At 40.8% G+C, this 72,089-nt stretch overlaps 1 protein-coding gene across 1 annotated transcript; it reads left to right on the top strand.

Annotated features, from left to right (window-relative positions):
* Positions 1-25,215: 25,215 nt before the first annotated feature.
* On the top strand, positions 25,216-47,613 carry OLFM4 (olfactomedin 4). Its single transcript, XM_028526695.2, has 5 exons — positions 25,216-25,530; positions 30,289-30,441; positions 35,432-35,644; positions 38,467-38,626; positions 45,553-47,613. Exons 1-5 carry the CDS (start codon positions 25,234-25,236, stop codon positions 46,353-46,355), a joined length of 1,626 nt encoding a protein of 541 aa, XP_028382496.1. The 5' UTR covers positions 25,216-25,233; the 3' UTR covers positions 46,356-47,613.
* Positions 47,614-72,089: the final 24,476 nt, after the last annotated feature.

Raw genomic sequence — 72,089 nt, 5'->3', positions numbered from 1 at the left:
AAAATTACCCTTTGCTCCCTCATCCCACTCCTTTAAGAGGTTGGCCTCAGTTAGGTGTTGGGAAGGAAGCAATCTGATTAAACTGACTCCTATCAATGAGCTAATGAATGATCCACCATTAAGGTTTAGAGGACTTATGTGCATTTTCTGTCAGAATTCCTAATCAATGGCAGAATCACCGTGGTAGAATTTCTGGCTGGAGGGCAAAGGATAGTGTAGAATTTCAGGCATTATGGAGGAGGCAATGGTGTTAAGGTTGGAAAGGTAGAATGGTGCTGAGGTTGGTTAATTTTCCCCATTGCCTACAGTTTCTTCACCTAAAGCTATCACTGGGCAGTGCATGAATTAAGAACACAGCTATCTGAGAGCTAAATCTAGAGGGAGATGCTATCTATCTGCATGTAAGTGCTATTCTTTTAAAGATCTGAAGGATTAAGATTTGGCTCACTGTTAAAATTATTGTTTAGAATTTGCATGACCCATTTTATTTTCAGAGTTCTTTTTATTCATTAATTAGTTATTCATTTATTTTATGCAGTTTTTAATTGTGTTCTTATTCCATCTTTCAAAGGTAGAATTATTCAGAAGAACATTTAAAAGAAATTAACAGTATGACAAGGCTTATAATTGTGCTTTAATCTTAAATTAATACCCCTCCTATTTTCATGTTACCAGAACAGTTATCCTGAACAAAACCAAAAGCAGGAAATTATGTATTGCCCTATATATGGCATTCCCTCCCAGAGAGCACATCATTTATCACAGCCTTTTAATCTCCTCCATGTGCAATAGAAGATAAAACATCTTAACAATATTTCAGTGTTTGGAGAAGATTAAAGCCCTGCAAACATTTGTGTTTGTTTCATCTGGTTCCTCTGTTGCATCTAACTGGGTCAGAGTTTAGGTGGGTTTGGATACACCTTCAGGAGTATGGCTGTTTATTTGGAGTTTCTAAAGACCCTCTAAAAAAGTCACATCAGTAACCCTAGCAGAAAAAAGCTGGAAATGTGCAGGTTTCTCTCAATATTTCCTTCTCAAACCACTTCCTCTTTTTCAGTGCTAGCAGAACGAATGTGCCTGGTGGCATTCACCGAGTTAAAAGTAAAGGGAACAAAGCCAGCATTTAGATCCTCAGACTGGCCATGGATTTGTTTTCTCTTAGAGAAGAGCCCCTAACTTTATGCTACAGCCCCAAATGGAAGTGCTGTCCCCACCTTCTCTGCCCTCTGGGGAGGCCTGACAGAGGTGCTTCAGGATCCTGGAAACTGTGTTTAGTCAGGGTTCTCCAAAGAAACTGAGCCAATACAGTAAACCATTATGACCTATTAATACATATTGGCTTACATGATTGTGTGGGCTTAGCTGTCAAGTCCAAACATGTAGGGCAGGTTGGAAATTCAAGCAAGAGTTGATATTGCAGTTTTGAGTCTTAAGATTGGAAACTCAGGCAGAATTTCTGTGTTGTGGTCTAGAGACAAAATTCCTTGTTTTTTGGGAAGTCTTTGCCCTGAAACCCTTCAATGTATTGGATGAGGCCCATCCCCTTTTTGGAGGGTAATCTGCTTTACCTGAAGACAGTTGATTGTAAATGTTAATAACCTCTAAAAAATACCTTCCCAGTAATACCTAGACTAGGGTTTGACCCAACAACTAGGCACCACAGCCCAGCTAAGCTGACATGTAAAGTTGACCATCACCGAAACCAAGGGTCCTGCTGATTATGGGGTCCATAGTGCCTTCTTCACATGACAAAAAGTGAACTCTAGAGCTGCCTCTCTCCCTGACCAGGCCTGGTGGGCTTGCCAAATTGGCAGTTTCCTCTGTCTACTAGATTCCCTCTTTTGGAGAAAAGCTAAGCATAGTCCTTGCAGGATGGCCACAGTTTCTTTCTATGTTCCTCCTCCTCTCATTGGCATCACTTCCCCTCTTCCTGTCCCAGGTCTTCTGACCTTCCCCTCAGGAGCACAGGGCCCTCTTCTAGAACAGAACTTTTAAAAAGCAAACTATTTCATATACATATAATATACATACAGAAATTTGCACAAATCATAAGATGACTGCTTGATAGATTTACACTAACATAATGGACCTGCAAGCAAGAAACAGAAACCTCCTTCTTGTCACCACCTGGTCACTACTCCCCAGTGCCTAGGGTCATCTCTACCCTGATTTCTAGTATCACACATTAGTTTTGTCTTTATTTTGAGTTATGTATAATGGGACAACAAAGTAAGTCTTCTTTCATTATAGCCTAGTTTGGTGTGGAGAAATATGATGATGGGAAACACTCTGTATGTTTCTGTCCTTTCCTTCCTACGGTGCTTGCAAATGACAAGCATGGCTGGTCTGTTACACATGGGGCATTGTGCCAGAGACTGTGGACACACACGGTTGCCCAAGAGATGTTACGGAAGAGCAACCTGGAGGCTCTGTGGGGAAACCAGGAAGGGGCCCTGCCTCAGCAATCTCAGAACTGGCGTGAGCCCCTCACATCTTCTCACGGATACCTGTGAGGGTAGCACTTCAGATTTGCTCCAGGAAGATACGGCACTAGATGTGTTCTTTTGATTTTTCCCTTCAAGAACTTTCACTGCCAGAGCCCCAGGCTGGGTCATTCTGTTACTCAGAATCCACCTGTCCTAGCCTCTCAAGGGCCCTCAAGGTTCTCTGTGATTTTGATAGACTAGCTGCTGATAAGCGCTGTGGTTGATAAGAATTTACTGAATTACCCCTCTGATAAGGTGTCTGTATCTTAATAATGCCATAAGCCACCAAATAGCTATGCCTCAGGGGGTGACTCAAGGATTTTTTTTTTGTTTGCTTGTTTTTTTTTGTTTCCTTCTCTTTCAGTGGCTTTTTCCTCCTAGAGACCCCAAGGTTGTATCCTTATGCCCCTCTCCTTATTACATTGCTCTTGGTCATAGTTGCTAGGTCCTTCTATACCAGTAAGCACCCCTGGCATTTCCCCAGGCCCCAGCCTGCATTTCCATTGTCAGCCAGACCATTTCCTCCTGTGGGTCTTGCCCATGCCCCTGACTCGTGTTCCGAAAATACCTTCTTTCCCTCCCCCAACCCCACTATACCCCTCTCCTTGTCCAGCTCTTCACAGCTCACCAATCTTCTTCACTCTGCCTACAAGGTGCCTATGAGCTTGTGCCTTTTTCCAGCCTCCATTTTTACTTGTTTGGCTTATTGAAAATGCTGCCCTTAATGCCTCATCGCTCTCCATCCCCATATTTCCTGAATTATCATCAGATGCATTTTTTAGTAAGCCTTCAATAGCTGCTCAGTGCCTATGGGACAAAGCCCCAAACCATTGGTTGGGTATTGCAGTCTTCCGTGACCTGTCCCCAGAAAGTCATCTCATCAGAGAACCTGTGATTTCCCCAGGTGCCCTCAGTCACAGCTCAGTCCTCCCCACTCTGCTGCTTTTGCAGCTGCTACTTCTGTGGGACATAATACTTCAGCAGTAGATGGTGGAGAGGGATCACAGAGATCAAGCCCCTCATTCCACAGGCTATCCCGGTATTTCTTGCACACCACAGAGTCCACTAACCTGGGAAGCCTTTCCTGATGATCTTGCAGGAAGTGACATTTCCCTTCCTGAATTTCGCTGCACTTATCATCTGCATTGCTCTTATTTTACATTAGAATTAACTTTCTATCTGAGTGTTTAACCTCTATGCTATTGATATAATAATACCCCCTTACTACCAAAGATATCAACACCTTAATCCCCTGGAATCTGTGAATATTTTATGTTAATGCAAAGGGAAATTAAGGTCACTAATTAGTTCACCTTGAGATGGGAAGATGATCTTGGGTTATTCACGTGGACCTGATATAATCATAAGGGTCCTTAAGAAACAGGGAGACAAAAAAGAGTCAGTGTCTGAAGTAAAGTGGGAAAGACTTGACCAGACATTGCTGGCTTTAAAGATGGAGGAAGTGACTACAAGCCAAGGAATGCAGGTGACCTCTAGAAGCCAGAAAAGAATTTGTTTGTTTTATATAAAAATATTATTTAAAATAAACACAATTGCAAGATGTGCAATACTAATGCTGTGGCTTGCCACACTCCTGGCACACTGAAGGTAAGGATACTCCAGTTTAGGTGCTTGGTTAATTCAGTTACTCAGTGTCTATTTAAAATGCTATTTCTATATTAAAACCAAATGGGCACACTCACTGTCTCACCTGTTGAATTTCAGGGCCTGATAAGCCCTCACCCCTGTCTCCTGAGTGTCCTGGAGTTACAGCCAGCAGGTTACAAGGCTGCTGGCCCTGCTCTCGTTTTCTCTTTTCCTTCTCACTGGATGGAACTTCTCCCTTTGCCCAGACCCTGGGCTCAGGCATGTGAGCAGAACCAGAGCTGGTCACCTCTTCCCTTCCTGGACAATCACATTTCTCTTTTCTTTCCCAAGGGTTAGTTTCTGACCCTGTTGCCCCCTCTGGTATGATCAGTAGTGTTACCTCGTCTGCTATGTGGAGCAACAGCATTTCCCCTTCTGCTCAGACATATCCGTGTCCTGCCAGGTGGGGCAGTGGGATTAGGGTCACAATCAGGGTTCTGGTCTCAGCTCTGTCACCAACCAGCTGGGAACTCTAAGTAGCTTTCCTTATCTGTACAGGCTATTCATCCCCCAATTAAAAAGTGGGGCTTGAAGTAGATGGGCCTAGAAAATGGGGCCACTGAGAATCTCTGCTCAGAAGTCTTTAAGGACTCCTGTCAGCCCCAGGAAGAAGCCCAACCTCACTATGGCTCACAATTTTTCATGATTTGGCTCTTCTTTACCTTGAGGGCTTTGTTCTTACTCTTCTCTTCAGACTTTGGCAATAATTAATGACTTGAAGTTTCCAAAACATGCCATATTCTCTCTTATCCTCAGGACTTTGCAGATGATGCTCTTCAGTTTACGTCACATTTCCTGTGTCATTTTCTGCCTCTCTTTCCCCTCTTGATTCCAACTTTTGGGAGCTCAGCTAAAACATCATTTCCTGAAGTAATTTTTCTGGCCCTGCCCCCTTAGATCTGATTAGATGCTACTTTCTTACTTAACAGTATCACACTACTTTTTATCTCTAGTTTGGCATGATTCTAAGACCCTGCTACTTGTCTCAGTCCTCTCCATCCCTAATAGTTTATAGGCATCTGGAAAGCAACACACGTGGAGCTGTCCTAGTGTCTAGAGCTGTCCTAACCGAAATGGTAGCCACTAGCCATAGGTATTTGCTATGTGGCTACTCTGAGTTGAGATGTTCTAGAAGTATCAAACACACATTGGATTTCAAGGACTTAGTACAAAAAAATGAAAACTAATTTTATATTTTCATTCATAAGTTTTTATATTGATTACTTGTTGAAATGATAATAAGTCTTAGGATATACTGAGATAACCAAAGTATATTCATATTAATTTCACTTGTTTCTTTTTACTCTCTTTAATGTGGCTGCTAGAAAATTTAAAGTATTTGTGGCTCACATCATATTTTTATTGGACTGCACTGGCTGAGATTGTATTGCTTGGCACATCTTTTGAATGAATGGGCTGGTGGATGGATCTGTAGTACAGGGTAGGTGACTGTTTTCCCATCTCAGCCACAGCTAATGCTACTTTAAGTGCTGGCTTTGCTCTACATGCAACCCCCCGACCCTCTCATGCTAAGTACCCTGAGCGGGATAGCCTGGCTCTCAGAGGTCTGTGGACCCGGGCCCTTGAGCGATGGTGCAACTGGGGTGCGGCACCCTGCCATAATAGACCCAGTCCTGTAGGCACATTGTGCACCTTTCCATGTCTTCAAGAATAAAACATTAACCTGACATCCTGAATTTGGAACAGGACAGATGCTTATTTTGAATAATGTTAACACTCTTTGATACCGTTGGGCATTCATTCTCGGTAGCAGGGGGTGAGGGCACTTTTACTGGAAATTTCTCATTTTATTGTATCTTGACACTGTAAACAAGCAAGACATATTGATTGACTTGGAAATTTTCCCAATACTCTGTAATCCTGAAGAACAAAGAACTCTTTTTCTTAAAGAGTAACTAACTTTTCTTTGTGTATCGAAGTTGGACTTCTTTTTAATCTTGTGCTTTGTGGACTGATTGTAAAACCAAGCTGGGAAGGGGATTTAGTAGACCATGATTATCACTGATTAGAGTCTTTGAACTTGAATTTTTTGAAGATTTACAGTTTGCTTGGAACAGACATGGGTGTAGTGAGAACACAGTCTCCTGAGGTGCACAGCTGTGGCTGGGTACAGAAATCTTTGTCTGGCTGACATTTTGAAAGATTCTTTGACCACAACAGGTTTAGGTTCTTACAATCATACCCAGAGTTTACATAGTGCTTTCATAATTTTCAAAGTGTGCTCACGCACAGTATCTTATTTGGTCCTTATGTTTATTTGATGCTTTTTTAAATAAAACTTTGTGACAGAGTTGTTTATACTTGCTGTCTTTAATTTCTTTCTTCTCACTCTCTATTAAACCTCCTCAATAATGCTTCTAGAACCACCACTCTGGTGAAACTGCTCTCAGAAAGAGTCACATTGACCCACACATTGCTAAATCCATTCGTCAATTCTCAATCTTCTTTCACTTGACCCATTTGAGGTTTTGATGCGATGGATCACTCTCTCCCCTTTGAAATTCTTTTGGTTTCAAGTATGTCATGCTTGTCTGGTTTTCTTCGGACTGCACAGGCAGCTCCTTCTCCAGTTCTTCAGCTCTTACCTCCATATCTCCTTGACATTTAACCTTGAAGCCTTCCATGTCTTAGATCTCAGACATCTTCTCTCTTTTTTATCTATTATCTGTATTGATGATATTTAAAACCATGAGATGTGATTCACCTAACATGTGACATATTTATTGACCACATCTCATGGTTTTAAATATCATCAATATGCTAATAATTCCTAAATTTTATTATGAGCTTGGACCTCTGTTCTTAATTCCAGGCTCATATATTCAACTACCTATACAATATCATAACTTGGATGTCCAGAAAACACCTCCAATTTTACATCCCCAAACTGAGTTCCTAAACTTCCCTTCCAAACATGATCTTTTTGTGATCTTCTCCATTTAAGTTAAGCTAACTTCATCTTTCCATTTGCTAAGAACAGAGACCTCAGAATAAGTTTTGTTTCCTCTTGTTCTTTTAGAGCCCATAGCAAGTATTTTCATCTCTAACATCGTGTCTCGTCATACCCACCTCTGTTGCTCTGGTCTGGACCACCATCTCTTGCCTGGATTATCTCAGTAGTCTCCATAACTTAGTTAGCATTGCCTGTTCGCAACAGAGCACTCAGAGTGATGCTGGTAAAATATAAATTAGATTTTGTAATTCCTCAATTCAGACGGGTCCCACTTACCCACTTACCCACTTACTCCAGGGTCAGAGCCAACATCTTTCTATGTTCTTTAAGGCCTAGTGCAATGTGGCACTCCCTCGGATACCATTGACAAATGTCCTCCACCTCATCCCATATCAGCCATACTGGTCTCCTTGCTGTTTCCTTTAATGCCAGGTGACATGCCTGTCCTGCAGTTTTGCATTTCCTTTCAGACAGCTTCAAGCCTTTTTTCCTCACCTCTGTTATACATTTACTCAAATGCCTTCTTCCCACTGAGGCCTTATCTGACCACCATACTTGAGCGTGTGACCCCTGCCCCCCCTAAGTTTCCTCATGTTTCTTTTCTACTTTATTTTAATTTATTTCCTTCATGGCATGTCACACCATCTAACATATTGCATATTTTACTTATTTATATTTTTATTGTCTGTCTTGTATTAGACTGTTAGATCCATGAGGAATTTTAATTATCATACTATATCACCTAACACCGGAGAAGTGCTAGATACATGGAACATTCTTATTAAAGATTAGTAAATAAATGAATGAATAGTTCTATCAAATACACATTATTTTTTTCTTCTCTCCATTCCATACATAAAGGAATTAGGAGCAAAATAAGGCCAAAAACAACACCAAACATTCACACACACATACAAATACTAACACATACAAGCCCCCTGCCTCCCCCAAAATAACAACAACAACAACAACAACAACAACAACACTTAACCAAGCACAGACATAGCATAAATATGTGTTTGACCCAAGAAAGCACGGGGGGCACTGAGTCAAGATTATGTATAGACCATTTGTATTTGGTAATGGTTGGTCAGATCACCAGAGGATTGTAACTGAGCAATACACTTTAAAAATTCAGGTTGATATTTTATAAATGTTACTTATTTTTAAAATAAGCTTGGAAACTTTTCATTAAATATTAAGTTTCATAAAGACCTCAAGGTCATCATCATTCTAACTCTAAGTATATAATACCAAACCTCACCTCCTATAAGGAAAGTTAAACTGTAAAACATCATTTAATAGTAACCACAACGCAAAATTCTTAAAAGTAAGATTAAATTGGAAAGGCCTTGGTCCCTCTCATCACAATGTTGCTGAATTTTTTTGCTTCCAGCAGTTAGTTACCAGTGCATGCTTGATAGGCACAGGGGACAGCTCAAAGAATTCATTTCTAGATGATGCAGATTAGAAAAATATATTTCAGGTCTCATCTTAGTATTTTATCTCCTGTAGGAAGATTTTCTTATCTCTTTAAAGTTGATTGGGTGTGTCTGTTGTAGTCAGTGACAACCTCATGGGCCTGAAAACTGTGCAGTCCCAACATGGCCAAGGCATACTGATAAGTCATAGCTAGGTTTGGCAGGTAGTATTAAGTGAGCCTTGGGTGGATATGCTAATAGCTAACTTTAGTTATATTTATTTATTTTTATTTTATATTTTTAAATTGAATTTATTGGCGGTAACATTGTTTAATAAAATTATATAGGTTAGTTTTCATGTGTACAACTCTATCATCTGTATATTGTGTGGTGTGTTCACCACCCCAAGTCAAGCCTCCTTCTATTACCTTTTATCTCCTCTTTAACCTCTTCTACCTCCCCCTATGCTGCTTTCTCTCTGATGATCACCATACTGCTGCCTCTCTATGAAATTTTTATTTTTTTGCTTAATCCCTTAACTTTTTTTACTCATCCCTTCCAACCCCCTTCTCTCTGGCAGCTGTCAGTCTGTTTTTTGTATTTATGAGTCTGTCTCCACTTTGTTAGTTTATTTCATTCATTAGATTCCACATATAAGTGAAATAATATGGTATTTGTTTTTCTCTGACTGGTTTATTTCATAATATAACTTATTTCATAAGCATAATACCACCTTAGGTGTGAAGTGGTTTTAACTTGCGTCTCTGATGATTAGTGACTTTGAACATTTTTTCATATGTCTACTGGCCATCTATATGTCCTCTTTGAAGAAATGTCTATTTAGTGACCTTTGCTCATTTTTAAAAAGAGATTTTATTTATTTACTTTTAGAGAGTGGGGAAGTGAGAGAAAAAGGGAGGGAGAGAAACATCAATGTGAGGGAGAAACATCAATCAGTTACTTTTCGTATGTGCCCCAACCAGAGACCAAACCTGATACCCAGGGATGTGCCTTGACCTGGAATTGAATGATGACCTTTTGTTCTGGGGTACCATACCCAACCAACATAACCACACTGGTCAGGGCCCATAACCCATTTTTTAATTGAATTGTTTATTTTTTTGAAACTGAGTTGTATAGTTCTTTATACAGTTTGGATATTAACTCCTTATCAGATGCATCATTGGTGAATATGTTCTTCTATTTAATGGGTTGTCTTTTCACTGTGTTGACGGTTTCCTTTACTGTGCAAAAACTTGTTAATTTGATGTGGCCCCACTTGTTTATTTGTTCTTTTGTTTCCCTTACCTCAGGAGATATGTAAGAAAATGTATTGCTAAAAGAAATATCTGATATTTTGCTGCTTATGTTTTCTTTTAGGAGGTTTATGGTTTGAAATCTAACATTTAAGTCTTTATTCTGTTTTGAGTTTGTTCTTGTGTAAAGTGTGAGTGTAGTTTCATTTCTTTTGCACATATCTGTCCAATTTTTCCAACACCATTTATTGAATACCCCATTGTATGTTCTTGCTTCCTCTGTCAAATACTGACTTACAATAAATACGTGGGTTTATTTCTGAGTTCTCTATTCTGTTCCACTGATCTGTGTGTTGGTTTTTATGCCAGAAACGTGCTGATTTGGTTACTATAGCTTTGTAATATCGTTTTATATTAGGTAGCATGATTTTTTCAACTTCGTTCTCCTTTCTCAAGACTGCTGTGGCTATTCAGGTTTTTTGGGTTCCATATAAATGATTGGAATATTTATTCTAGTTCTGCGAAATGAGCCATTGGTATCTTCATAGGAATTGCATTTAATCTATGGATTGCTTTGGGTAATATGGGCATTTTAATGATTTTAATTCTTTGCATCCATGAACACTTCCACTTATTTGTATCTTCTTCAATTTCTTTCTTCAGTGTCTTATAATTTTCTGAGTACAAACCTTTTACATCCTTGGTTAAATTTATTCTTAGGTGTTTGATTATTTTTTGATGCAGTTGTAAATGGTGCTGTTTTCTTAGTTTCCCTTTCTAAGGGAAGTTCATTATTGGTGTATAAAAATGCAACCAATGTCTGCATATTTATTTTGTATCCTCTGCTGAGTTCATTATTTAGTACTAGTAAGTTTTTGGTGGAGTCTTTAGAGTTCTCTATATACAGTATCATGTCATCTTCAAATAATGACAGTTTTACTTCTTCCTTTCCAATTTGGATGCCTTTTATTTCTTCTTGTCTGATTGCTGTGGCTAGGACTTCAGTATTATGTTGAATAAGAGTAGTGAAAGTAGACATGTCTGTCTTTTTCCTGTTCTTAAGTGAAACACTTAGAGTTTTCCCCTCTGAATATGAAGTTAGCTGTGGGTTTTTCTTATGTGGCCTTTATTATGTTGAGGTATGATCTCTTTAGTCTCACTTTTCTGAGAATTTTATTTTTAAATCATAAATGGTGCTGGGTGCTGGATTTTATCACATGCTTTTCTTTATTTGTTGATATGATCATCTGTTTTTTAACCTTAATTTTGTTTATATGGTATATCATGTTTAGTGATTTGCAAATATTTTACCAACCTTGTGTTCCCCTGACTAAATCCCATTGGATTGTGGTGTATGATCTTTTTAATGTATTTCTGGATTCAGTCTGCTAATATTTTGTTGCAGATTTTAGTATCTATGTTTATCATGGATATTGGCCTCTAATTTTCTTTCTTTGTAGTGTTTTTATTCAGTTTTGGAATTAGAATAATGTTGGTCATGTAAAATGAGCTTGGAAGTCTTCCCTCCTCTTGAATTTTTTGGAATAGTTTGAGAAAGATAGATGTTAGTTCTTTTTTGAATGGTAAAATTCACTTCTGAAGCCATCTGGTCCAGGTCTTTTGTTTGTTGGTAATTTTTTGATTATTGCTTCAATTTCACTAGCTGTAAGATTATTATTCTACTCAGGTTATCTGATTATTCCTGGCTTAGTTTTGGAAGATTGTATATTTCCTGGAATTTACCCTTTCATTCAGATTGGCATATAGTTGTTCACAATATTTTCTTATAATTCTTTTATTACTTTGGTGTCAATTGTTACTTCTCTTCTTTCATTTCTGATTTTATTTATTTGGGTCCTCTATTTTTTTCTTGGTGAGTCTGGTTAAAGGTTTGTTGTTCTTGTTTATCTTTTCAAAGAACCAGCTCTTGGTTTCATTGATTTTTTGTATTATATTTTTTAGACTGTATGTCACTTATTTCCACTCTGATCTTTATTATTTCCTTTCTTTTAGTCACTTCAGGCTTTGTTTGTTGTTCTTTGTTCTTTTTCAAATGTGTTTAAATCTAAAGTTAGATTGTTTATTGGAGATCTTTCTTGTTTCTTGAGGTAGACCTATAATGCTATTACTTTTCCTCTTAGGACTGATTTCCCTTTGCCCTGTAGGTTTTGGGTTGTTGTGTTCTTGTTTTTCTTTATTTTTATTTTTTATCCTTACCCAAGGACATGTTTTTCATTGCTTTTAGGGAGAGAGAGGAATGGAGAGAGGAAGAGAAAGAGAGAAACATTTGTGCAAGAGATTGACACGCATTGATTACTCCCATATGAACCTGGTTTGGGGATTATTCATGTCCATACAGGGAACTGAACCTGCAACCCAAGCATGTGCCCCAACTGGGAATCAAACCTATAACCTTTTGGTCATGGGACTGTAACAGGGTGCAGCCAAGGGGGGATCCCCAAATAGGGATTTGTGATAGGATCCAGAAGAGCTTTGAGATAATTGGCTCCACACCACAGGGCCACACTTTCCCAGAATGCTGGCAGCTGTGGCCAATTGTGAGAGGAGCCAGAAACGGGGCTGCAGAGGAAGATTGGGGCTGGGATTTAAATGGAGGCACGACAGCCATTGGGTGTCTCTCTTTCTGGGACCACAAGTCTGTTTAGGACCATGGGGCTTTGGAAGTGCTCCCTTTTGCCATGTGGAGGGTGCTGGGAAGACTGTGTGTATTTGTGGGGAACTTTAGTTTGTGTTATTTCAAATAAATAATAAATTCATTTCCTTGTCACTGATCTCTGGCATTAAGAGACATCTTTCCTCAGGTGGCGGGCAAAACAAACCCAGTAGGTGGGGAGGAACCCCTGGAGAAAAAGGGGGGGTCTTTTATATCATTCAGCCCCCCACCCCCACCGCTCTGTTCTGTAACAGGATGACAATACAACCAACTCAGCCACACTGACCAGGGCTGTTGTTCGAAGGTATCTTTTGATTTCTTTCTTGATCTCATTGTTAACCCATTCATTGTTTAGTAACATGTTATTTAGCCTCCATGTTTTTGTGTGTTTTTCAGTTTTTCTTTTTTTGTGATTGATTTCTAGTTTTAAACCATTATGGCCAGTGTAGATGCTTGATATAATTTTCAATCTTATTAAATTTATTAAGAATTATTTTGTATCTTAACATGTTATCTATCCTAAAAAATGTTCCATGGGCACATGAAAAGAATGTGTATTTTGCTTCTTTGGGATGAAATGCTCTGAATATATCAATTATGTACATTTGATTTACTGTGTCATTTAAGGCCACCATATCCTTGTTGATATTTGTCTGGAAGATCTATCCATTGATGTCAAGTGGGTGTTAAAATCTGCTACTGTGACTGTATTATAGTCAATCTCTCTTTATGTCAATCAAATTTGCTTTTCACATTTAGGTGCTCCTATGTTGGATGCATAAATGTTTATGAAGTTTATATCCTTTTTGTCTAAATCTAAAGTTAGATTTAGATTTAGATTTTTGTTGGATTGCTCTCTTTACCATTATGTAGTGTTCTTTTTGTCTCTTGCCTTTGTTTCAGAGTCTATGTTGTTGGACATAAGTATTGCATTGCTACTCCAACTTTTTTCCCCTTTCCAGTTGCATGAAAGATCTTTTTCCATGTCTTTACTTTTATCCTGTGTGCATTTTTCATTCTGAGTTAGGTTTCTTGTAGACAGCATATATGTGGGTCTTGTTTTCTTATCTATTCTGCTACTTCACATTTTTATATTAGAGCTTTTAAGCCATTTACAGTTAAAGTGATTATTAATGGGTACATATTTATTGCCACATTATTCTTTATCTATGTTCTTCTCCTTCTCCTACCCCACTCTCTCCCCTTCCCCTTTGTCCTCCTCCTCCTTCTCCTTCTCCTTTTTCTTCAAGAATGCCCTTTAACATTTCTGGTAGTACTGGTTTGGTGATAACAAACTCCTTCATCTTTTTCTTGTCTGGAAAGCTCTCTATTTCTCCTTCAATTTTAAATGTTGGCCTTGCTGTGTAAAGTAGCCTTGGTTGTAGGTCCTTGCTTCATCACTTTGAATATTTCATGCCAATCTTTGTGGCCTGAAATATTTTTATTAAGAAAATGGCTGACAGTTTTATGAGAGCTCCCTTGTAGTTAACTGTCTTTCCCTTGTGGCTTTTATGATTCTCTTTGTCTTTAATCTTTGCCATTTTAATTGTGATGTGTCTTTGTGTGGGCCTTTTTTAGTTCACCTTGTTTAGGACTTTCTATGCTTCCTGGACTTGTGTATCTTTCTCCTTCACCAGGTTAGGGAAATTTTTGGTCATTATTCCTTCAAATGGTTTCTGGTTGCTTTCTTCTTCTTCTGGTACCCCTATGACAAAGATGTTGCTATGCTTCATGTTGTCCCAAATGTCCCTTAACTATCATCCTTTTTAAAATTCTTTTTTATTTTTTGCTACTATGATTGGGTGTTTTTTTCCTCTACTTTGCCTTTCAAATCACGGATTCAATCCTCTGCTTCATCCAACCTACACTTTATTCCTTCCAAAGTATTCTTCATTTCAGATATTGTATTCTTTTTTTTTAAATAATTTTTTTGTGAGTCAATTTATTTATTTATTTTTAAGATTTTATTTTTTTTTATTTTTAGAGAGGGAAGGGAGGGAGAAAGAGAGAGAGAGAGAAACAGCAATGTGAGGTTGCTGGGGGCCGTGGCCTGCAACCCAGGCATGTGCCCTGACTGAGAATTGAACCTGCGATACTTTGGTTCACAGCCTGCACTCAATCCACTGAGCTACGCCAGCCAGGCCTTCAGATGTTGTATTCTTAATTTCTGAATAGTTCTCTTTTATCATTTCTATGTCCTTTTTCATGCTGTTGAACATTTTTGTAACCATCCCTTTGAACTCTATATATGATAAATTGCTTGCTTTCATTTCATTTAGTTCTTTTTCTGGAGATTTTTCCTTTTCTCTCATTTGGGTCCTGTTTCTTTGTCTTGCTATCCTGGCTGCTTCCTTGGGTTTGTTCCTATGTATGAGATATCTCTGCTATGACTTTCCATCTTTGTGGGGTGGCTTCATGTAGTAAGTGTAGGTAAGTGTCCTGTGGGGCCCAGTGGTGGAGTCTCCTTGATCTCCTGGGCTAAGTGTTCCTGGAATATTCTTTGTGTGGATTATGTGGTCCCTCCTGTTATAACTGAATCTTGATTGCTATTGGCCTGTTCATGCATGGGATTGACCCTCAGACTGGCTGACTTTGAGGCTAAACCCTGACCATGGTGCTGCTTAAGTGCTAATAACAGTGCAAGAAGCAGAATTTGCTCCAGCAGTGTTTGGTGCCTGCTGAGATCTCCCTTTGAGTATGCTGCTTGTGAAGCTTATTGGATCTTCTTCTAATGTTTTCTGAAGCTGGTCACCGGGTGTGTTGATTCTGGCCCTCTGGTACAGACCAATGTTGGACACTGCCTGTTACTGGCTCTCAGCAGCCTGTTTGGAGCTACAAGTGATTCACAGTTTGTCGCTGACTCTGCTGAGTCTGGTGTGCTTGGGAAGGACCAAGCTATGCACTAAGGCCAGCTTTACCAGCACTGGGCTCAGGGGCAGGTTAGCAAGTGTCCAAAACCACCCCTAGATGTACTGCCTCAACCTGCTGGCTGCCTGTTAGACTCAGTCACTGGTAGACTTTCTGGCGGTACTCAGTTGCATGAGGTAGGCTCTCAGTGAGGCAGCAGGTAAAAGTGAGTGGTATTCATCAGAATGATATAGTTTCAAACTTGGTGCTGGGTCTGAGGCCACTCAGCAAATGTCCCAGGGTATACCAAGTCAAGCTGCTACCCACTGGATGCTCACACACCTTTGTGGTGGGGTGAGTATAGCAGAGTTTATCAGGCCCAAACAGACCAAGATCTGGTCATGTGAAGGGAGTGCTCTGCACCAGTCAGGTGTGTGAGGGGAAAATGGTCCCAGTTCTAGAGCCACACAGACACAACTCAGTCTGTACCAAATTCTGCAGGAGCCCAATCTCTGTAGGGCAGGGATGTCTGGAGTCAAAAGGATGGGGTTAGTGGATTTCCTGAGGGAGAGGTGCCAGTCAGGCTTTGAAGATGGTGGAGGGACTGGTCCTAATCCCAGAGCCACACAACTCAGTCTGTCCAGAAATCTGCCCAGACCTTGGCAGGGTGGAGCCACGAGAAGTCAGGAGTGTGTGGTTTCTGGGAGCCAGGAGAGTGGGGCTAGTGGATTTCCTATGAGGGGGAGGCAACAGTAGGGTTCAAGGGAAAGTAGAGGAAATGGCCCTGCCCCAAAGCCACACAACTCAATCAAGACACCCCCTGAGTCTGTCCAGATGTCTTTATTCTAGCTCAGGCAGTTGACTCCTCAGTAGGGCACAAACTCTGCAGGGTTGGGTGGGAGGGCATCTGGTGGGTGGGGTTATTGCTTTCCCCCAGGTTGATGCCATATGGAGGGGAGTGCTTCACCCAAGCATGATGGTGTTGGCAATGCAGGAGGGTAACTCAGCACAAGGATCCTGGTGCTATCCCTTCCACTCTCTCCCCAGAGCCACAAACCCCAGTCTCTTCATGTGACACTAGTCAGCTCTACCCTCCTTCTGTCAGGGGCCAGGGTGAATGGCTGCAAATGAGTTTTTTTTGCATTGGTCCTTTAAGAGGGTGCCTGTGTCTCTAGCAGACTCCTTTCTCTCTCTTCCTGGCAGACAGTCCCCACTGGTTTTCATTGCCATATGCTATGTGGGTGTCTCTTCCTGGTTTGTGGTGCTCTGGGCTGAGGATCCCAGAATGAGGAAAAATCCTAAACTCATTAGAGTGAACCTTTGCTGCTGAGATATCCCTCTGGAATCTTAGCCACTTCCTGTTGGAGAGGTGCAGCTCTTTTCAAGTCTCTGTCCTTCCTACCAGTCTCGATATGGCTTCTTCTGTAAATTCTTGGTTACAAGACTTTTCTTTAGCTAGTCTTCAGTTGGTTTTTCAGGTTGCTTGTTTTACATTTTAGTTGTAATTCCAGTTTGGTTTTGGAAGGAGAGGAGTGTAATATTCACCTACTCTGCTGCCATCTTGAATCCCAACACAACTTCAATTATATTTAAAAGATCATAAATAAAGGTGGGTTATTCCATACTTTCATGATCATGTTTGCATAAGTTTTCTGTACATGTTTAGCTGTTGCTTCATTTTATGATTCATTAAGTTTTGTTTTATTTAAATAGCAGTTTCAAAATTTTTTTCATTGTGTTGAGATTGTTTTCCAAAACTTATAAATATAAGCTTAGTGTCATAGCATGTAATCCTTGGTAGTACATTTTAACACTACTGTGCTCTTCTGATAAGATAGGGAAAATGCAATATCTAAATTGCCACATTCTTTTTTTAAAGAAAATTTTCCTTGCTGACTTTTCAAATGTGAAATCTTCAGAAGAGTAATTGTATATCGAGAAGACTTATAAAGACTAGACAGGTCACACATATAAAGGAAAGAGACCATGTGTGAATGATAGGGATGAGGCCAACTGGGAAGTAGGTGTGCAGTTTCAATTGGCAGCTACTTCCAAGCTCTAGCTCACTGATATGGGAATGTAGGCCCATTGTTATCAGATCTTTCTTTTGTCCCCAAAGGAACTCCAGACATAGAAATTTATGTGAAACCTCTCGATTTTTAAAAATGTAGGCTTGCCATGGCTGGTGTGGCTCAGTGATTTGAGCACTGGCTTGCAGATCGAAAGCTTGCTGGTTCAGTTCCCAGTTGGGGTACATTCCTGGGTTGTGGGCCAGGAGGCTACTGATCAATGTTTCTCTCATCACTGTTTTTCTACCTCTTTTCCTCATCTCTAAAAATAAAAATAAGTAAAATAAAAAATAAAAATGTAATAAACATTTACATTTTTGTGGCTCAAATAAAATACCATGTGACTGCTCTTGTAGAAGTAATTTTTACCATGATTCCTTCACTTCATACCATATAGATCTGAAATATTTTTCCTTTCTTTTATATGATGAGATTTTAAATATAAAGAATATATTATCAATAATTTCATTTTGAATCTCTTTACAGAGAATTTCTGTAACATTTAACACCAACATTTATAAGAAATGTTAAATCTGAAAGCCAGTGACAGCAACCCACCTGGTTAGCTAATCTCCTGTCAGTGGAAAAGAGCAATTTGCTACAATTTCCTATGTTTCAGTAATCTCCAGAAGCTTCTTCTTTTTTAAAAATATATTTTATTGATTATGCTATTACAGTTGTCTCATTTCCCCCCCTTCATTCCCCTTTACCCTGCACACCCTCTCCCACCCATGTTACTCCTCTTTAGTTCATGTCCATGTGTCATAAGTTCTTTAGCTTCTACATTTCCCATACTATTCTTGCCCTCCCCCTGTCTATTTTCTACCTACCATCTATGCTACTTATTCTCTGTACCCTTTCCCCCTCTCTTCTCCTCCCACTCCCCTGTTGCTAACCCTCCATGTGATTTCCATTTCTGTGGTTCTGTTCCTGTTCTAGTTGTTTGCTTAGTTTGTTTTTGTTTTAGGTATGGTTGTTAATAATTGTGAGTTTGCTATCATTTTACCCTACATGCATTTTATTATACATGGTTTTTATCTTCTTTTTCTTAGATAAGTCCCTTTAACATTTCATATAATAAGGTCTTTGTGGTGATGAAATTTTTTAACTTGGCCATATCTGAGAAGAACTTTATCTGTCCTTCCATTCTAAATGATAACTTTGCTGGATAGAGTAATCTGGGATGTAGGTCCTTGCCTTTCATGACTTTGAATACTTCTTTCCAGCCCCTTCTTGCCTGCAAGGTCTCTTTTGAGAAATCAGCTGACAGTCTGATGGGAACTCCTTTATAGGTGATTATCTCCTTATCTCTTGCTGCTTCTAGGATTCTCTCTTTAATTTTCGCCTCAGCTAATGTAATTATGATATACCTTGGTGTGCTCCTCTTTGGGTCCAACTTCTTTGGGACTCTTTGAGCTTCCTGGACTTCCTAGAAGTCTATTTCCTTTGCCAGATTGGGGAAGTTCTCCTTTATTATTTATTCAAAAAACTTTTCCACTTGTTGCTCTCTTTCTTCTCCTTCTGGTACCCCTATAATTCGGAAGTTGGAACATTTAAAGATATCCTGGAGGTTCCTAAGCCTCTCCTCATTTTTTAAAAATTCTTATTTCTTCATTCTTTTCTGTTTGGTGTTTCTTTCTTCCTTCTGGTCCACTCCATTGATTTGAGTCCCAGTTTTCTTCCCATCACTATTGGTTCCCTGCACACTTTCTTTTATTTCAGTTAGCATAGCCTTCATTTTTTCATCTAATTTGCGACCAAATTCAACCAATTCTGTGAGCATCCTGATCACCAGTGTTTTGAACTGTGCATTTGATAGGTTGGCTATCTCTTTGTCACTTAGTTGTATTTGTTCTTAAGCTTTGATCTGTTCTTTCATTTGGGCCTTTTTTTTTGTCTTGTTGCACCTGTTATATAGTGAGAGGAGGAGCCTTAGGTGTTCACCACGGTGGGGGAACCTGTGTCACTGGGTTGTCACGCAATATGTGGGGCAGGGGTCTGAGAGGGAACAATGGCACTTGCTCCACTCTCTGTCAAATTTCAGTCCCTTCCACTGCTTCCCCCAAGCAAACTAGGCCCTTCTCGTACTGATTCCTGGGTGGGTGGGCTTGTGTACATTCTAGGACCCTGTGGGTCTCTCTAGTGAACTCTCCTGTAAGGCTGGGAGTCTTTCCTGGCACCTCAACCCCCACAGATGTTTGGAATTGGTGTTTTGAGGCTTTATTTCCCTGAGCTGGTACCCTGGGTTGCAAGGTCTGTCTCGTTCCACAGTTTTGCCTGGTTTACCTGCACATGATGTGAGACTGCCTGGTCAGCCAGCTGCCTTGTGTGCCTTGCTGCGTCTGCCCACTGCCACACCGTGCCCAGGTTCTGCCAGCTACTGCCTGTGCACCCAGGGTCTGCCCACTGCCATCTTGCATGCCTAGGGTCTATAAGCCACTGCTTTTTTTTTTTTTTTCTGCAGTCCCTCTCCATCAAGCCGCTTGACTCGGCCTCTCCTACTGGTCTGGATGAATGTGTCTATTTTAACTCCTTGGTTGTCTGACTTCCATACAGTTCAATTTTCTGTCAGTTCTGGTTGTTTTTTTGTTTCTAAATTTTTGTTGTCCTTATTTTGGTTGTGCGAGGAGGCACAGTATGTCTACCTATGCCTCCATCTAGGCCCGAAGTCCCAGAAGCTTCTTCTTCATCGCTAACAATGCTGTATGCTTCACTAGCATTGTATAATAGAAATATAATGTAAGCCACACATGTAATTAAAACTTTTCTAGAAGCCACAATAAAAAAGACAGATAAAATTAATTCTAATAAAATATTTTATTTAATTCAATATGTCTAAAATATTACCATTTTAACATGTGGTTGATATTAAAATTACTAATAAAATATTTAACATTCTTTTCTTTCATATTAAGTCTTTGAAATCTAGTATATGTTTTGTGCTTATAACTCATTTTGGTTTGGACAAATCAAGGTCATACTTCAACTGCTTAATAAACACATGTGGCTAGTGACTACCATATTGGAAAACTCAGGTTTGACACACTCTGTTGTGCTTAGGTGCCTAAGGTCCCGCAGCTAGGATTTTGGTCTGTCCAATAGTTTTGCTCAGTATTTTTGCCTCTTGCCCTTCTTACTACAGTGATTTCTCCTAAGTGCAGAATTCTGACACTTAGCATGAACTTGGCAGTTGCAAGTTTTGAGAAGATTCATGCAGAGAAGTAATGGAAATAGAAAAATAAAAAACGTGACTAAATCTGAAAATGCTATAATAGTTGTGGTGGTCACATTTAGAATTTTCAGGTGAAAACTTCCCATAGATGCAGAAAATGTTTGTCTCTTTCTCTCAGTGAGAAATGTGTAAGGTTAGTCATGTGCAAATAACTATGGAAAAAACAGGCCCAGCTGAGAACTAACATTATAACACAGGTGGTTTGAATGTGAGGCAAGCAGAGCTTCTGCAATGGGGCAGATAAAAAAAAAGGGAAGAAGCATTTTCACCTCTGGTTGGGAAAACCTACTCAGCTGGGCTTTGAGGGACAACTGGGTGATTTACAAAATCAGTAGGTGTGGAAAACTCAAGTATTGCTCTGGGGATGCAGTGAGGGTTTGTCTCAATGCAGTGGTCAGGAGATGACAAGAGGAATTTAGGGGACAGCCTGTGGTTTCTTGGCAGAGACTCCCTGGTGGGATCTGGAGATAAGCCTGAGGCTTGGTGTCTTTTGAGTCTCTCTGCCCCTGGTGATAGTGGTGACCCCTGACTCCACACTTACATCCCTGAGGAAAATACTTCTGAGCCCTCTTGTGTCTTATTAGTCCAAATTTTACCTTAGAGTATGTAAAGGTTCTCCCCGCCCCCCCCCCCTAAAAAATCAGTATATATTACCTCTCAACACTATTTCCTGAGCATTTGCTCACAACTTTGCACTGGTTTCCATCAATTGTACTTTTTACTAGCTTGGTTCTGCATCTCATTAGTGTCAACGATTTTGCTGCAGGTTGAAAAACATAGGTATTTGGTTGAAAATTCTGTATTTTGGGTTTTGAATCTTTTAAACCACAATGGGGTGGCTATATCCAGGCAGCTCCAGATACAGAATATGCTTAGGGAACTGGAATGTTGACTTGGGGGTTGGGTCAGGCTGAGGAACACCTTTAGGACCTCTGGTTCAGGGATGAGTTGCTAGAGTTGGCTACATGACATTGTAGGGGCACCATCAGGATCCTGAAGAGAATTCGAGTTGCTTGAGGGCTTTTACTCATGTAATTTCTCTTGCTTAGAACTTACTCCCTTTCATCCAATGTTAATTTTAAAAATTAGTAATTTCTCAAATTCATATTAAATCAACTCATTATTCATTCATATATTTATTAAATATATCCTTTCAGTGTGAAAATGTTTATTTGGCTCCAAGTGCCCAGCACTGATCTCAGTGCTGGGGATTCAAAACCAGTGAGGCCTTTGTCTCCATCCTCCATAGGCTCACTACTTGGCGAATTCTCACAGCACCCCACCCAGATTGGGCCACCATAGTCTACTCAGTTGTACTTCAGTATTCATGCAATTGGTGTTGTGTTCAATTTGTTGTTTACTTCTAGGATAGTGGCCTTCCTCCCCTGAGTAAGTAGACATTTTTTATTATAAAAAATTATGCTTCCTTTTTTCTTTCTTCATAACTATTCACAGAGCCTGATACTTTGCAGAGTTGGGCTCAATATATATTTCTAACCTTCCTTCCAGGGTGCATGAATGGTGTCAGTTGATAGTTATTTTTACACATGATTACTGGTATTGTTAACAGGAGTTGGAGTAGTTTTGGGGATTCAACAGATATGAAAAAGGTCACCCCAATACAGCCTCTGTAAGTTATTTGTAGACTAAACATGGCCTCTGTTGTCTTTTTATATACTGGATACCTTAAGACACTCTCTTGTGAATATACCACAGTATGTTTGGCACTGTTTTCTAGTCACAGGGATTAAAGGAAGGCCCTATTTATCTGGGTATCTCTTCTCTGTGTTGAGACTGTTCAAGAAGTGCAGTGTCAGAGAATGCCCCTAATAAAGTGCATAAATAGTGACTTTCTTTCAAGCCGTCAGAGAAAAATGCTATACTCAAGAGAATTTCAGTTACTCTCTTACTCTAGAAGGAACCCAATGGGGGAACAAATTTTTATAATTATACACTGTTTACTTTGCCATGTTGATAATTACCTCCTGTCTTTGAGGCTGTCAAATAACCAGGAGGCTCATTGTTTCTTAGGACAAAGGTATTTGCAGAGGAATTGATCAAACTGTTATCATTGATAATCTCATTACTGAGGCATTACCAATGCTTTTGTGCATTTGAGGTTACCAAAAAGATTAAAATTTTATTTTGAAAATGATGGAGGCATACAGGAACAAAGAAGCTTATAAGCAGAGGATTGGAGGCTGGGTTGTTATATGGTCAGGGCACACTCATGTTTGGGAGAATTGCTGCTTCATTCCTAAAGGAATGCAGCCCTTTTGGGAGGGGTCTGCTAAAGGTAGTCATCACTGTGTGTGTGGGCTACCATTGTTAATGAGGGTTTTTTTTCCCTGACAAGGACACTGATATGTTCCTTGAAAAAAAAAGGAAAAGGAAAGCTCATTATAGCAACAGACATAGGCTACTAACAAATAAGATGAGATTTTGCCCTTTGCTTTGCTGGGAATCAGGAGGAAGAGGGGAAACTGATGAGAGTGAGAGAAAAATTCTCCTCCCTATATCCATGTTTATAGCATTCCATTGCAGGATGATGGATGCAGTGTACCTATATTTCACTCTTGCACATGCTTTTCCTGTCTTGGACTGGCTGTCCAAGTGGCTAGAACATTCAACCAAAGAGGCCAAGCCTGAATCTCTTCCCATAGGAAATAGTGAACTTCACAGTCACATCCTGCTTCAGGAGGCTCTGCCCAAAAGGAGAAATATGTTCCAAATATTGCATAAGATATATACTTGAAAGATGATTTGTAATTTATCTAAAATTCAAATTAGACTGGGCATCCCACATTTTCATTTGCTAAATTTGTTAACCCTACATAGGGCAGAATATGAGAGGCAGAGGCTTCAAAACACTATTCCTTCTATCTTATAAGAGCTAGCCATGGATCACCTGTCCTTGACCTCAGTGTGCACCACAGATTAACTTGGGAGAAGGTATGTAGGTAGATCCTGTTTTTTTCCAGAGAGTTTCTAGGAGAATGCTCCTGTCTTTCCTGGGTTTACTCTAACCACCTCGAATCACCACATCCACCTGAAAATGGGTGTAAGATTGGCATAAGAAGACACCCTGTGTGGCTTGAAGGTGTGTGAAGGCAGCAATGACAGCATGGATAGCTGGGGAGTGTGGACCTTGACATTGAGGAGACTGATCTAGGTGGGGTGTCTACTCAGTCCTTAGGTTGGGGGCAGAGCAGGGCACTTGACTAGGGATGCAGTCTCAGTGCACCTTGGGTACACCAAAAAGAGAGAGTTGTCCTTCTCTCTTCCTTTTTCCTTTCTATCTCTTCTCTCACTCCCTCATTCTTATATCCCTGCCTATTCCTTTCCTGAGTATCTGAATAGTTTCCCAATGATTTAAGACTGTTTCTCTCATCAGCAGTGTTTATGCTGGGAGTTTATGGGGCCCATCAGGGGAAAGAGTCCTTCAAACCAGGTCTTCCAAATGCTCCAGAGGTAGGTGGGGATGAAGTGGGGCAGAGACCTTCTTTCTCTGTTTTAAACCCAACAACCACAGAGCCAGGCCTTAGTAAATTCAAAGCAAAACAACAACAAAAGAGCACAAAAGCCTAACATTTATATAACACTTCAAAGCTTATGAGCACTCCCTATGTAATATTTTACTTAATTCTAACAATTTAGAAATTGCTACAACACTAGAGGGGCTAAAGGACTTGCAAAGGCCACAGAGTGACAGAACTGATTTTTAATATTCAGGCCAATACCTTTGTTACTCTGCAGGGAGGAAGGCATAGGGCACAAGGGTGTGTGAAAAGTTGAAGAGTTGCAAGTGGGGCCTAAAGACCACCCCCACCTCTCAGTTTCATGATGAATAAGCGCTGAGCTCTTGAACACCTGACCAGCTCACAGGAGAGTGTGGGACAATGGAACACAGACAGAGTCCTCTAGAGAGAGAAGCTGCCCAACATAAGCCTCCCTGTCTGGGTGTGGGCAGCCTCCTGCTTGGGTTCTTTCTCCTACCTGGAGCCCACAGTGGTCAGTGCTTGAGGTACAGAGCCCTAACTGAGTTTCAAGGGAGCAGAACATGGCTGTTCCCTCCTTCGGCATGAGTTGCTGAGAGAACTTTGTCTAGAGGCAGACACTGCAAGGGGGAGAACCTGGGCAGTGGCAGCTGAAGAGGGAATCACACCCTGGGGACAAAGACAGTTTTTAAATGGAGTTGCCTGCCTTTCTCTGGAGAGCAGAGCTCAGTGAAATGGTCCACTAGAAGTGGCTTCTGGGCAGAGGACCTGGGTTGCCTCCCTCCTGGGACCTACCTCAAAACTCTGTCTCATCCACAAAGACTACTTTGATATAGTTTCCTTCAAGGAAGTAGAATGTTGGGAATAAGATATTAGGCTTGAAAAAGCACATTTGAATTAATATTTGACAGGAGATAACCAGATCAAAGGGCAGCCGACAGAGTAGGGGCTCAGTGACAAGGTGTGGAGGTGACTCAGGTTCCTGGGTGTCCTGGTCCTCTCAGGGCCATCACATGCTCCCTGGTGACTTCCTCTTTCCTCACAAACTGGCCATGGGGAAGTCCCCACTGGGTGCTATAAAAAGCCCCTGGATTCTGGGCAGAAGCCAGCTGCTCCTGCGAAAGCACAAGATGAGGCCCTGTCTCCCCTTCCTTCAAGCCTTTTTTTTCCTTCTCAGCCCACTTGCAGGGGCTGCAGAAGATTTGGGGCTTTGGGGAACCTTGGCCTCTTACCCCAGCCCCAGCCCCAGCCCCAGCTCCTTACCTCTCACTGAGTTCACCTCTAACTTCGTCTCTGGCTCTGGCTCCAGGGCGGGCATCGGCTACTACTCCGGATCTAGTGGCGGTGGCAGTGGCGGTGGCAGTTCCAGATCTGGTGGCTCAGGATTTGGTTCTAGCTCCGGATATCGTTCTAGTTCCGGGACCCGGGTGAGTAGGCCTCAGAGTCTGAGAGTTGCAGTCATCCCCTTCCTCTTGCTTTTTGGGGACCGGAATATAATTTCATGGATGGCTGGACCTGAACACTCTAAAAGATTTACGACTCCCCTTGTTAACTGTAGGTGCCAAGGAAATGAATTAAAACCTGGGTGAAATAATTAAATTGTTAGCAAGAGAGATGACATCTCAGTTCAGGAAACAATCTAAGCTTTACAGAGGCTCTCTAACCCGGCTGCATTTTAGAATGGAGAGAGGGGTGGAAAGGGTACTCTAAAAGTAGAGATGCCCAGGTTTTGTCCTGGATGAGAGCTGTTTGGGAAGCAGCTCTGCCAGTAGTAGCTCCAGAAAAGTTTGTCCAATTGATTTACTGCCCAGCAGAGACCCTGCAGGTGGTGAAGGATAGCCCTGGAGGGAGGGAGAGCCACAGTGATCTGGTTGGAGCTCTGACAGTCTCCCTGAGCCTGTTTTGTAAAGGAGATGGGTGACAGAGGTAGGGGGAGGAGCCATTGGTCTCCAGGGAAGTTCTATTACACATACATATTTCCCTGGAGGAGTAATCGTTCTTTTTCAGTCTTCCTTATAGGGAATTTTTAGAGCCATTTCCAGCTGAAAACAACAACACAAGTAGCAACAAACAAACAAATCAACAAAGCCAACCAGGTACTAGAGGCTACATCACTAGAATGTGTAGTGAGCCCAGTTCTTTGCAATGAGTCCTATGGACCTACCTTAAGGAAATAGGAAAAGGTGTGGAGGGATGAGAAGTTAGGGAGCAAGAAGAAGTTCCTCATTCACTGCCTACATGAGCTCTGGGCCTTCCAGTAGGAGCTTTGCTCTACAAAACCTAGGCTTTCCATGCTAAGGGGTGACTTAGGATGGAGGAGTCTTAAATCCTCCAGAAACCATCCCCCTGCATTTCTATGATCTTTACTCAGAAGTCAGGTCTTACATGATCATGTCTGAATGGAAGGGCCAACAGGAAGAGAGGAGGAAAAGGCTTTTGTTTGTTTTTTTTTACCATCAAGAATACATAGGCAATAAAAATGTGTTGATTAAAATGGTTTTGATAGGACCCAGATAGAAATGTCAGCAGGTGTTCATTGGGTGCCTAATAAATGCCAGGACTTTGTCAAGTGCATAGTATATATCATCTTATTTAACTCTAAGAGGTAGATAAAATTAATGATCCCATTGTAGAGATGTGAAAATTGAGGCTTAGAGAGGCGAACTCATTGACATAAGGTCACTAAGACAGCAAGTTCCATAGCTCAAACTGTCTGCCCATATTCTCCCCCATCTCTCTCTATGTAGCTTACTGTATTTTCAAAGCAGATAGATGAAAACTGCTTATTTTTAAAAGGAGACTGCTTTGGGAATCATGAATATGTCTAAAGTTTCTTTGCAGCCAGAACTGAGATACATCATTTTATTTCATTTAAATGCACAATTTCCCCAGAGATGATTAGATTTGTTCACATTTTTTTTAAAAAGTGAGATAACAATAATAATTTATTTTGAAACTTAATCACCAATCAGAAATCAGTATTTGAGTAAGATGATCAGTTAAAATAAATAGAAAATAAAATGTAAGCCAAGAAACAGAAATCCAAAATGCCTATTGTTTGATAAGGTAATAAATATTTAAAAGTAGATAAGAAATGCTAGTTAAATTGCACTTAGAGGTTTCAATCTCTTTCCTGGTTTACTTATCTTCCTCTGGCGAGTCAATATTACAGCTCTAGCTTCTCTTCACAGCAAACTATAAGGTGTCACTTCCACCAGAAACCCAGTTTTCCAGGGCTGGCTGTCACTTGATGAGCTCTTTGGAAAGTGGTGGAAAACCCCTTTATAACTGTCATTGAGCAAGTTCCAAATGTATCATTTTCTGTACTTTGAAAATGTTGAGTACCATTATTTTATGCCTTGAATCTTCACAGGCACTTAGACTTGGCTGCTAATTAGAGCCAATTGCCACCTCAAATCACAGATGTGAGTCACACCTTCTGCTGTAGTGTTCAGAAACTCTACATGCCTCAGATGCTGCCTACCCCCCCATCATGAAGGGGCTGCTCTCAGGATCCTCATTTCACAGATGAGAAAATGCTCCATGCTTTGCTCCATACAGTAACTGGCAGAGTCAGAAAGCAAATGAGTCATGTGTTTTTGTCATCAGGCTAAGGGGCTTGTCGAAAAAAAAATAGACAATTCTCATCATGAAAATGGGCCTGATTCACAGGGCAGGAATCAGTTCTTGTCTATCTCCCTACCACCAGAGCCTGGCACGTTGTAGACACCAGTAAATGTTAATTGAACACATGCCGAGTGAGTGAGCACCTACCAGAATATGGTGTCTTGTGGGGCACACAGGATCCTATTTACCCTCCTCAAGGGGAGTCACATACTCTCTCAATAACCAAAGGGACAGGTGCTTGCCTTTGTCTTCCATTCCCTGTGTTACACACACATGGAGTTTAAGCATTCACCACAGAGAGAGACGCATCACCATTAGCTTCATTGTCTTTGAATGCAAGGAGCAGAAATATCTCTAATGGGAGGCACTGATCAAACTTATGGCCCATTTTGATGTCAGCTGAGCACGCTGGACTGATGATAAGCAGGATGGCAGCTGGGGAGTCCACAGCCCCGGGACAGAGATGTTCAATAGAAGCCGGGGGAATGACTGTCAGCAGGGCTCATAATGATTTGCCTGCCTTTCAGGTGAACTTCAGGACTAAAAGTTGTTAGCTAGTGGTTTCTAGTTGATTGTCTGAGACTGCTTGATGATCTCCAGTGTTCTCTGAGTTGACAGAGCTTTTCAGAGAACTTGAAGAATGGTCCAACCCTGTCTTGTGCAGCTAATTAACCTTCCCTTGTCAAAATGCAATGCAAGACTTTTTTTTGGCAGACAGTTATTATAGTAAGCTATTTCTTCAAAAGTCCATGATATATTGGCCCTTCTGTAAAAGTCTTGGCATACTTGAGTTGGAGCCTTTCTGCCTTCAGAGGGAATGATAAAGCTGGTTCCAAGGGAAGTTGGCCTCTGTGACAGGTTCCCAGTATGATTCGTCCAGTCCTTATTCATGTACCCTCCTCCCAGGCCTGGTATTCAGCATAAACCTGCTTGCTCCTACTCCTTACTCCTCAGCTCCTGCAGGTGTGGGTGAGACTGGCAAAGAAAATTGAAGCCATTGTCAGGAATTCACTTGGCATAGATAGTTTGGGGTACAGATTTATGTATATATCTGCTCATCCTAAAGAAGATTAGGTTAACTTAACAAACAACTTAGTTGCCAGAGATCACTGATGGAATAAATCTTGATTATATAAGTATCTAGGTCCAGCTTGCTTGAGAATCATGGAAGTTGGTGGACATTAAATGCACAGGACACACAACCTTAGCTGCAGCCAGCTGACCTCCTCAACTTTGGGGGTGTAGCTTGGGTCTCTTTCAGACTCTGCAAACCATTGCTCTTGTTGGTTTCAGACAGAGACACTTCCTGTCGATGTTCTACAGGTGGGCTTTGGGCTGGTTGTCAGATTAGACCATTGAAAGGTACAGCCAGTCAGCTGCCAAGAGTTACTCTGTCAAGCAATAGTAGTAATAAAAAAATGTTAATTGTGGTGGAATCCCCTTAAAGAAGTTCAAAGGGGACAAAAGAGAAACAGGATATTTCAAACCTGTCATTTTAAAATATGCAGTAGCACTGAAGTGTGAGCCTGAATATTTTAAAGAAACATTAAATATTTTAAAGTGACTTTTCTGAAACTTAAATTATTTTTATCCTCACCTGAGGACATGCTTAGAGAGGGGAGAGGAGGGAGAGAGAGGGAGAGAAACTTTGATGTGAGAGAGAAATATCGATGGGTTGCCTCCATATGCACACTGCCCAGGGACAAACTACAACCTAGATGTGTGCCCTGACTGGGCACTGAACCTGTGACCTTTCGGTCTATGGGATGAAGCTGCAACCAGCTGAGCCACACTGGCCAGGGTATAAGCTGGAAAACTTTTTAAAAATTTGCATAAAACCTTCAAACTCATATATTGTTCAGTTTTTAACAAATGGCTGGTTTGTTTCCATTTTGAAGGATGTTAATTATACAGTTTCCCAGGTGAGGACAAGATGTGAATTTGCGTTGTATATTTGCACTGTAACCCATATCCTTGATGTTTTTCTCATTCCAATGGGGATGAATTGGCTTGGGGTTTGGGTAAAGCAAGGAAAAGAAAATGAGTAAGTAGAAGGAAAAGGAAAGTAACATTTACTGATCACCTACCCTGTGTCAGGGACTTGGTTTACACTATGCAGTTAATCTGGAGGATAACCCTGGGAAACAGGTTCTCTTTGACAGGTGTGGAAACTGGAACTTAAAAAGGGTTCATGTTCAGTAAGTGATAGACTTGGAATTTAAAGTTAGACTCTCGTCCATTCTTTATTTTCCTATCCTTACATGGGGACAGTAATAATTTCTTTTAAGCCTCCTCAGGAAAGGCATTATCTTTTAGATAAAGGTAGCTGACACAGTGGTTTAGCCAAACAGGTGAAGATGTGGCTAAAATTCTAATAGTATTTACTACCTGTGAAACGCGGTGGTTTTAGCTAGTTCCTATGATTCTATTCATTTATGTATTGGATTCCACTTGCTCGCCTCTAAGCACTTTTTTGACAAGCCAATTTCTGTCACCCTAGTTGCCAAAAAGTTCATTTCTCCGCTTGTTACTGATGTTGAACTTATTTTTATTTACAGTCGTTCTCCAATTTCACTGGCTCCAAGGATGACCACGGGACCTGCCTGTGCTCCCTCACCCTGCCAGACACCACCTTTCCGGTGGAGAGGGTGGAACGCTTGGAAAGCACAGCTCTCATTCTCTCCCAGAAGTTTGAGAGCGAGCTTTCTAAAGTAAGTAATTTTCCCTTTTCAAACACTACCTCAATTAGGATGAGCAAAACACTTCAGAAATTAATTTATTGGGATAACATTGGTTAATAATATTATGTAATTTTCAGGTGCACATTATACTTCAACATCTGTATACTCTATAGTGTGCTTACTACCCAAAGTCTACTTTCCTTCTGTCACCATATATTTGACTTCCTTTACCCACCTCATCCCTTTCCCCCTGAAACCACCATTTGGTTGCCTGTATGTCTGCATTTCTTTTTGTTTGTCTCATTATTTCACAAAACACTTTTTATTCAGGACTTTGTAAGCAGCTGTTCTTTACTGAATCAAAGACAGCACGTTGGCATCCTATGGAGGCTTTAGCGTTCTGGTACAGTTATGGAGTTCTTTCAAGCAGGAAAAAGGGGACACGGGGAGCAAATGGACAGAGATTATTCATGCTGTGGATAGACGCCCTTCAGCACTGCAGTGCTCCTGCAGTTGGAAAGAGGTTTCGAGCTCTCCCTGCAAACCCCAACCCTATAATTGTTTTTGTTTTGTTTTGTTCTCTTTCTTTTGGTCTTCTTGGTCTTCCGTCTACTTTGCTTTCTTTTCTCTTCTCTATCATCTTTATGTTTTATTTTATGTTCCTTCTCTTTTACTGTTTTTCCTATTCCTATTCCTTTACTCCTTGTCTTTTGTTCTTTATTTCTCCCCTTGCCTCAGTCTTTCCCTCATGCACCCTCTTAATCTTTCTTTCCCTTCTTAAGTTTTTGAAACTCTTTTTGGTTTTCTATTAGTTTTGGAAGGCCCCTTCTCTTTATCTTCCTGTTTCTTCTCCTCCCCTACTCCTGCAAATCTTCTGCCTATTATCTTTCTTCTTTCCTCCCTTTTTCTTTCTCTTCCTCTTATTTCCTCTTTCCAATGTACTTTCTTTCCCCCAGCCACTGTCTTTTTTGGGATAATTAGTTTTGATTATCATCTACTGTCTCATGGGAACATTACTTAGACATGTCCAGCATTAGACCAAAATTGAAGGCTTCCCTGGGAATTTGAATCAAAACTAATAGGTCACTCAGCCTTGGTAAACAAAAACCTTGACTCAGCCCCCTGATTAATGCTTTTCTCTAGTGGAGGAAGTTCTCCTACAGGGCTTGCCATTCTCTGAACTGGCTGGAGCAAGGAGACTTTGCATTCCAGTTTTGACCCTTTCTACCTTTTAAGCCAAGTTAAAAATCAGTTTGAAAGGCTCCCATTTTCTGCACAGGTGGAGTTCATGCTAGGCTGTAATCACATTATACATTATTTAATAACACTCCATTAATTTACAAGGAGCGCTGGCCTTCCTATAAGATTCAAAGTAAGTTTTCCTGAGATATTTAAGTTTAGCTACCACAACATCCAGCATAGTTATCTTCAAAAAAATTTTGGTGAGGCTAATACCCTGCTTTCAACCTGAATTGGTAGATAAATATTCTAAATATAAATGAGTGTCCAGGAAAATGTGTTTGACTACTTTTGGAATCTAGCTTTTTAAGAAATAAATGTCCTTGAATTAATCAGCAGAAAAGGCACAGCACTAAATTATAAATTCCAGTCATTAATATTCATAGCCTTATTCCAGCATAATCAAGTGCAGATAAGAATTTATGCATAAAAACATAACAAGTGGAGGATAATCCTAGGTAAAGATCTTTTCAGTTAGAGTCATTGCTTTGAAATGGGGCAGACTATTGATTTGCATGTCTTTTCTGCTGGCAGCAGTGTGAAGGGCAGCATGAAACCCCATGCCGCTTCAGGGAGAGTATGTATCTTGCCAGGTTTGTGAGTGTGGGATGTTTAATTCCAGTTCTGTGAGTGGGGCAGGTGGTATCTGCCTTGCTAAGAATTGGCAGGGAGAAAGTGCGGAGTAGGTGGGAAAACTTTTGGTTGTGAAAATGTCAGTAGCTTGTCCTAATAAAATCTGGTGATTGAGGCCTAAGAAAAGAATAGCCCTGACTGTTGAAATTTGCATAATACATCAGTGTGACGGGTGATAATAACAATAACAGTAACATGTTATGTTTGTGCTTTTCTAAATGCTTCCATTTCTATTCTTCTTTCAAAGCAGGTATGTTTGTGTTTTCCTAACTTTAGGGATGAAAAACTGAAGTTCATAAAGGGAAAGGGACGTCAATGTTAAATGCCATTCCTTTCTGGGCAGGTTGGGAATTTGGGTCTTCAGAATTAATCCCAGTTCTCTTTTCTCTCAACCATACTGATACCATCCCCCAGTGCAAACCCAAGAGGAGAGGCTCTGGGTCACTAATGACTTCAAATCTAAAGTTATCTCTTCAGCTAAGAGCTTTTGAATTTCCAGGTGAATTATTATAGCTGTCTCTAGGTTGCCTTGGAAATCACCATTTATCTAGAGGCCTGGGGGAATGCCCATTTAGGCAGGCCAGTAGAAAGGGTTTTGACTGCCTTACATTAATTCATTATCTGCCAGTACACAGAGAAGACTTATGTCTTTGTCTGAGATTCTGAAAGCATTTTATACTTTTTTGTTGTTTATAATATGTCCTCTTGTGACTATTCTTTGGAAGGGGATGACAAAAAAGGCAGCTCAGGATTTTATTTTCTCTGGAAGGTTATGGTCTTTGGGGCAAGTTATTTAATATCAAGCATTTGCTAATAGATTCTCATGCATGAGAAGGTTGAGGCAGCCTGTGAGACATTTAAGCAACCCATAAACAAACAACATTGATTGAGCAATGTTTTGTGTAGTGAAATATAATAAATTAAAAGGTCAGGTTGAAAAAACTGAAATACTGTTTCTCTAACAATTGCTGTAACTTACATGGTACCCATTATACTAGGCACTAATATATATTTTTAGTCTTCACAATAATCTTTAAGCTTGATACCGTTACTCCCAATTTATAGCAGGAAACTAAGGCTTAGAGAAATTAAGTGGGCAAATGCCCACTAAGTATTGGTCAGATTACAGTTTAGGAAGGTGTAGCTCCAAAGTGCTTCATGTGTCATGATGGTCAATTCAAGATTATTTAATCTTGTTGCATTTATTTTTGATGGTATATTAAAATGAGTATGCTGCAAAGTACATTTATTTATTTCAAATAATCTGGCCATAGTTACAACCACAGATTTTTGGGGAACTGGGAGAAACATGAGCTAGACTAATTCTTTAGCTTAATAGCCTGCTGCATTGTACCATATTTATTGCAGGACCACATTTATTATACAGAACAACACACATGTTCCACAAAAAAAAACCAAACAAAAAACAAAAAACTAAACAAACTTTGATTCTTAGAATGCATCAGTGACATATGTGTACACAATAAATATAACTGTGACTTCTGGCTTTTCCCAAAACTAAAGTCACATTTGAAAGGGATTTCAGACTGTCAGTGAGATTCAGGAAAATACGATGGGGCAGCTGATCACAGTTGGGAGAACTATGTGAGGTCCCAAGGTGCCTACTTTGAAGGGGACTGAGCTATCATTGTCCTTTATCCAATGTTTCTTATATCTTGTATCTTCTTCAGTAAATGTCTTTTTCATATTATATGGCTGGATACCTTCTGGACAGACCGTGTATACATATATATATATAACTTTTAACCTTCTTATCTGCCAAAATGTCACCAGCTTTATTATCCTCTGAGTGATGACACATCTGATGGCAGTGAGCATCAGTTGCCTGAGGAAATACACCAGCAGTGCTAAGGGCTGCATTTTCAACTTTCATTAAAATCCTCTTTGCCTGAAGCTCTGGCCCTTCAGGATTGTGGTCTATGAGTCTACACTAATTTGCGTGGTGGGGTTGAGTAGAAGGGCTAAAATGACAAAAGTTAAGGCTGCCTTCAGTAGTAAAAGGATTAGAGACCAACATCTGGCTCTGAATTCATCCAGGCATTATGGATCAGCTACTTGACATTAGCATAGTTTGGGGGGAAGTATTGCTTGTGTTTAAATTAAAAAAAAAGTAAAACCAGTAACTTTTAATGAACAGGTTTTTTAAAAGCCATGGCATTTCTTTTAGAGATCAGACACAGAAAGAACCACCAACTGTGTTTATTGAAATATCCATTTGGAGATTCCAATTACACAGTAAACCATCAAGGGAATTTTCGTAAGTATTTTAACTTAATGATCAGACATTCAAATGTATGCAACAAATGTGTAATTTAAAGGTCTGATTGCAATAATCAGTTCTTAGAATAAATGTGGGTTCACTTAATGAAATGAGCACTTCACAGTTGCACATATATTCACATATTGTGTAGTAAGTTGGGTCTTTATGCCATTTTGTAAAAGGAAAACGGACTCAAAACTCATTTCATATGGTGAACAAGGAAAGAATTCTACTTAGTGCATTTGTCCTTCTTCTAGAAAGTACGTAGAACAGTGCTTCTAAAGGGTGGAGGTGGTGGTGATTTTGTCCCTAGGGAACATTAAGGAATTTCCGGGACATTTTTGGTTGTCATGCCTGGGGAGTGGGTGGGTATTACTGGCATGTAGAGGCTAGGGATGATGCTAAACATCCTATAACACACAAGAAAACCTCCCACAAGAAAGAATGATCTAGCACCAAATGCCAGTAGTGCTGAGGTTGAGAAACTCTGATTTACAGCATGTGCATTAATGGGAGGAGGGAAGGCAAGAGACTCTGACTCAGACCAGTTTAGTTTGGAGAGGTAATATCTTCAAATATTAAATTAGAGATGAAAACATACTTGTGAATGATGATGACTCTGAAGCAAAATTATTTTAGTCTATGCAAGTGCAATATCTACTCTCTCCCCATTGAAGAAAAAAAAAGAAAATAAGTTCTTTTTAGTTTGTATTTGGTTAGGTTAAAAATATATTATGAAATATATTTTTGATCTATTTCTTAAAAAAATGATTGACAGCAATCAAATTGCCCCCAAGGATGTGGTAGTGGAGGAAACTATATGATATTACTCTGAGAACTGACTTGAGCTTTTTGACTTCCTTTCAGGTGAAGGAGTATATCCAATTAATCAGTATCTATGAAAAGAAACTTTCAAACCTAACTGTCCGGGTAGAGATCATGGAAAAAGACACCATTTCTTACACTGAATTGGACTTTGAGCTCATCAAGCTAGAAGTGAAGGAGATGGAGAAACTGATCATCAGGCTGAAGGACAGTTTTGTTGGAAGCTCAGAAATTGTTGACCAGCTGGAAGTAGAGGTAAGAGGTGAACTTCTCAATGTACTGTTAATAAGTGTCTTCAGTTATCAGTGTTAGGACAAGAATATATGAATCTCTTCTGACTTCTAAGTCTGTGCTCTCTCATGACCATGTGAAATATTCCAGTGTTCTGCCAGAAATGGACACCTGTCTTTGACTAAAATGTTAGGCACAATTGGAAGATACTGACTGAGGAGCAGATGTCAGTTAATAATCAGGGTTCTGTCCCAGAACCAAATGGCCTTTTAGTATCTCTAGAAAGGAGATGATATGAACAACTTTATGGCCAAGTTAGGTCAAGTGCCTTCTCTGTTCTGTATTTATCCTCATGGGACTAGAAAGCCACAATTTACCTGATTTTGGACTTACTAGGTCGGTTTCTTCTTTTGAATGATCACATAAATCTTTGATCCCTCTTGGAACTTCTCTTACATACTGGCAATCCTCTTTTCTTCCCCCATGTTTTTAAAATATATTTTATTGATTATGGTATTACAGTTGTCCCATTTTCCCTCTTCACTCCCTTCCACCCTGCACACCCCCACCCACCCACATTCTCCCTCTTTAGTTCATGTCCATGTGTCATACATACAAGTTCTTTGGCTTCTACATTTCCCATACTATTCTTACCCTCCCCTGTCTATTTTCTACCTACCATCTATACTACTTATTCTCTGTACCCTTTCCCCCTCTCTCCCTCTCCCACTCCCCTGTTCCTATACCTCCATGTGATCTCCATTTCTGTGGTTCTGCTCCTGTTCTAGTTGATTGCTTAGTTTGTTTGTGTTTTAGGTAGGGTTGTTAAAAATTGTGAGTTTGCAAAAATAAATAAATAAAATCTTTAAAAAATTGTGAGTTTGCTGTCATTTTACTGTACATATTTTTAATCTTTTTCTTAGATAAACCCCTTTAATATTTAATATAATAAGGGCTTGGTGGTGATGAACTCCTTTAACTTGACCTTATCTGAGAAACACTTTATCTGCCCTCCCATTCTAAATGATAGCTTTGCTGGATAGAGTAATCTGGGATGTAGGTCCTTGCCTTTCATGACTTCAAATACTTTTTTCCAGCCCCTTTTTGCCTGCAAGGTCTCTTTTGAGAAATCATCTGACAGTCTGATGGAAACTCCATTGTAGGTTACTGTCTCCTTATCTCTTGCTACTTCTAGGATTCTTTTTCATTTTTATCTTGGGTAATGTAATTATGATGTGCCTTGATATGTTCCTCTGTGGGTCCAGTTTCTTTGGGACTCTCTGAGCTTCCTGGACGTCCTGGAAGTCTATTTCCTTTGCCAAATTGGGGACGTTCTCCTTCATTATTTGTTCAGATAAGTTTTCCACTTGTTGCTCTTCCTCTTCTCCTTCTGGTACCCCTATAATACGGAGATTGGAATGTTTACAGATTTCTTGGAGGTCCCTAGGCTTCTCCTCATTTTTTGAATTCTTGTTTGTTCATTCTTTTCTGACTGGATGTTTCTTCTGGTCCGCACTGTTGATTTGAGTCCATTTTCTTCCCTTCACTGTTGGTTCCCTGTACATTTTCCTTTATTTCACTTAGCATAGCCTTCATTTTTTCATCTAATTTGCGACCAAATTCAACCAATTCTGTGAGCATCCTGATCACCAGTGTTTTGAACTGTGTATCTGATAGGCTGGCTACCTCTTTGTTGCTTAGTTGTATTTGTTCTTAAGCTTTGATCTGTTCTTTCACTTGGGCCATTTTTTTCTGTCTTGATGCACCTGTTACATAGTGAGGGGTGGAGACTTAGGCGTTCTATAGGGAGGGGTAACCTGCATCACTGGGTTGTGATGCAGTATGTGAGTCAGGGATCCAGAGGGAAAAATGGCTCTTGCTCCACTCTCTGCCGGGTTTCAGTCACTTCCCCAGCTTCCCCCAAGCAAATTCGGCTTCTCCTGGTACTGATTCCTGTGTGGGTGGGTTTGTGTACATTCTAGGACCCTGTGTGTCTCTCCAGTGAACTCTTGTGAGGCTGGGAGTTCCTGTTCCCCCTTTGTTTTGCCTGGTTCATCTGCATGCAAATGTGGGACTGCCCAGTCTGCCAGCCAGCCGCAGCCTTGCTGTGAGTCCTCTCCTCCCCGGCTGCCAGACTCTGCTCCTCCTACCGGTCTGGATGAATGTTTCTTCTTTAACTCCTTGGTTGTCGGATTTCCATACAGTTCCACATCCTGTCAGTTCTGGTTGTTTTATGTTTTTAAATTGTTGTCCTTCTTTTGGTTGTGAGAGGAGGCACAGTGTGTCTACCTATGCTTCCATCTTGGCTGGAAGTCCTGGCAACCCTTTTTAAAGGAGTTTTGTTTGAGTATGTTTTAGTGAAGCCTTTTAAACTCTGTAGATAAAGACTGTGGCTGGGTAATTTATATCAATGAGAATTTACTAGCAGTCATGGCATGGGCTATAATTGAGAATTCTAGTTACATGTTTTATAATTTAAGTTTTCACTATTTTTCATCATTCATTAGAAAATTAATTATGATACAACAGGAGTAAATATGAGTTTATAGGAGAAGGTTATTAGAAATGAACTTTAATGGACATTTGTGGATGCTTAGAATGAGCCTGTGCTCTATTATTAAAGCTGTTAAAATCTTTGCCATTTTCTTCTTTTCATACACATCTGCCTGAGATCTGACAGGCATTCATGCTAAACCATAAAATGTATTCTTCCATATGAAACCATTCAGAATAATCTCGGGTGTATTCTCTAGCAATGTTTCACTAAGTGACAAATTCAGTCCTGGAGTGTTTATGAAAGAAATTGCACAATAATATAAAGTCACTCTGAATTTTTATCTCCTTAGATAAGGAATATGACTCTCCTGGTAGAGAAGCTTGAGACACTGGACAAAAACAATGTCCTTACTATTCGCCGAGAAATCGCGATTCTGAAGAAGAAGCTGAAGGAATGTGAGGCCTCTAAAGTCGAAAATGTCCCTGTCGCCCCACCTCGTCCCCCTCCAGGTAAGCATACCATATTTCTACCACTTGAGCCAGGCCTCCAGAAGCCTAGGTTGGGATGGGAAGGGATTCAGGGTTGTAACCCTGAAGCAAGGATGGGCGTTTTGCCGTTCTGAGCATACCCTTCCATCTTCTAAATCCCCTTCCCTAGGAGCTTGACAAACTATTACATTCTGGAGCTCACAGAGGAAAAGCACAAACAATGAGTTGATTTAAAACAAATGCAGCTCCACACGTTACACATATCCCCTTTGCATTCACTAACAGGACAAATATCCCTCTGGTGATGGAGCTGCTGTCAGGGGCCTGGTGAAAGCCCCTGGAATCTGCATGGCCTCCTCACTGCCTGTGGATTGTGAGGGCTGATTGGCTCCTTTATCTGATGAGCTGGGATAATGACTTGAATCTTCCTTTCTTTCGCTCTCCTACCCTTCCTCCTTCTGCCTCTTTATTTTTCCTCTGTGATTTTCTTTTTATTCTTCTCCTCTTACAAAAATTTTTTAATGTCCACAAATTTTTAAAAATATGTTATTAATTTTAGAGAGAGAGGATGAAAGAGTGAGAGAGAGAGAGAATGGGGGAGAGAGAAACATCAGTGTGAGAGAGAAACACTTATCAGTTGCCTCCTGTACATACCCTGACCAGGAATCAAACCTGCAGTCTTTTGGTGCGCAGGATGATGCTCCAGTCAACTGAGCCACCCAGCCAGAGCTCCTTTGTGCTTTTCTAAAATGCATGTTGAGCGTCCTGAAGTTCTGTGAGGATTTAATGGATGGCCTCACATGTCCTGTACTTGTGGGTGTCTCCTGTGGTCCCCTGTGGACTGAGCTCCTGGGAGACAGGAATGACATCACATTCTATAAGGAATCACCCTTGAGGTCCAGTATAACGCAGAGGTGGGGTGCTTAGTAAATACCTGGTGAATGCAAATGGAGGCAGTGGGCTGTAGAAGTCAGGAGCATGGCTTTGGGACCCCAGAGACCTGAGCTTCCCACCTGTGTGGCCACAGTGAAAAGATCCTCAATCTCTTCATGTATAAAATGGGAGAATAATAGTGCTTGCCTTGCAGGGTTGCTGTGAGAGTAATGAAACAGGCTCAAGGAGCTCAGAGCTCTTATGATCGGCACTTACACAGTGGCAGTTGTTATTATTACTATTGAAGATAATTGAAGTGAAAACCTTGCTGCGATCAAAGACAGTGCCAGGTCCTTGTGTGCTTCAGCACATCCCTCCAGGTGAACTAAAGCCAACCTCTCAGCCTCAGCATTCAGCCCTGTCCCTCAGAGACGCCTTGTCACAGAGAAACAATGGCTACAGGTCCTGAGCATCTCAGCCTGAGTGCGGATTGTATCTTTTCATCACTTGGTCAGCGCTTGTTATTTTCATCAATTCCTATTGTCACAACCTGCTTCTTTTTAGGCCTTGTGTTTCTGGATCCTTGTCAGTGTAGCTGGCTTGTTTAAGGCTTTAATTACTACCATAGTTATCAGCCTTTTGGTCCTGTTCAGGGGACTCTCCCTCCTTCTGCAGTTGGGAATCTGTCATAGTCTGACATTCCAGAGGAGGTTTAGGACAAAGGCCATGTTCTGTTCTTTGTAACAAAGTGAGGCTAAATTGGGTCTGGGATCAGCAGTGCCAACACGCATTGTAAATGAGCGCTTATTGTGCTGCGCCACCAAGGGCTCCCTGAGGGCAGGAGTTGAAGCAATGACAACCTGTGATAATACCTGAGTGAGTCTTTCTTCCTTCCTTGTTTAATCTTAGCAAGTCTCCCTCATGGAATAGATTTTTCCAGCACAGTTTTCTATACATCTCTTAGAATAAGGACATTTTAGAGCAGAATGAACATTCCAGGCTATCTGGCTTAGACCCATCATTTCTCAGAGGAAGGGACTTACATGGTGAGGATTCTGCTTTTCCTGAGGCCACACAGGGAGTGACAGACCTGTGGCTGGAATGCAAGGTCCCTCCCTTCCCAGTCCTCTCAGTACCTAGAGTGTCAGGTGCCAATAAAACTAAAGGGCAGTGGTGAGGGAGAGAGAACACTGCTTACTATCTAAGGAGGAAAACAAGGGAGCTGTTGGGTTATTTTTATTAGGATATTGTTTTCCTTAGAACTTTCCCCTAGGTCCTCACACTTAGACTTTTGCCAGCCATACCAGCTCAGCTGTGTTGTTTAAGTGAAGTGGACCTAGATTTCTTCTCTCTTTCCTAAAACCTTGGCTGTACCTGGATCCTGGCCAAGACGCTTGGCCCTCCTCCAGCTTTGTTCATATTATATTTATGATGTTTATATTAAACTGACTTTCTGTCATGTTTTAAAATCAATTTCTTTCACTTGCTCTCTTTCTGTTTAGGTTGGTTGACAATGCAATATTGAAAAATCCCCAGGCACCACCAAGTTGTGAGCCTGTGGAGACTTTAATTAAAGTTCCTCACTATTATGGGACTTGAAAATCTGGCCTCTTTGCTTTTAGGACTGCAGAGTTGCATAGAACAAAAAAGACTGGACACGTGTTTCAGCTATGAAGTAATTCTGTGCTCTCTTGTCCCCTTCCTTGCAGCTGTGGTTTGCTACCCCTGTGGTCAGCTTGATCTTAGAACCAGGACATGTAGTAAGGGTTCAATAAAGTCCATTTAACACTTGGTTTATGCTGCAAATGCCATCTTTTTCTGCTTCATTTCTTAGATCTTCCTAATCAAAAATAATTGGCCTTCTGCTCATTAACTTTTTTCCCCCCGAAAACAACTGACTCTGTCTCTCTGTGCTTTTCCCCTGAATGAATCTAAATGACTGCATAGCCCAAATGTGATGGAAATGCTCAAGGGCTGAGCACCATAGTGCTTGGCAATGCTAGGCTCTGTGCTGACACATGTAAGTGCTCGGGAAATGGTTGGTGGTTGACCAGGGTATGGAAGATTTGGGGTGACCTGCCGAAGTCCCAAGCTTAGGGAAGAGGAGAGTGTTGGGTAGCATATATCCAATTATTCAGAGTCAATTTAGCCTTAATTATTTTATGATTACTATTGTTTTAATTGCCTAATACTCACAAATCTATTTCTTCTCCTCTTGGCTCAAAGTTCACTTGCCCAGGTGAGAGAGCATATTGATAGATCTAAGATTAAATTTCCTCTGCAGACATATAATATTTGGCTTTAAAGAAAAATGCTAACCATGATATTTAAAAAACCCAAGTTACAGTATTTTAAAATCTCATCATGTGGCTTCCCAGGATATTTTCAGAATGTCATGGCAATGTCTAATGAATTACATGGTGAAGAGACTGACAACCAAAGCTACCATAGTGTTAAAGATTCAAAAAAAAAAAAAAGATTCCTTGAATTATATTCTGTGAACACCAAGGTCTTTTAAAAATTTAGATATATAGTAGGGTAGAGGGCTGGTGTTTTATCAGTATGAGTAAGTAAGCTGGATTTGAGAGATTTGGTTAGTCTTTCATTTCTTTATTCTACAAACACTGTAAAGCTGGCCCTATTCTTAGTATTGAGGTCACCAGGATGGGTTCAAAGCTACTATCCAGGAAGGGAGACAGTCACATGTACCTTCAATGGTAACATCATGTGAGTATGCTGCTGCTAGTTACCATTTAGTGAGCACATGTACCTACTTTCTCTGTATTTTTCCTAATAGTCTTGCAGAGTAGGTATTATTCTTTTTCTTTTAACATGAGGAAACTGAAGTTCAGAAGGTTAAGTAACTTGCTCAAGGTTACACAGCTAGTAAGTATTGGAGTCAGGACTGAACTGGAATCTGTGTGGTAATATTTTCACTACACCAGGTTGCCTTGCATAGATGCTCTAAGAGAGAGAGGTACACCTGTGATTCCTGGAGTGATAAGAAGGTTCCAACAACTCACCAACCTGATTAATACCAAACTATCTTTTCTTTCCTTACTATGAAGGAGCTAAAGTGGTACTTTTGCTCTCAGTTCTATGCTGTGTCCTCTCACCAGAAAATACAAAATGATTCATTATTTTTTCACAATTCTTGGGTCATGGCAGGACAATGGGTTGTTATATCAGTGGCAGGGTAAAGTTCAGATGGGATATGTAAGGAGGGGGATGCAGTGTCTCTAACATACTCTTGAAATGAAGGAAGGGACTGGGAGGGGGTGTGAGATAAGGAAGTGTGGGGAGACGCTTAGGGTGAATGTGTAGATAGGGTAGGGTTGGATACTCTGGTTGGGCTAGATGAGCAGTAGACACCGGCTGTCCATTTTAGTCTTGTTTCCAAGACTGTTTGCTGCCAGGAAACAGAAATTTGCCATAGCTTTTCATTGCTATAGCCACATCTGTAGTATTGGCAACAATGTTTAGTTTAGTTTTTTTTTTTTGCCTGTATTCACTTCTTTTTGACCAAAATGGTCCAAAGGAGACAGAGCATAAAGTGAAGATAACAAAAAATAACAGTATTTAGGAATGGTTGGGAGGTGAGCAAAAGAGATTTAGGGTCATACAGTTTTAATATTTATACCAGGTATAACTTTAATTTCCTCGCCAACATGTAAAATGATGAGCCATTACTACAATTGGTGCTCTAGTAGCAGTGATTTTAAAGAGAAGATTATTTTGGTTCATTCATATCTAAGTATTTACACATCTAGCACAGAGTAGTTTATTATCTTTAACCCCATGATAATGCTTGAGTTAGTTATATGCATCATAAGTTTTCTTTAAATATTTTGTTGCTATTGGCTTGGGATATTTCCTTTCCAGGAAGGCAAGATTCAATTAAGCAAACAGTTCCTAAGTCTTCTAACCTTCAAGAAAAAAGTGACTTTCTTTCATTTCCTCAGAGTGAAATGCAGTTGAATAAATAAGTTCTTGGGAAGATATTTTAACTAGAAAATCCAGTTTGTAGCATATGGAAACTTGAACAGTTTTTGTTAACGTTAAACTGAACACACTGCTAACTTTATTTTAATAATTCATGCATTGTTTCATAAACAAAAGCAAACAAGCATTCATCTGAGAGATCACTTTTAGGAGAATAAATAATAATTTATAATTTTATTTATTATTTCTTTAGTGGGAGCAGTCTCTCGGCTGAACACATGTTGCTTTTTTATTTATGAAATGGTGCATGCATTATTAAAATAAACCCATGGCTGTGTTCTGCTTAATGATATGCAAAATTATTTGAGGTTGGGTACAGAGTTGTTTCATTTTTCTACCTGTTGTATGGTTGGCTGGCTTTCCCACCAACTGCAGATTTATGAGAGCATTTAAGGAGCATGTATTTAATTCTGGGACCAAAAAGCACCAGCAGATTGGAAAAATAAAAGCAGGATTTCTAGTAATGGTTTTACCTCTGAGCAGTCCCTGAATGAGGCAGGGAGAGAGGGAGACATTTAGCAAGGAAGGGAATGGGTCAGAAACAGACACTTGGAGGCAAAAGTTTTGCACCCCTTGCCACCCACAATGCTAGCCTTGTGCAATTCTTTGGAGCTCTGCTTTTGGGTCCAGCTCACCACATATGCTCTCCATGGCTCTCTGATTCCCTCCATTTATTTTTGAGATGGGGAAGGGAAGGAGAAAGAGAGGGAGCGAAACATCAATGTATAATTGCCTCTAGCACACCCATACTGGGGATATGGCCTGCAATCCAGGCATGTGCCCTGACTGGGAATCAAACTGGTGATGCTTTGGTTCACAGGACTGCACTCAATCCACTGAGGTACACCAGCCAGGGCCCCCTCCAAGCATTTAAAGCCAGAGGCAGAGATTCAGGTTCTGTTTTCTTCTTCCTTTACCTGCTCTGCTCCAGGTGGCCAGATGAGGGAAAATGACCATAAATGTACTTGAGGTTGCATTTTTTTTGTTATTCAATAAATTATTCCACCCATTTTAAAGGGATTATTAAGATCTTAGAAATGTATATTTAACTCTTTGAATTGTTATAAAAATAAGGAAAATTTTTATTTTTTTTGTAGTTCAGAAATGGTTTTGGTTCATAGGCATTTTAGAGGAAATACAATGTAAACGGCCAATTGTCCAGCCTGAGTCATTCACCCAAGTGTTAGAGGGTATGTAGATTCAGTGAGTCTGTTCCCACTTGATCGTGTACATTGTGACAACAGTGTCAGAATGGGAATGATGAAGTACTTGCCTGCCATTCTGTGCTGCAGTAGAACACAGGTTATAAACAGGAGGACCCACGTTATAACTGAAGCAAGATGATCACCAAGTGATCTATGTGATGGGCTATGCTTTGGGCACAGAGCAGGCAATGTTGCCCTAAAATAATTCCCATGGCTTTTCAAGGCTGAAATCCCACCATTATAGTGCCATCTTTCTGTATCTTTAAAATACCATATTCAAAACTTCCTTTGTTAACATTAGCTTGGGACAGCACTGGCAAATGGTGTGGATATGCACTTGGGGTCCCATGGGAGGGCAGAATGGTGAAGGGAAAAGAGAGCTGCACAGGAAAGTCTTCTCCTTCATTACTGTTGATTCTCCCTGACCCTGGTGAATGGCACTTTCTGGCTTTATGGAAACAAGGTAAGATTCTGGAATCATCCTGCTTTCTTGATTTCTCTATGAGAAAAATGAAATAAAATACTATTTGAGAAGTGCTTCTTGATAGAAAAAATATATTAAATTTACCAAATCCCCCTTTTCTGAATTTGGGCCTCCCCTCTAACCTTGGTGGTTTCATTATCCTCATTTTCTAGCTTCAGAGCCAATCCACAGAAATGTAAGCTCATTCTCTCTAGAGCTGACAGTTGATTTGCACTGAGACTGAAACCAAGAGAGGTTTTGGCTCTTCTCCATCAGAACCACTGTTCTCATTGAACCTTGACCAGAAAAATGTTTATGGCTTCCTTTAGTTCTTAGGATACTAAACTGTTTGTTTCTTGTTCATTTTTTCTAAGAATGCTCTTTTTATTTTCTTGTTTGTTTAGGAAGCTGTGCTCATGGTGGTGTGGTGAATATCAGCAGACCTGCTGTAGTTCAGCTCAACTGGAGAGGTTTTGCCTTTAAGTATGGTGCCTGGGGTCGGGATTACTCTCCCCAGAATCCAGACAAAGGGCTGTATTGGGTGGCACCTTTAAATACAGATGGGAGAATCTTGGAATATTACAGACTCTATAATACACTGGATGATCTACTATTGTATGTAAATGCCCGAGAGTACCAGATTCTCTATGGTCAAGGTAGTGGTACAGTAGTTTACAAAAACAACATGTATGTCAACTGGTACAACTCCCGCAGCATCGCCAAAGTTAACCTGACTACCAACACGGCTGATGTGACTCAAACTCTCCCTGATGCTGCCTATAATAACCGCTTTTCATATGCTAATGTTGGTTGGCAAGATATTGACTTGGCTGTAGATGAGAACGGATTGTGGGTGATTTATGCCACTGAAGCCAGCACTGGTAACATGGTGATTAGTAAACTCAATGACACCACACTTGCGGTGCTAAACACTTGGTATACCAAGCAGTATAAACCATCTGTTACTAATGCCTTCATGGTATGTGGGGTTCTGTATGCCACCCGTACTCTGAACACCAGAAGAGAAGAGATTTTCTACTACTATGACACAAACACAGGGAAAGAGGGCAGACTAAACATTATAATGCACAAGATGCAGGAAACTGTGCAGAGCATCAATTATCATCCTTTGGACCAGAAACTATATGTCTATAATGATGGCTACCTTCTGAATTATGATCTTGTCTTTGAGCAGTTACCTCTCTAAACTGTTTAGGTGTTAGTGTGAGAGAGAAATAAAATGTTAGTTAAAAAAATGGTATTCTCCACTTTTTTAGAGACTTGCAGCGGGGATTAAGAGTATATTTGCTTAGTACTAATATTTGGGAGCATAATTCTACCATACTAGAGACATAAGATATTTGCCCTGATTTGATGAGTTCTCTTGAAAGCCATCTGCCTCCTGGGATGCATTTCCCTAGTGAAATAAAGTCCTTCTAGGGTGGGGTTGTCTGGGGTCTAGGGACATTATGAATCCAAGAAAGCCTTCAGTGAGGTGACATCTGGAAATTAAGAAACTTAAAGAGAACTCTATATGGCTTCTGGGGATACTTTGTACAGGTAAGAGAGCTCAATGACCATTCTCCTCCATGTAGCCTGACTAATTCTTCCATAGCTGAATAAAAACTGGAGCCAAATAAGGCAGATTAATACTTGAAGCTCCCTGAAGAACAAAATCTCTAACTTTGTTTTTCTTGCTAGCATCTGAAATGATGTTTTGTACAGAGCAGATAAGTAAATTTAGCATGCTTGTATTTTATCTGTAAAATGCACTGAGTTTTCTGGAGAAAGTCCCTTCTGCATATTAAATTGTACATTGCAAATCAACCCCATATGGATCTGGAAATGAGGCACTGGATTATTTTTTCCCCATTGTCTACTTATATAAGAATCAGTAGAACCCTCCTATTTTACTACTTTATCCCAAGGAAGCTTAGAAGATTGGAAACAGATTCACCAACCAATTTCCCCCACCTTCTTCCTACCTGCTGCTTTTTATACAAATTAGCCACTTTTTCTATGGAACTGATATAAAATAAAGTTACTTTTTTTCTCATCACAGACTTTTACTTACATGACTCTAAGACTGTAACAAAATCAGAGGGCAGTGATAAAATGACAGCATTTCTTGTTATATAACAAAGCCCTTGCAGCGTTTGTGACTTGTGTGAAGTCATGCAATTGTTTCATGCAGTTTTTGTCTTTAAGAGTGAAACTTGTAAGAAAATAAAATAAAACTTTATTTTACTTTTTTGAGGGAGAAATGTAGAAAACCTGCAGCAGGTACCTCGTAAATCAATGCAGTTTGAACAGCTTGTAGGTGTCTGTGCTTCTGTGCTTTTGGAGGCTTTATCATCTGGTCTTGGTCTACTTTCCTTTAATGCTCTCAAGTCCTGTTACAGAGTTGGCTCCTTCAATGCTGTACTCTTCCCCTTTTAATAAATGAGTAAGATGTGCTTTGAAAATTTTGTTGTCTTTTGTCTTATTTACTCTTTTTTTAAAAATTAGAAATAAAAACTCTTAACAGAATAGCTCATACTTTGCTGTGAGGTACAGAGAATGGCTACCTCCCAAGCAGCAGTGCCCGGTATACCATAGACATGATGGCAGACAACATTAATAGCTTTTAAAGGAGTCCAAAGCCAAGCTGGCTTTTCCATTTCCCTTTAAAATCCATTCTTTTTGGCAGCTTTTGTTGTATGAGACTGCACTATTTTCTTTTGGGATATGACTTTATGTACTTATTAATTTGCATGACTGACCTGATTATTGGCAATGTTATACTATATTTGTATGGCTTATGTTTCTTTTCCAAATGAGCCATTAACATGAGTCAGAAGCCTCTGAATCTTTCCCAAGCAGGAGGTCTGGTGCAAAAAGCAAAGGGACTAACTGACCATACTGGGGAGAGAGTACCTTTATCAAAAAGAATGTGTAGGGGATGGGTGACCCAGAGCTGGAAGGACACACAGACAAGGCTGGTATAGTTAGTCTTACTAAAATATTAATTTTTAAATTCGTGCCAAGCCCTTTGAGGCAGGTGGTAGCTGCAACATTTTGTATTTTAAGCCAGACTTCCCCCTGAATTTCAGAGCTGAGCACAGAGACAGGTATGGCCTTCAAAATGCAACAAGATATGAAGATAAAAACAGGTATGTCATGTGAGATAGAAGTTAAAAACAGCGATGTTATATTTAATCTGGCTCTAGGCAATTTTCCAGATGAATGTTTCTACTGAATACATAGTGTGACCTCTAAGATTTGGGAAAGGAGGCAGGAAGCCAAGGTAACTCTAGCAATCAGCTTCTTTCTTTTTCTTTTCTTTGAATCTATTGGGTGACACTGTTTAACAAGATTGCACAGGTTTCAGGTGCACAATTCTGCAACACATCATCTGTACATTCTATTGTGTGTTCACCACCCCAAGTCAGGTCTCTATCCATCACCATTTATAGCCCCCTATACCCTCCTCTGCCTCCCCGTCTCCAGCAATCACCACACTGTTGTCCATGTCCATGAGTTTTTTCTTTTTTGCTCAGTTCCTCCACTGTTCCTACCCAGACCCTCCTCATAACAGCTATCAGCCTGCTCTCTATGAACCTGTCTCTATTTTGCTTGTTAGTTTATTTTGTTCATTGAATTCCACATACGAGTGAAATCATATGATATTTGTCTTTCTCTGACTGGTTTATTTCACTTGGCATAATGATCTCCAGGTCCATCCATGATATTGCAAAGGGTAAGATTCCTTCTTTTTTATGGCTGCATAGTATGCCACTGTAGAAATATACCACAGCTTTTTTTTTATCTTTTATATATTCTTTTGAATTAGTGTTTTGGGTTTCTTTGGATAAATCCTGTGATTCCACTTCTGGGAATCAGCTTCTTATTTAAACTAGTACAGAAGAATTTGCCTGAAAATTCCCTTTAGAACCTTCTTCCCAGTGGATGTGGTGGATCAGCCAGCAGTGGCTGCCTGCAGGAAATCTCCCCTCTGGGAAGGCTAACAACTGACAGATTCAGGTTCCAAGGTTTACTGCAAAAAGTTACACAATAAAAATTCTAGCTCAAGATTTGTTAGCTAGGTTTCTTTTGGGAGAAAAAATTGTGTGCATATATTGAAATCAGCTTTATTCAGAGATAAGGTACATGGTATAATATGTCAATTTTAAGTGTATGATCAAACAAGTTTTGACAAATGTGTACCTTTTTTTTTACATTTTTACATACATTTTTTTGTGTGCAGTCTACCATAATTAGCATCAAAACCATTTCCATCATCTTCCCCAAAGTTTTCTTGTGCCATTTTGCAGTCAACTCTTACCCTCACTTCCTATCCACTGGCAACCACTGATCTGTTTTCTATCTCTATGGAATCATATGATATACAACCTTTTGAACCTGGCTTCTTCCGGTTTCCTCTTGGAAAAGAGAACTTGTAAGCTCGAATTACTCCAGGGGGTGACTGAGCATTACTAGTGGCTCTCAGGTTTTCCTACATTTTTATTATTTTTGGAGGGGGCAGGTGGGGGAATTTTGAAGAGCTGTGGTGACCTGTTTGCCTTTATAAGTGTTCCCTAGTGGTCTGGAATTGCCGGGATGGAGGGCATATCTAACTCTGGGCATCAATCAAGTCTACTGGCAGGGCTTTCCAAACCTTGAAAGTTGCCCTGCCACCAGATTTATTCAATATTTGTTCTCCAATCTCTACCCCTGTGCCACAAGTATCTCTACCTAGGTAAGTCCTGGTACTAATTAATGGTGCACAGAGGTTAAGAGTATAGGATTTGGAGTAAACCAAACTGCATTTGACTCTTGGCTCAGCTGCTTACAAGTGATATGCTGTTGAGGAGGTTCTTTGATTTTTCTGATACTCTGTGTTGTTTTTTGTATAATGGGATAAAACCTCAGAGTCTTGTTTGGTAAATTAAATAATATTAAGTATATAAAGTGTTTAGTGTAGTCTTTGCCACATGCTCTGTCCTCAACAAGAAGTTATTATCCCTGTTTCTCATTGTGAACTTTAGGTTCAGATTGGTCATTGAGCTGACAGGATACAAAGCTAATTGGGATCAGAGTTTACATTTTGTCTCCTTCAAGACTTTTTGCAACTAGTGACTTGAAATAGGTGCCATTCTGTTACGAAAGAGTTCCAAAGGCTAGAATACCCTCTCTATGTTTTCAATTGCATGATTGATCCTCGGAGCTTACATTTTTCATGTTGTGACTCCAATATGAGCAGCAGAAACTGAGGCTGTTTTCACTTTCTTTTGAGCCACTGAAAACATAAATGAAGGCCAACTTTCTTCAAGCTCCATAGGGAGGACCAAAACACAGGCACATGTTCTCCTATTTGCTTTGCTGTGGTCAATGGAACATCAATCTTCTCTGAACAACTGCACATATTTTTTTCTGTACTCTATTTTAGTAACATACATTTATCTTTTAAGGTTAGTTTGCACTGCCAACCATAAGGCTGTTTTTTTTTTTTCTCTTCTTGATTTGTGAGCCACTGAAAGGGAAATGACAAGGGATGGACAGAGGGTGACTGTGTGGCTGCCTTCACGATGATGTAGGGGGGGTTCTGGGCGTGAGGCCCCAGTCATCTCAAACAGATGTCACACCATTAAGGATGATTAGCCTCCTGCGCTTCAGAATGTTCTGGAACAACAAAAGTGTGAATCGTGACACATCAAAATATCAAAAGGAGGCACGTTTCTCAGGCATGCTCCCAGCCAGTGGAACAGACCAGCTGGCCTGGCTCATGGATGAGAGATGCTATTTGAGTTGTCAGTTCAGCTGCCAGGCCTCACATCTGTATGTCGGGATGCTTCCTCTTGCCTCTGAGATCTGCATCTGCTCCTGGAATTCATTCAAAGGGAACAGCCCCTGGAATCAAGGTTCATAGTGGAGAAAGATGGTTTTCAATCTGTGTAGCAAGGAGACTTCTCCTTGGAAGTCACCCCTGGACATCTTGGAACCTGTGAACATGGTTTCCTAGACCTGAAATACTGCAATATTTTAAAAAAAGCTTTGGTGTGTTTAGGGACTTCTAAGTGCTTTTTTCTGGAGTTCAGTGTATGTGAGGATGGGATGGAATGATGAACAGGGGCCAGGGTTTGTAAGACATCAAAGGGATTTGGTATTAAGCCTCCACATGGGAAATATATACTTACCCCCAAGGCTTTCCAAGCTCCTCTTTTTTTAGTCAGATTCTACCAGCTCATGTGTTCCTTTTGTATGTGGCCTCTATTGTGTTATATCAGCACTTTCAGTGATTTACTGTGAGTTTCACCTTGGGGGCTGTCATCAGTCAGAGTTCAGTGTAAGAGCAGAAACAACTTCTTTTCACTGGGGTGTTGCGAACCCTCACATTAGATTAACCTCACTATCCCAGTGACTTAGAAAACAGCAGGGTTTTTTTTTTTCCTTTCACTTCAGTGGCCACTGTTTTTACCATTTGGTTCTTGGTTGTTGCTTCTATAGTATCTTCCTCAATACCTTTTTCTCCCCTCACACACCAGTTGTGGTTTTGTCTGGTGCCACTATGATGGGAGAGAGCTTCTCTTCCAAGGTGACTCTTCCAAATAGTAATCCAGGGACCTAGGCTCATCCCATTCTGTATTGTGGTCCCACCATCACTACACATAGTGCCCAAGGACATTGTGCTGTATCAGACAAGTAGAGGTGAGAAAAGCAGGGAGAGCCTTAGGTGGCAATTGTTTAGCTCAGTTCTGAAGGGGCTGTTCAACACTCCCACTTAACATCCATTAACATAGAGTCACACCTAACTGCAAAAGAGGCTGGGAAACTCATTGTTCTAGCTGGGTATACACAAGAAAAGAAAATGGGTTGGTGAGCAGCCAGCCAGTCTGACTCACCACTCTAGAGGTATTAAAAGGAGAAAGGATTTAATACAGAGAATTCGATGCCTACAAAAATCATGGGAAAGACTAAGAAATGACAACCAGAGTCTGCCATTTAACATTTGTCTTTATGGTCACACCCAGTCATCAGCCCAGAAATCCAGAAACTGCATCTGCCACTGCCATTGGCATCATCCCCACACCCTCTAAACTGGTACCAAGGCAGTGGAACATGGAATCCATCTGCTACCAACCTCCGCTGGTGCCCACTTACCCACTTGCACACCTGGAAAGCCTTCCACCTTACAAGGGTATATCAAGTCAATCTGGTTAATTGAACCTAAAATAAATGAAGAACTGTATTTATCCAGGAGACTGGAAAATGTAGTTTGAATTTTCCCTGTCCTGTGATACAAGAAAGATGAGAAAGGGTTGAAAACTAATGCCAGTGACAATAGAACCTAAAATAAATGAAGAACTGTATTTATCCAGGAGACTGGAAAATGTAGTTTGAATTTTCCCTGTCCTGTGATACAAGAAAGATGAGAAAGGGTTGAAAACTAATGCCAGTGACAATAGACCATATGTGGCCAGTCACCTCATTTGGTGGCCACTGCCCTCATCATTACTATGGCTTTATCTTATCTCTGGTGACTGCTTCTTTTAGCACCTCCTTCATTCCCTGATGATTCATCACTTTTTTTTTTTCTATGCTCACAGACATTGGAGTCTTTACTTGATGCTACCATAGCAGGGAGAATTTCTCCTCCAACAGTTTTCACTCTGACTGAATTTTTGAAGGTGAGATGGTTTTTGCAGTGTTATAGTTCTCCACCAGACTCCACCAGAAATGATACAATGAGATCTTGATGGTGAATCCATCTTGGGGATCCACCAGTGTCCTAGTAGAGGCTTGGGCCCCTCAATTTCCCTTTGAGGATAAGCATAAAAATCTCTTCTATTAGTAGAATTATCCAGAAACTTCCAGAATTTGGGGTATGCCATGTCTCTCATTTTCTCTCTCTTCATCATCCATGAAATACTGGCTGATATGTTTCCTCAGCAGACCTAGGGGGGGCTTTGGCCAATAGGGTGCCTTGGGGAGGTGATGTTTTACTCAGAACTCCTGAGGTAATAGTGCAGATAGGGATACCACTAGGCCTTCAACAGGCTCTGATCTGCTACTTAGGAAGATCCCATTTAGTATGGTAGCATGGGACTCCTTTCCAGTGACACCACACAGTTTGTTGGCTTTCTCAGAAATATCCTGGGCAGGGCTGTACTGCACGGCCCCACTGACACCATCTGCTGCTTACTGGAGCCTGGGTGACAGGTTTTTCTAGCAAAATCTCAGAAGTCACTAAGTGAAGGCAGAACTGCCCTGGAGAGGAGGAATTCTGGCAGCATAAGCTCAGGGAATTAGTTTGAGAAAGAAACTTTATAATAACAGTGTTCTAGTTCCTGCTGAATAAAACATTTGGAGAGCTTTTCTTCTCCCAGAAGAAAAATAAAGTACTCTGGCGGCAATAGAATGGTTGTTCTTTTTAAATGTTGTGTTTAATAAAAATCAGATGATTGCAATCATTTGACCTCTACACTGCTCTCCCTCCTGACCCTATACTGGGCATCCTGTGGGCACATGTGGGCCACCATGTCCCAGGGCTCTACTGGGCCCAGGGCTCTGTCATTTAAGCAGATAGGGAAACAGCCATGTGAGTGAATGGGTCATGAGCCCAGAGAAGCTACAACCAGCTGCAAACAGACCAGTAAATATGATTGTTACACATCTGGTGGGTAGTTCTACAGTAATGCAACTAATGGTGCTGTTATTTAAGCAGCCATTAGTAGACTCTGGATTTCATGCACTCAATTAAATATTACCCTGGAAGCTCTTGGTGCTGCTCTGTGGTCATTTGGCTGCAGACCTTGCCAGTAGCAGAGCTTAGGTTTGGATGGCTGTTATCATTGCTTGCAGGGAGAGAAAATGCATTTTATCAACAAGAGAGAGGAGATTCTAAAGTGGGCCCCACAACAGAGGGGCTTCTCAGAGGTGATACTTCTCAGAGGTGATGCTTACCTTGGCCCTCTCCTGTGTGGTTCAGAATGCCAGCCTGGCATGCCATGCATTTCTACTGCCTGGGTCTCATTAACCCTGAATCGACAAAACCTAGAGCCTGTTAATCCTAGTAATTCAATATTCTTGATTGCCAGGTTATTCCCTTTAAACCCCTGGCAAAGTGCAAAAGGGGGAGGTGTTTTTTCCTTCTGAAGCCTCATCTATCCAGAGACCTGAGCTAGCTTCTGCCAACCTTGCCAACCTCTGCTAAGATCCTGAGGCCCCAGGCTGCTGAGAGATAGTGCTTTGCCTTAGGGATTTGTTCATAGTTAAAATGCAAATATCTCTGGCCAAGAGAATTTATTCAAAATGGTGTGTTTATTTTTACACCTTGCCTGAGAAGTTTGAATAATGGAGAGCTTAGAGATTTTGAGGAAGGTGGGGCTCAGAGTAGATGAGGGACATCTCTGACAGTTTGCAGGACAGGAAAAAGGGGAGGTAATGGCAGGAAGACACACTTTATCTGCCTTTGGTGGACATCCCCACCTCCTATCCCCTGGGAAAAGCTCTCACTTTTTAAATTCTTCTTTCTTTTAGGTATTATTAAAACAGACAACACCCCTACTACCACCTCCTAATATGCTACATGCTGCTCCCACAAGGGTGGTGACATGGACCCTGCTCGCTCAGACTTCCAATCCTCCTGCACATCTTGTTGACCCAGGGCCAGTCTAGGTTGTGCTTATTGTCCGGTGTAAATATTACTATGTGTAGTAGTCCTTTCACCCTCAGAAGTTTCCAATTTGAACTGGTGATTGTATAGTCTCCCTATTTGTAGGCACCTCAGAGGAAAATAGCATGTGTTTTGTCTTTTGTTTAACCTCTTAATTTTTTTTCTGGTTTTGGGGAGCAGAAGAGAGACACATGCTTCTACTTTCACATAGCAATTAGTGAAAAGGAGAAACATGAGTCAATTAGGAAAAATCAAATAAAACCAAGGCAAGCCCGAAAAAAAACAAGCTACACAAAAATTCAGATTGCAGTGGAACATGGGTCCCTGGTTCCTGCTCAGGCCCCCAATACTCACAGGAGCCGCCACTCAGCACTAAACCTGGGGTGGCATCAAGGAGAAGCTTTGGTAAGCTGGTGTGGTGGGCTGGGCTCTTGATGACCTTTGGCCTGAGTGGAACTTTTTTGGCCATAATATGCTAATGATAGGGCTATGTGGTAGGAGTAGCATGTGACAGAGCTACTCACTGAAGTAGGTCATAGTCATATCTGCTGCTAGCTCCAACAGTGAAGGAAAGGCTGGTAACTCAACCATCTGCCTCAGCTGGGGAGAAGGAGTCTTGCAATTAAGAAAAAAGGGCTGAGCATGGGCTTGGGAAGTTTGCTGTGCTGGATGGATATATCCAAATCCCAGGGTGTTTGGGAATCTGTACACACACGCACACACACACACACACATTCTTTCATCCATCGTATTTTGTAGAGCTGGCACACAACACATAGACAGGAGGTGTTAGTGTGGCAGAATGGAAACAGACCTGATTTGTGTGGAAATCCAACTTGATTTCAAATCCTCCCAGTTCCATGATTTACCAGCTGGGTTGCCTTGGTCAATGTGCTTAAACTTTCTGAGTCTCAGTCTCCTCAACTATGAAATAAGGTCATTGTGAGGATGAACTAATAAAATATCATCCAGTCCATAGCTACAGGTGTGGTCCATAGGATCAGTTCATAAATTATAGTCACCAGTTGTTTCCTCATTCTTACTCCAGCTTTACTTTTAAGAACCTTTAAGTTGAGCAGGGGAGGCTCACAGAAGAGAAAAATGTACACTCTTCTGGCTAAGGGAGTATGCCTATAGTCAATCTTTTATTTAGTTACAGATTTTATATTCCTTACTGGCAGCATCTGACCCACTCACCCCACTTTATATATGCTGTGGGGGCCTAGCATAGGCCTGGACTCTGACTTCCTAAGTGTGTAATTGTTGTTACTGAAGGAATGAAGTTAGGTCAGGAGCAGAGAGAATGCTCGCTTTACCAGGGGCCATGGAGCTCAGACTAATGTTGGTTCTTTGAGGTTCCTGCAAGCAGATTCTATAGAGATTTAGCATAAGGATTTGTCTCTCAAAGACACTGCTTAGGGCCCGTCCCTCTTTCTGTTTCTTGCTGTCCCCAAACAATAAGAGGGTAACAAGATCTGCCCCCAGAACACGGCCTGCCCTGGGCCCATTTCTGTTGTGCAACACCTGCGTTTGGCCTTGACTCTCCTGTGTTCTGTGCTGCGAGCAGAATATCAATTGGCGTTGTGGAAGAAGCAAGCCTGTGCTGCCAGCCCAGTATGTGCCTTGTCAGGGGGAAGTCATGCTACATGCAGGGAAAATAACTTCCTTCTCTCATTTTATAAATTAGCTCAGGATCCTTGGGATTATGAACCTTTATTCCCATAGACAGTGCTTTAAAAGGAAAAAGCAAAACCAACAACAACAAAGGAATCATAATGCAGTTCTCTTGGCAGCTCCAAAGAGCAAGCAGAGGTAGGAACGTGATCTAACAAACCCTTCGGGTACCCCAAGTTCTCCCGGCTGCCTGAGCCTACTTTTTCTGCTTAGCATCACTCCTACTTTGGCTGTTTTATCACGAAAAGCTTTGAATAAGCCTTGTGAGCTCAGTCAGGGTTGCCAGGCTGGGGAGAAGAGGAGGCACTGTGTTTTCTGGTGGAGAAAGGTCACACAAAATAATGGATTCTTGTACCTGGTGGTCTACCAGATTTTTCAAAATAGGTTTATCCTTTATATGATTTTGCCATAGATGCCCTGACAATCAGAGAAAGAAATGGACCAAAACATCATCCAGACCGACTTCTTTGTCCCAGAGATAAAAAAAATTGGGGACTAGAGAAGGTAACTCCCCCAGTGTCTTCACACAGGTGAGCACGACTGTGCTTCCACTTCACTGCTTTGCCTATCAAAGAAACAGACTTAGGGTCCCAGGAGAAAAATGGGCAGATTTTCCCATTTTATTTTATTCTAGAGTGAAAAACACATTCCTATTTGTTCTTAACCTTCTACTTATAAACTCTAATGACTAGTTCTAGTGTTAAGTACTTAACATAATTTACTTAACTAGCTAATTGCTAAAAATGAAAAGTAGTTTTCTTTGACCTTTTATAATCCATGTTCCTCCCATAGAAATGAAGTTTCAGCCATCAGCAGTTTGGTGAATTATTTGGCAGAAAAACAGAGTCCAATTCCTGAAGGTCATGTTTTTCTCTACTAATCGCCCTACACTCCCTTATAAAGTAAAATGTAGAAGGAAAAGGACATTTGGAATTGGAAGCATTATATACACCTGTCTATTCACTGAGCACAGAGGGGAGTTAATACAGTAAATAAGTACAGGGAGATTAGAGCCTCAGGGGTCTTGCTCCACCCTTTTTTAGCAGGATGACTTTGAGCAAAGAACCTGTCTTGAAGCCTCTGTTTCCTTAGCTGTAATATGGGTTTGATTGCTGTACCTATTTTGTAGAAGTGTTATGAAGATTAAGTGGATTGCTGTACATGTAAAGTTTATAATAAAGTATCTGGCACTTAGTCTTTGATAAATATTATTATTATTGTTAATAAATAGTCATGCAAAATTTTAGAGTTCATAAAAATATGAAGAAGGAAAGTTGCCTCAATTTCATTTCTCAGTCTGCCATTTGTCCCACTGTGAAATCTTCATAATTAACATAATACATGCATAATTTAGTAGGCTGCTTTCATTCATTTAGCATTCTTTTGTGAACATTCTCCTTTCTTCAAATACATGACTTTTAATATCTATAAAATATTGCATAAATAGACATACCATAATTTATTTAATATTTCCCCATTGTTACAATTAATTTTGTTTTTCCTATTTTTTATAGACATCTTCGCATATAAATCTTTGTCTGAACTTTTCATTATTTTCTTAGGATTTCTAGAAGTAAAATTATTGGGTCAAAATATAAACATATGTCAGAATTTTCATTCAATTGGCAAGTTGCTTTGCAAAAAGAAGCAGTGTTTTACTTTGTAAAGCTCATTCTCCAAAGCTGCACACATCATCATTTTCTAGTAAGCTGGATTTCGTGTGTGTGTGTGTGTGTGTGAGAGAGAGAGAGAGAGAGAGAGAGAGAGAGAGAGAGAGAGTGAAAAGGGTAGGGAAATACTTAACTCACATCTTTGTTCAATCTGCTACTGGGCTGCCCTGGAAATGTCCCTGATTTGAGAGTCCTTTAGAATTTCCTCCCAGGAAAGCCCCATGTGCTCGGGTTTTGAGAGTTACCCGCATCCAAGCTGACCTAATGACCTCAGCTTATCTAATTCAGACTTCTGAACAATGGAATGGCATCCTTCATCATACCCACCTTTGAAAGCTTCCAGAACAGTTGAACCCATAGGTTTTCTCCATAGTGTATTGCTGTATGGAAAAGGTCCCTCATTTGAGAATTTACTTGCTTAAGTTTACCCCCAAATCCCTGACCAATTTGGTCTTATTAAACAGCACTCTCCAGGTGTGTGTCTGCTCTCCACAGTGTATGGGTGGCAACCATATCGCAGGGGTGCTTTGTTGGTACCTCTCTGAGTTCAGCATAGGAAATGTTTGCTTCATGGCTTAGACGTTGTTAAGTTTCTCAGGCTTCACTGTATTAGATCCAGAATCTTTACCTTTTCGGGAATCACCCTATTTTTACTACCTCTCCCTCACCGTTCAGGGCTCCAGGACTTTCTGCCTCAGGTGTTGCATACTTAGCTAATTGGTCTCTCTGTTGCCAACCTCTTCCTTCTTCAACCTACCCTACACATGGCTGTCAGATTAATGTTTGTTAAAGATAGTTCAGGGGCTGTCACTCTTCACTGTTGACCAGATGAAGTATACTCTCAAGGCTATCCATTGTGTAGACTCTGTCTCCTGGTTACCTCTTAACACTTTCCAGCCAAACTGCAGTCCTTTCCAAACTCATTGTTTCTCTTTGCCTTCACTGTACTTTTTCCCATGTCTCTCCTAAAATGCCGCCTATCAATGCCCATCCCAAATACCCATAACTGAAGGCTATCATAATGCTCCTTCACTGCAATGAAAGCTCACCCACCATAAACATAAAGCACATTCCTTTCCTTTCCTCAGTTTCCCTCATAATATAATGATTTCTGATCTTCCCTTTGTCTCATTATTGGTAGATAATAGAGAGTACCTACCTTTATTATCTTTTCTTTGTTCCAATCTCTGTAGAAAATAAACCTCTGGAAGGTAGCAGAGTGCTTGTCTCTGAGCTATACCCCTTATATCACCCCAGAGTACTTTGTACATGGGGGGCACTCGTGTTCTGAGATACACACACTCTGACACAGCCCTCCTCTCATGCTGCCAGAGTGGGAGCAGCACGAGATTCATTGCTGGATTCATTGCTTTTCCCCAGAGAGGCAATTATAACACTTTATCTTTCCCCTTTGGCTTTCAGCCAGTGGCTCTATACCTAGTCTCTAATTTTCTTTTTGTTTAAAGGGATGCTATCTACACTCTGTCAAAGCAAAATAATAATGAGAATGAGAATTGTTGCTACTTATTGAAAGCCTACTATGTGCTAGACACTGTGCATTACATATGGGATCTCACTTATTAACCTTCATAAAAAGCTGTTAAATTAGATATTGTTATCTGACTTTATGAATGAGAAAATTCAAGCTCAGAGAGGTTAAAAGATATACCAAAAGTCACTCAAGTAATAGATTAGAGATGGAGTTGAGTTGAACCCAGGTCTGTTGGCCTAAATCATTTTCAGTTTGTCCCACTAGAAAAGGGTGTTGTAAGAGTGGGCTGGATGTTAGCCTCTGGCTCACTTTTCTTGACCATGAGGCTATGATTCCCTGGTGGGGGAGAGATGGGAGGGTGCATATTTCTATTGCAGCTTATTTATGCTAAGCCCCTGGCTCCTCTGTTGCAATGCTTAGGAGAGGACAGGAAAATGGAGTGAAACTCCTACTTGTGTCTACATGCCCTTGGTGAGCAGTACATAATTTATAGGGCCCCAACATTGCACCCATACTTAGGACTTCTTCCAGAGCTCTCTATAGCTTCCAGATCTACCATTGCATCAATGGGAAAAATGTACTCTAGACATTAAATTATGAGAAACCTGACTACTTGCTACATACATGTCCTGGTCATCTGCTTGCTCAGGAAAAAGTTGAAAATGGGTATAGCAGTGCTGGACTTCCAGCCAAGATGGAAGTGTAGGTGTATTTTGCCTCCTCACACAACCAAAAGAAGGACAACAACAAATTTAAAAACAAAAAAATTAACAGAACTGCCAGAAAACCAAACTGTTAAAGAAGACCAAAGAGTTAAAAAAGGAACATTCACACAGGCAACCAAAGGGTTAAAGAAGGAACCAACCAAGGAGTTAATGAAGAAACAAACATTCATTCAGACTGGTAGGATGGACAGAGATGGGCAGCCAGGGTGGAGAGGACTTGTGGAAAGGTGGTGGCAGGAGGACAAGGTGGTCACACATTTGCATGTGGATAAACTGAGAGGAACAACTGTGGAGCAAGACAGACCAAGCAACCCAGGGTTCCAGTGTGGGGAAATAAAGCCTCAAAACGGTTAACTGAAAAAGCCTGTGATGGTTGAGGCAGCAGGAGGAACTCCCAGCCTCACAAGAGAGTTCATTGGAGAGAACTTTCCAACTGGATTCTAGAATGTACACAAAAACCCACTCAGGAATCAGTACCAAAAGGGCCCAATTTGCTTGTGGGTAACAGAGGAAGTGACTGAAAGCCGGTTGAGAGCTGAGCAAGTGGCATTATTCCCTCTCAGACCCCTCCCCTACATACAGTGCCACAACACAGCAACATGGGTTGCCTTACCCTGGAGAATACAGTAAGGCTCTATTACCATGTAACAGGAACACTGAGACTATATATATATATATATATATATATATATATATATAGCCCAAATGAAAGAACAGATCAAAGCTCCAGGAAAAATACAACTAAGCAATGAAGAGATAGCCAACCTATCAGATGCAGAGTTCAAAACACTGGTATTCAGGATATTCACAGAAATGGTTGAGTATGGTTGCAAAATAGAGGAAAAAGTGAAAGCTATGAAAAATGAAATAAAGGAAAATGTACAGGGAACCAACAGTGAAGGGAAGGAAACCGGAACTCAAATCAATGGTTTGGAACAGAAGGAAGAAATAAACATTAAACCAGAACAGAGTGAAGAAACAAGAATTCAAAACAACAAGGAGTGGCTTAGGAACCCCCAGAACAACTTTAAACATTCCAACATTCAAATCATAGGGGTTCCAGAAGGGGAAGAGGAAAAGCAAGAAATTGAAAACTTATTTGAAAACATAATGAAGGAGAACTTCCCCAATCTGGCAAAGGAAATAGACTTCCAGGACGTCCAGGAAGCTCAGAGAGTCCCTAAGACTTTTGGCCCAAGGAAGCACACACCAAGGCACATCATAATTATCCAAGATTAAAGATAAGGAGAGAATCTTAAAAGCAGCAAGAGAAAAGGGGAGACAGTTACCTACAGAGGAGTTCCCATAAGACTATCAGCTGTTTTCTCAAAAAAACCATTCAGGCAAGAAGGGACTAGAAAGAAGTGTTCCAAATCATGAAAGGCAAGGACCTACATCCAAGATTACTCTACCTAGGAAAGCTATCGTTTAGAAGGGAAGGGCAGATAAAGTACTTCCCAGATAAGGTCAAGTTAAAAGAGTTCATCACCTCCAAGCCCTTATTATATGAAATGTTAAAGGGACTTATCTAAAAAAAAGAAGATAAAAAATACGAACAGTAAAATGACAAAAAACTCACAACTATTAACAACCAAACCTAAGACAAAAACAAAAAACCAGAAACAAACTAAGCAAACAAGTAGAACAGAAACAGATTCACAGAAATGGAGATCACATGAAGTGTTATCAATAGGGAGAGGGAGGCAGGAAGATGGGGGAAAAGGTACAGGGAAAAAGAAGTATAAATGATAGGTACAAAATATGGGAGGTTAAGAATAGTATGGGAAATGGAGAAGCCATAGAACTTACATATATGACCCATGGACATGAACTAAGGTGGGGGAATGATGGTAGGGGCAGGTACAGGCCAGAGGGGAATAAAGGAGAGAAAAGAAAATGGGAAAGCTGTAATAGCATAATCAATAAAATATATTTAAAAACAAAGAAAATGGGTATATTAGGTTCCAAGATTAAGACAACCTCATATGTCTTACTTTATGCATCAAAAATGGATATGTTGGGATAATGCAGTGCTAATTTTTAAAGAAGTCTAGGAAACAGCTTCATAGCATAGTGCTTGAAATAAAGTATTTAATAGATATAAATAATTGGATTAGTGAATGGGTGAATGGTATTAAAGTTTTGTTTTTTATGGCAAGCAATAGGAAAAATGGGATCTTCCAATTATTAGGAGAATGACTTTGGGTAACTTATTCTGAGGCTCAGATTTGTCATGTGTAAAATGGTGATGCTAGTGCCTGTTGTCAAGAATTATGTAAAGCCTGAAATTTTACCACAAATTCAAAGTTTCAAAGATGCTGGGAGAAGACTTAGACTTCTGGGTCAGATACACACTTTATCACTCATGGCACAGCAAAACACAAATATCACCATGTTAGTATAAGTTCTCCTTGCAATGGCTCAGGTGGATGCCTGTACACACAGCCAGCTATGTTACAGGAGAGGAACTCAAGGCTCAGGGTCATAAATTTATAAAGGGGAGTAAGCATGACTGTTTGCTCTTTCCACTGAAAGGCTATACTATCTCTACCTTTCCAGGCTATTTGCTAATGTCCTTGAAAAGATAGTCTGGAACAAAGGGAGCTATTGCTTTGCTTGTAAAACATGCCAAAATGCCTGAGACCCATGAAGTATTGTCTCTTAACAAAACCTTGTGGATCTTTTTTTTTTTAAATTAAATGATCTAAAATACTGTATTAGTCAGGACAATTCAGGTTTTGCTGCAGTAACATGTGACTTTTCAAATTACAGTGTCTTAAACTTCTAAAGACATATTTCTTAATAATGCCACTCACTCATGGGGAGTTGGATAGGAACCCTGTTCCAAGTTATTCTCACTCTTGGTCCTATGCTAAAGGAGGTTTCATTCTGTGGTTCATTGCCATCACAGAGGGAAAGTGAGGGTGCAAAATAGCATGTTGGCCCTTAAAACTTTATCCTAGAAGTGGCATGTATCACTTCTGCTCACATTCATTGACCAAGACCACATGACTAAACCCAACTTTGAAGAGAAAGGGAAGTATGCCCAGAAGAAGAACTGGAAATATTTATTTGGTAGACTGCACAAAACAGTACAATGTCCTTGCACAAGGCCTGACACAATAAAGATTGAAGCTTCTTTCTTCCTTATCTCTCCTGGAGCAGTTTGGGCAAAGTCAGAAGTATGGGTGTTAGGTTTATAAGAAATTCACAGTGGTCATAGATTTAGTTTGTTCTCTGGCTATCCATGGCTATGATCAAGAAAATTTCCAGAATTCCCAAGTTATGTGTCCAAGTTTGCAAATGAAATTAATAAATACTCATTATTAACATGCATTCAATTTCACAACTTTGTTGATCAACGTTAGAAAGAAGGAACATAGAATTTCTCATAATTCCCAGTTATTGCACAGAAACAATAACTAGATTGAGAGAGGAAAGAAAAATGTTGATTTATTTTTACTCATGATAAAATGCAATCATGGATTCAATAGCAAAAATACTTCCTGACTTGAACTGGTCACCCCATCTAACTAGAAACCATTGAATGCTATAGAATGAAATAAGCATTATGGATCATCATGGCCTCCATGCTTTAGAGTTAAAAAATGTCAGTCAGGTCTTAATTAATTTATTTAATAAATATTCATTGAGACCCTTCTATCTGTCAGGTTCCATGTTAAGGTTCTCACTATAGAGTGAGATGCAAAAGAGTTACTGTTCCTGACTCCATGGAGCTTAGAGCCTAAAAAGGAAAAAAATCATCATAAAAGCTAACACTTGTTTAATTGCTTGCTTACGAGGGTCTGGGTGCAGGGCTGTGCAAACATGTTTGCATTTCATAAAAGACTCAACAGGTTGTGGTGGCTTATTACTCATGGTAACCTTTTACAGGTAGTAAAAACCATAGATTGGAAACACTGTAGTTAAGGCTCAGAGAAGTCATTCAGCATATTCTGAGGGTATCAGAGTTGCTAGGAGAGAATCCAGGTAGGTCTAAGAGTTCAGGTAACTCAGATTATATATGCACTGACACCTGGACATTTTTGATAACCTGTATCACAAGAACGATTCTTGTCACAAGCTGTGGATTCCCTATCTCCAGGTTGCACCTTCTCTTAGTTAATATTGTCCATCAATGAATGAATTATTCAGAGAACTGTTGCACATCTATTTGGTGTCAGGCACTGTGTACCTATAGTTATCTTTCTATAATTATCTGCAAGGGTAGGAATGACAATCATACTTTACAAGTGAAAAAATTGAGGATTGGAAGAGGAAAAGAGACTTCCTTGTTATTCCAGGACTCCAAATTAGTAGAGGGAGCCAGAGTTCAACCCATTATGTCTGAACCAGAACTCCTCCCAGGGGCACAAATCTGCCCCTCCTAACCACTGGCAGGCCTGGTCTGTGGATGCTCCCAGACCTATAATCATGGCTCCTACCACACATCCCTAAATCCCCCTGCAATAATGCCAGGTTATAAAATCCAGGCAGCTTTAGCAGAAACAGACTTATTTTGGAAGCACCTGCCTCTCCTCACTGCAGCAGTACAGTGGTCACTGAAGCAATACAACTTGCATCTTTTATTCACCTCTTCTAATGAATTCAACAAACATTGACTGAACAGCTTCCATGTGGCAGGTCCAGGGGGCTAACAGACTGAACACTACACAGCCCTGCTCTGCAAGGCTGAAAATCAAGAGCATGAGAGAAGCTCAGAACCATAGCACACAGTAATGCAGGTAGACTTAACTCAAGGTTAGAGCAAATAAAGGGCAACAGGAGAGTAAGGGGGGGATGGGGAGAGGGGGAGAGAGAGAATGAGAGAGAGAGAGAGAGAGAGAGAGAGAGAGAGAGAGAGAGAGAGAGAGAGAGAGAGAGAATGAGAGAGAGAGATGCTCTTACTAGGGAATCTGGAAAGGTTCTGGGGAGAAGTGTGATTTGTCAGGGCCTTGAGATAGGGCTCATGTGCTAGACCTGGGGCAGTGAGGGGAGTGGAGGGAAAGGGTGAGTGTGAAGGAGCTAAGTGATGCGGGCAGAAGAAGGTGCCATTTCTCCCAGAAACTGGTAAGCTGGAGGAGAGGTCATTTTTCCACTCACAAAGTCTGGCTTCTTTCACAGAGGTCCTGGGGAGGAGTGGCTTGTAGAAGGCGGGTAGAATCCGAGGGGCTGCCTCATGGGTGAGCTGAGAAGAAAGGACACTGTGGACACTTCAAAGGTCATAGGAAAGGGAGCCATCTGGTGCCTAGTACCAAGCAAACTGATTTTTATTTTCTCTAGGTTGCTGGGCTTTGGTATCTGGTGTGCTGTTTGGGGTTTGTGAGGATGGATGGGCCCATAGCTCTCTGGTAAAGGGCTGCACCCATGCCTAAAACCTGGCTGCTCCCAGCCTTGGCACCTTTGCAGAGAGGAGTCCCTATGGTGAGCTGATGGGCAGATAGCTATCTCCTTAGGAGCCCTTGGGTCTCCACTGCTTCAGTTTGCCTGTCTCCCTGTGGGAGAAGCATGGGTTTTTAAAACTTGCCAGTTACATATGGAAAAAAACAATTCAAATGTTAGTCCATCTGGAGAGAGAAGGAATCCATGTCTTCTGCTGCCTGCATCTTTTTGTTTTTCATCTCTGGATCTCTAAATCTCATCATGAAGCCAGAAAGAACCCTCTGCCAGCCTGTCTCCTAGCCTTCAGGAAGCCTTTTAAGCATTTCTTTATGCTTGGTCTCCTTATGCTCCTCACTAACAGCACTCCTTTCATCTGGATGTGGCACAGCTCTAGAAATAGCTAAATGAAGCCTTGCTGCACCCCCATGAGGAAAGAGGTGATCATAGCTTGATTTCCTCCTGCCTGAGAGGAGATGAAGCATGGATAATAGTGTCTTGGTCAAAGAACCCAGCTCCTCCAGCCACCTGAAAACAATAGCACTGGCCACAACATCCTGCCCTTAATGTGCTTCTGCAGGAGTGGACTCACATGTTCAAAAAACATGTTGGTGTATTCTTCCTAGACCTACTCCTGTGTGCCCTGTTTAGGAAAATGGAATCAACCCATCACCCAAGCCTGGACTTTCAACTCTCTTACACTTTAGGGACTTAGTGGCTCTCCCAATGTGCATACTTCTACTCTAATTCTCTCCGACACTGTAGGGCAGCCCACTTGCCTGGATTACTACCACAGCTTGCTCTCCACAGTCCCTGTTCCTACTGTGTTTTCTTCTTAATCCACCCTCCAGGCTGCTGTTGGAACAATCTTTCTGAAATACACAGTTAAGTCATGCCTCTGCTTAAAACCCTTCTCCTATAGGGTTGTATTTAAATTCCTTAGCCTGGCATAGAAGTCTCATACTCCATGCTCAAGCCTACCTGTCCAACCTCATTTTCTACCTGTGCTTCTCTGTACTCTTCATAACTGGCCATTTAGAATCACCTTCTGTTCTCTGGACATCATGCATGACACTATTGTAGTCCCGTGCACTACTTTTACCTACTCTTTGGGGAAATCCTACTCACTATCAAAGCCCGGTGCAAGAGCTGTCACCACTTCAGAAGGAACTGACCATTTACTCCTTTGTGTCATATTATATCCAAGGAGGTATACTTATGGGACTCAAAATAATCTTTTCCACCAGCTAGTAGCTTGCATTTTTCTCTGTCCCCAGTGAGGATAACTGCAAGGTGAATAATGTACAACATGATAAAGATGTCCATCTTCAGCCAATACTGTGGCATTTGGTGCTTTGATTCTGGACCTGGGGGTTAGGTAAAAAGTATAAGAGGAGATGCCTGTGAAGATGCTTTTCTTATTGACCTTCATATATGAATGTGTAGTTTTGAGTTGGTACCGAGAATAGTACCTCTCTCTGTGTGCCGGTGTGGGCTTCTCTGATGTAAGTCATTCCTGGTAGTTTACTCACTTGGAGACAAGGTGGTATTTAGACCAGAGACCAGAACTTAGAAGGTGGGCTTCAGTCGGGCAGGAAAAGGAATTTTCTGGCTTTCTCAGGGCTCTGGCCTCTTTGATAAGGACTTGGAGGAGTAAATTTAGCTTTGACTGACTGGCAGTTGATACCTAGAATACTGAGTCCAAGCACATTCTCAGTGAGGAAGAGTGTGTAGTTGATTGGTGATGTCTGCCTGGAGTAGCCTAGGGAAACCATGCACCCTTTCACCCATGCACACATTGGCTATGTCTGTTGCTGCAGAGATTCACATGATGCTTGAAGGATGGCAAGGTCTAAACATGACACCCAGCACATGGAGGCAGCAGCATAGTCAGACAGGGAGGCCTCCCCATAGGGGTCATTTACTTAAGATGGATGAACTACATGTGTAAAATAATCTGGTTACTTGTTATTTTTTGTTGAATTATCCTTTTTGATTCCTTAGCTGGTAGTGTCATCTTCCAAAAACATGGCTGAGTCTCTGCTTTGTCGCAAGGGGCTGGTGGAGGATACGTGTCTGGGCTGGTGTGTAAAGAACAGAGAAGACCAGGCTGCAAGAACAGTGGGACTAGCAGTGGGCAGTGGCCTAAGAACCCAAGGATACCTCAGGACCCAGGCCTCCATCCTCACACGTGGACTTCCTCAACATAGGTGTGCTGAATTCTAATTCTCTCTGGCAGCATTTTATTTTTTTAGCTTCAGTTTTTTCAAGATTTTGCTAAAGACCATTGCCAAGATAGTTAATCAACCATTTTAATTCTCATTTCCATTAGGAAAAGAAGGGACAAGTACATAGAAAGGGAAGGCAACCAATAAGACTTAAATTGAATGAGCACTTACCAAGATATTTTGTATGTTTTACTCTTTAAACCACTTTATTGAGGTATGATGAACATATAAAAAACTTTAAATATTTAATGAGTTCAGGGACCAACATACATCTATGAACCCATCACCATCATCTAACCATTACCTTCCAAAGTTTGCTTCCATATATTATATTATGATTTTATTATTATTATTTATGGTAAGAACACTTATCTTAAAATTACCCTATGAGGTAAGTATTATTGTCCCCATCTAATTGATGATGAAACTGAGGTTCAGATAGGTCTAAGAACAGGCCCCAAGTCTCCCACCCAGGCAAAGGCAGAGCCATGCTCCCAAAGCTGGATATGCTAGCTCTTAGTGCACATGCTCCTTGCCCACCTAAGCTCCCCCTCCCTAAGGGTCTTGGCGTTTACTTTCTTGGTGGAGCCATCTAAGGAGTGTGGGCCTCAGGAAGGTTGAACAGGGTCAGGGATTGCAGCCTAGGGAGAAGCCAAAAAGCTCCACTTTGTGCGGGCAGCAGAGAGCTGGGGTCTTTGAGGCAGGGAAGGAAGCAGTTTTCCTGCCAAGAGGGACCTTTGTGAATTGAGGTGCCATGACATCTGTCAGACTGCCAACTCTACAGGAGACCTAGGGCTTGAATGACATTATGCTTAAGGGACTCCTCCGCCCCCCTGTCTGGACCTCTGTGCTAAAAATGCTCTTAACCACATGATTTGCCCTATGGATTTTTATGAATAAAAATTTCAAAGCACTGCATGGGGTGTTAGTTATGTGACTTTCATTAAGTTTGAATGAGTTTGTATAGCTAAATTATGGAGCAACTTGTCCTTGCCTTCTGGGTGCGTGTGGTGTGTGTGTGCCCTCATGCGGTGGGTGGGTAGGTGGGGTGCGGTGAGGGTAGACATGATGATTTGACTGATGTCACTATGAATATTGGCAGAGACCTTATGAATACTCTGTAATTGCATTATCTGTACTTTGAGGCTCACATTATTGTTCAGTTGACAAAATACTCCCTGTTAATTACAATAAACAAAAAGTTTCATTTCTCTAAAAGAAGGATTCTATAGCTTCTCTTTGCCTAAAGCAGCCCAGAATAACTCTCCAGACTATTTTTTAATGGCTGAGAGAGGCACACCCAAGACAATTTTTATCACAATTACATCTGTATAGCTTGCAAACAAGGAAGTGTATGTTCACACCTTTCTGTCTGAATGTGGTGGCAGAGAGATTAGAAAGGCTTGTGTGCAAAGTTTAAATTGAAACTTGGATTTTGTGTGACTAAGTGGTGAAGCTTGTCCCAGCATTGTTCCCTTTGGGTTTCAGTGTGCTGTGTAAACAGAAGGCTGGGGATTTTTTCTATGAGTTAGTGAGAAAGGAATTGAGATTTGTGATTCCTATTTCACAGATGAGAGGGCAAGAGGATAGATAAAGCACAGGCCACCTTGCCTGTCTGTATGGGTTTGAGGACATGAGAAAAGTAGCACAATATTCAAAAACTGGCTTTGGCTCTGGTAGAATTTTAGCTCTGTCATATATGTGTGACCTATAGCAAGTTACCTAACCTCTCTGAGCCTCATATACAAAATGGAAAGAGTAACAGTACTTTCCTTATAGTGTTGTTGTGAATAAATGGAAAACATGCTTCTTAGCACAGCATTGATTCAGGGAGTGTTTATGCACGGCTGGCTATTATTTTTAAGATGTGCTCAATAATAAAGTGTGAATGAGTGAAGAATATTTGTTCTGATCACAAGATGCTTCAGGCAGTGTTTTCAATTTTAACTTGAGCCAGGAAGAAAGCCTAATGAAGTGCCAGCCTCCCCCAGGAATCTTGTAACTTCTGATTGTCTGCAACAAGGACGACTGCTAATCTTCCTCTTTAACTGTGGTCATCTGCATTTTGCAGTGACAGCAGCCAGGAATTCTTACTGGAGCCAGAGTAGAATTAGGGCTGGGCTTACATAGCAGGGCCCAAGGGGGCTGGTTGGCACCTCTATAGCTGTGTATGGTAATGCATATTGAACTCTTACCATGTGTCAGGCACTGTTCTAAGTACTGTATGTTGGAACAACAATTCTACCAATAGGCACTATGGTCATTCCCACTTTACATATGATAAGTCTGGGACAGAGATTCAATTAGGAAGTTTCTTGAAGACCCTCAACTTGTAAGTTCCACTGACCACTGTGCTCTATGGCCTCCCTTGAGCCCATAAATGTGAGGCTGTGTGAATATGATTTATGTGATAAGTCAGGATGCAAATTGGGAACAGGACTTCCATTCTCTGATCTACCAAAATCCTGCTGAGAAATGTACCCAGTGTAGATTACCCAGCCAGGTACCTGGAGCTGGCCTGGCTTAAATCTTTTACATGCATATGTGTGTGTACATGTGCACACACATACACACACCTGTTTGTGAGTCTTTTGAAGCATTTCACGAGGCTCAGACAGGCAGGTGAGAAATAGTATTAGAATCACAAATGGACACTGTACAACTGATTTAAGGAATTTGGAAGACAAGGGAAGAAATTGATTTCCAAATATTTTGTACTTGCTGCAGGGTCACTTGCTGCTCACAGATTCATCTTATTTCCAAATGGGTAAATACCCTGAAACATTTTTTAGGCTTGCCTACATGGGCAGAAGATAAAGTCATTGTCCTTCTTAATGTGTCCACTTCCCCTAGGAATGCTCTTCCTGCTCTATACAACGACAGGTGACAGTCACAGAGTTGATCCTGGCAGACAGATTCCAACAGGTGTTCTGGTCTACACCCTCCTGCTGGTCCTCTCCAGGGAGTGCAGGGCTGTGTAAATCAGCCAGGAGGAGGGCTTAGCAACTAAAGAAGCTGACACCTGCGTGATTGCTTCATTCCCAGGGGTCTCCAAACCTTTTTGAGCCATGAATGTCTATTCAATCAAAATCCTTCTCAAACAGAGTGTGAGGCAGCTTAAAGTGGAGGTGTCCCAGTGGAAGCCAGGGGTCCCAGAACCCTGCTGCCTTTGCCACAATGAGACTCAGGTGTAGAGAAGAGCAGTTTGAAAGTCCCAGTGAACAACACTCAGTTCCACTTTAGAAGTCTAAAGACCAGCTTGTGTCTCTTTTGTCCTCCTTTTCCCGATCTTCTGGGTGCCTGGGATCCACTAGAATGCAGGCAGGGTCAAAAGGCAATTTTAAGGGGTCAGACTTACTAACCATTCAGCTCTACTCTTCCCTAAAAAATGAGCAGTGGTAGTGATGAAAAGTTAATGAAAGGTAGACTAGTTTAGAGGTTGGGAACATGGATTGTGGAGCCACAGTGCCTGGGTTCAAAGCTCTGTTTTTCTACTTACTAGCTGTGTGTCTGTGGCAAGTTCCTTAGCCTCTCTGTGCCCTAATTTTCTCATCTGTAAAATGGGGACTAAATAATATCAAACTATGTCATTGGGTGGTTGTGAGACTTAACTGGATTAATATATATGATGCACTTAGAAAAGATCCTAGCACATAGTAAGTGTTCAAAATTATTAGCAATCATTATTTAAATAATTTTTCCTTTTGCTCCACAGATAAATTCCAATATGTGCTAAAATGCAAGTGACAGATTTTCTGACATGCAGGGTTTTTGTTTGCTTGTTTGTTTTGGAAGGGAAGGAAGAGCAAAGTAGTACTGGAAGGAAGAGAAAGGGGTATTGTGGAGGGCGGAAGAGCCACAGAAAGGAAATCCCACAGTGTGTAGAAGGCAATGGCACTACTCCCAGCCCCCACTACCATAGTCCACTCAATACAGAGTCTTGAGCAGTTTAAGAAATGGGGCTGCACCTTATATGAACCTAAGGGAGCAAAAAGCCTCATTTGAATTTTATATAACAGTTTTGTTTTATGAACCAGCACTACCTCACCCAACCATTTTATAGTAAGTCATTTTCCTTCCTTCCTCCCTCCCTTCCTTCCTTCCTTCCTTCCTTCCTT

This window comes from Phyllostomus discolor, chromosome 11, assembly GCF_004126475.2.
Source record: "Phyllostomus discolor isolate MPI-MPIP mPhyDis1 chromosome 11, mPhyDis1.pri.v3, whole genome shotgun sequence".
Taxonomy (NCBI): Eukaryota; Metazoa; Chordata; class Mammalia; order Chiroptera; family Phyllostomidae; genus Phyllostomus; species Phyllostomus discolor.
Note: the sequence above shows the minus strand (reverse complement) of the source record. Positions and strands in the feature narration are given on the sequence as shown.

Excerpts from the sequence above, each read along its gene's own strand:
- OLFM4 (XM_028526695.2), top strand. The coding sequence starts at position 25,234 with ATGAGGCCCTGTCTCCCCTTCCTTCAAGCCTTTTTTTTCCTTCTCAGC. Across the intron at positions 30,442-35,431 it reads TTGAGAGCGAGCTTTCTAAA|GTGAAGGAGTATATCCAATT; the intron begins GTAAGTAATTTT and ends ACTTCCTTTCAG. Across the intron at positions 35,645-38,466 it reads TTGACCAGCTGGAAGTAGAG|ATAAGGAATATGACTCTCCT; the intron begins GTAAGAGGTGAA and ends TTATCTCCTTAG.